This window comes from Bombyx mandarina, chromosome 04 (assembly GCF_030267445.1).
Source record: "Bombyx mandarina strain Sakado chromosome 04, ASM3026744v2".
Lineage (NCBI taxonomy): Eukaryota > Metazoa > Arthropoda > Insecta > Lepidoptera > Bombycidae > Bombyx > Bombyx mandarina.
The window spans coordinates 8,384,469-8,445,416 of NC_143211.1; the positions used below are offsets into that span (position 1 = coordinate 8,384,469).

The 60,948-nt window shown below is 35.4% G+C and overlaps 2 protein-coding genes and 2 pseudogenes across 4 annotated transcripts; 3 read left to right on the forward strand and 1 right to left on the reverse strand.

Moving 5' to 3' along the window:
- Window positions 1-294: 294 nt before the first annotated feature.
- LOC149503112 (uncharacterized) lies at window positions 295-1,503 on the forward strand (annotated as a pseudogene).
- Window positions 1,504-16,091: 14,588 nt separating this feature from the next.
- Window positions 16,092-17,358, forward strand: LOC149503113 (uncharacterized; annotated as a pseudogene).
- A 3,021-nt stretch (window positions 17,359-20,379) lies between these two features.
- Window positions 20,380-25,046, forward strand: LOC114250960 (Golgi matrix protein 130 kD). The gene is made up of 4 exons (XM_028185080.2): window positions 20,380-20,633; window positions 20,849-21,829; window positions 22,793-23,032; window positions 24,088-25,046. Exons 1-4 carry the CDS (start codon window positions 20,592-20,594, stop codon window positions 24,916-24,918), a joined length of 2,094 nt encoding a protein of 697 aa, XP_028040881.2. The 5' UTR covers window positions 20,380-20,591; the 3' UTR covers window positions 24,919-25,046.
- Window positions 25,047-26,576: 1,530 nt separating this feature from the next.
- Window positions 26,577-53,413, reverse strand: LOC114250953 (uncharacterized). Of its 3 annotated transcripts, none has more exons than XM_028185068.2 (16): window positions 53,015-53,413; window positions 49,808-50,014; window positions 49,380-49,672; window positions 49,016-49,137; window positions 45,756-45,857; window positions 39,820-45,616; window positions 37,745-37,919; window positions 37,041-37,128; window positions 36,526-36,821; window positions 36,352-36,441; window positions 34,419-34,616; window positions 33,543-33,789; window positions 32,815-33,146; window positions 31,866-32,012; window positions 30,394-31,108; window positions 26,577-30,218 (listed from the first exon to the last, which is right to left on the reverse strand). In XM_028185068.2, the coding sequence occupies exons 2-16, from the start codon at window positions 49,936-49,938 to the stop codon at window positions 27,879-27,881; spliced, it is 11,073 nt and encodes a 3,690-aa protein (XP_028040869.2). In that variant the 5' UTR covers window positions 49,939-50,014; window positions 53,015-53,413; the 3' UTR covers window positions 26,577-27,878. The 3 variants fall into 3 exon arrangements, with proteins under 3 accessions (XP_028040869.2, XP_028040870.2, XP_089596422.1); XM_028185069.2 differs by having other exon boundaries at window positions 53,172-53,313; XM_089740296.1 differs by lacking the exon at window positions 53,015-53,413 and adding an exon at window positions 52,738-52,930.
- Window positions 53,414-60,948: the final 7,535 nt, after the last annotated feature.

The following is a 60,948-nucleotide window of genomic DNA, read 5'->3' on the forward strand; positions in this document are numbered from 1 at the left end:
ATCTGGTCACGCTGTCCCTTACGGTCATAGATAAGACCTTCAAGAACATAGACCTTGATTGTGAGCGCTCCTCATGTACAACCATAGAGTTACTATTCTAACTGGAGTGCTTACTTCGTTTGACATAAAAACTAAAAATATACTTTATCTCTATGGCTTAAAGTTTATTTTTAAATAGCAAAAGATGTAAGGAAAAACGGTCTGAAAAGAGAATGATTATTAAGTGGTGGTGTCCCTCTCGCACATTTTACAAGCAAAAAGCAGTGAAAAAGGGCGGGAACGTCAAACTAAATAGGCACTTTTTTCAAGTTAATTTTAATTTATTTGGTTTTAGCCCTTTTTTACGACATTGTTTCCTAATTTTTCACTGTGTTTGAGTTTAAAATTATATTTCATAAGTGTGTTCCGTAATAATGGACGATGACGACGGGGGTGAGGGCTTCAGCTCCGCCCCTGTGTCCGCTCCCATAATAATGGGAAAAAGAAGAATGAAGTCATCTGAATACGACGAAAGCCGCAAAATAAAAATGACTTTCATTAAAAATAAGCGCGGTCTTTTTAAAGACCACCATGCTCTTTACGAAGACCTTACAAAAAAAGAATACCCAGTGCTTCTTCAATCAAGCATCTCACAACCAAAACAGAGTCCCAATGGACCTGTTAAAAATAAACAAAGCATTAAAAAATATTCAAGGGGTCCAGTATGTCAAAGCTGCTGGTACCTTTTTTGCTAAAATTTACTTTGGCTGTGCTCGGGATGCCAACGCTTTTTTATTAAATGTAAGTTTTATGGAGTTAAACAATTGGACAGCAAAAATACCTTACGATAGCATTGAGAGTCAAGGAATTATTCGAGCTCCTGTGGAATTGAACGAAGAATCTCTTTTAGTAAATTTAAAAGCTTCATGCACAATACTCGGAGTAAAAAGATTTTTCAAAAAACAAGAGAATGGAAGTGACAAGCCACTGCAAACTGTGCTGGTTACATTTTTGGCGTCTAGCCATCTTGATCACGTCACATACGAGCATATTTGGATGCCTGTTTCGGATTATATTAGACCTGTGTTACAGTGCTTCAAATGCTACAAATTCGGACATGGAAGTGGTGCCTGTAAAGCCACTCAAGTTTGCTCTATTTGTTCAGGCAATCATTTTTATAAGGAGTGCAGCACTCCCAACATCTTCAAGTGCTCCAACTGCAGTGGGCCACATTCTGCAGTTTCTTACTCTTGCTCAGTAAAGGCAGCCAAGGTTGCTGAAGTAAAAAATAAGATCATCGGCAAGCAAACATCATATGCAGCCATACTAAAGACTCCTGTTATTAAGAACCCCGTGACCTCTTCTGACATACCTATATCTGCGAAGACCCCTCAAGGTAGGGCTTTAATTTCAGACATTATCAATTCAGAAATTGTCATCAGAACTATTACAAAAACTTTAATAGAATTGTTAAAGAAAAAGGATTCTAAATCCCCTTCTGGACCTATATCTGATATAATTTAAAGTTCTTGGTAGCACAGAGTCCAATCTTCAAATCGCAGAGTGCAGGCAGTTACGAAATAATATACCTACTAACACACTTTTATATATTAGTATTAGTTACGTCGATGTTTTAGAATATATTATCGAAATCACAGTTTTCTTATTTTTTATTGTACTTCACGAAGTGACTGACATTTCTTCACTTCTTCTTATTATGACAACTCTTGTCACTTCTTTCTATGTATATGTTTTTGATAAGGAGTTTCTATATCCATTAACTCCAACACTTTCCCTAAACATTTACATAGTACACAGTCCTAGTGCCTGGCGTAGAACTGCATATGACGTACGAGGTAGTGATTTGGTAAGGATGTCTGCGACTTGATCCTTTGTTCCGATCCGTACAACGTTGCAGATACCCTCAGTTACCAATTCTCTGATGTAGAAATGTCTGAGCCGGATATGCTTCGTTCTCTTGTGAAACTCGGGGTTGTGAGCAAGACGAACAGCAGCTTCATTGTCCACATGCAGAACCGGTACGTCCGCAATTGTAGTCAATGCCTGGTATAGTCTAGCAAGCCACATTAGTTCTCTGCCAGCTTCACTAGCTGCCACAATTTCGGCTTCTGTAGTGGAGATAGCGACCGATGTTTGTCGCTGACTGATCCATGAAACTGTGCCTCCAGAATAGCGACAGATCACTCCCGTTGTGGAACGTCCGGTTTCTGGATCACCTCCGTGGTCGGCGTCGCTAAATCCTTCTAGGATTCCAGGTTTGAGACCAGCTTTATATGAGATCCCATGCGAAAAGGTACCTTTGATGTAGCGCAAGATACGTTTTACCTTGAGCCAATCTGTCTTTACAGGTTTCTTCAACTTTCTTGAGACAACTCCGATGGCATAAGCAATGTCAGGGCGAGTACCAACCATTAAGTATGCCAGAGCACCGACAGCTTCTCTATATGGGAAACAGGAAGCTTCCGTTTCTTCTTTCCCTTCTTGAATAGCCTCTCTCTCAATCGGTGTGGAAACGGGATTACAGTCACTCATTTGAAAGCGGTCTAATACCTTTTTCGCGTATGCCTCTTGGTTGATGAAGATGGAGCCATCCTTTCCTCGATGGATTTGAAGACCAAGATAATATGTCGCTGGTTTCGTCGTTATGCGCAGTCTCTTCTTCAAATCTTCTAAGAAAGCGTTAGCCGTGTCTTCATCAGTGGCAGCTACTAATCCGTCATCGACGTACAACGTGATCAGTAGTTTCTTCCCGTTAATTTCTCTTGAATATAAGCAGCAATCAGCTTCGGACTGTTTGAAGTTCATATCCAATAGGATCTCTTGAAAGCACGAGTTCCAGCACCTTGGTGCTTGTTTAAGTCCGTACAGGCTACGGTTAAGCTTGAAAACGGTAGACGTTCCTTCCGTGAGGTTACACCCTTCTGGCGGTTGAACGTATATTTCTTCCTCGAGCTTTCCGTTCAGAAAGGCTGTGCAAACGTCGAATTGGACCAGATGTAAGTTTTCATGCGCGCTAACACTGAGTAGTGCTCGTACAGTAGTCAGGCGTGCGACAGGACTGAAGGTCTGGTCATAGTCTACTCCTTTCCTTTGTCTGTACCCTTTTACGACAAGTCGAGCCTTGTATTTGTCGATCGTGCCATCTGGATTTCGTTTGATCCGTAAAACCCATTTGCAGGGAAGTGCTTTTCGTCCTTTTGGCAATGCACACGGCGTCCAAACGTTCAGGTCTTCGAAGGATTTCAATTCGCTACCCATTGCCCTTTGCCATTCTTCGCGATCGTCCCTTTTCATAGCGTCTGCGAAATTATTTGGGAATGTTTCAGTGATACAGACGTAATCTCTTAGTCTCTCAGGACGTCGAATCAGTGAGCGATCTCTAAGATTATAGCCGGTTGGCGGTGGTTCAGCATCATAAAATAATTCTTCTGGAACTGTCGTTTCGTCTTCATGGTCATGGTCTTCGTAGAGGACTTGATCCGATTCTTCTCCCTCGAGAACATGATCATGGTCGTTGGAGATTGTTTCGGTAGTTGTATCTCCCTCGTGAACGTGTGTTTGCTCTGGAATTGCAACTTCTCTTTCTAAGTTCGTATTTGGCGTTATGGTAATCGGGTATTCTCTTGTCTCAACTTCTGTTTTAGGAATTTCACTGTTACAGATGGGAAGAGGTTTCTCATCGAAGATTACGTCACGAGAGCGGACGAGCGTCGAGTGTTTTCCGTCTGTGACCCAGATACGGTAGCAATCTTCGTCGTACCCAATAAGTCGACCTTTTATTGCCTTTTTGTCGAGTTTTCTACGCTTCTGCTTTGGAATATGGACGTATGCGATTGAGCCTATTATTCGGAGATGTTTAATAATAGGTTTCTTTCCATACCAAAGTTCATGCGGAGATTTATCTGAACTTGTGGGACCTGTTCTGTTCAGTATGTATGCGGCGGTATTAATGAGCTCTGCCCATAGCACTTGCGGTAATGGCTCATGAGCGTACATCATTGATCTTGCTGTCTCAACTAGGGTTCTGTTCTCCCTTTCGCTTACTCCGTTTTGTTCAGGTGTATACGGGGTGACGAGTCGCTGTGCTATTCCATGTGTGTCTAAAACATTTTTTATGGACGCGTTGTCAAATTCACCGCCGTTGTCGCTTAGAAGGCACTTTATGGTGTGTCCGACTGTTTTAGTTTGAGCGATCATCAAAACTAACTTGTCTTTGACCTCGGACTTCTTGCGTATGAAGTACACCATACGGTAGCCAGTAAAGTCGTCTTTGAACAGAACGTAGTACTTATAGTTTGAGAAGCTAGGTTGAAACGGTCCGCAAACGTCGGTGTGTACGATTTCTCCGGGCGCGGTAGCTCGGGTTCTTGTACCGAATTTGAGTCGATGCGCCTTTCCAAAGATGCAGCCTTCACAGGTCTCTTTATCCATCGGCAGGATTAGACCTAGTTCCCGTTGGATCGTCGCTCTTACGTGTCTTTTATTTTGGTGAGCGAGTCTCTCGTGGTACAGTTGCATCGTTGCTGTAGTTGCAAAGACTTCGGGTGGTTTTTCTGGTAGTACGGGTTTTACTTCCAGTCGATATAAGCCACCTTGTTTTTGTCTCTTCCCTATTAAGCATACTTTCCCGTTGACAATGACGTTGCATTCAGTTGTCCTGGATGAAAAGGTGCTATTCGGGACTCGATCGTGAAGTGCGAGTACGGAGAAGAGGTTCTTGCTTATGGCCGGAACGTACCAGACGTCTTGCAGGCTGATGTCGATTTGTTTCCCGTTAACATATCCTCTGAGCTGTACTGTTCCTTTGCCTTTGGCACGGACTTCATTGCCAGCGGCCGTTGTAACAGTGTAGTTCTCATTGAAATGATCGTAGGTTTGGAAAATATCAGCTCTGTTGGTGACGTGGCTTGTTGCACCATTATCTATGTACCAGTTCTCGTTGTCCCGTGAAACTGTGAAGATTTCGTTGTCTTCTAAAGACATGAGTAGCAAATTAGCGGTCTTTGAAGTAGAAGGCGTTGCTGTCTGGGTCGGATTTTGGCTCTTAGGAGGTCTACCGTCACGGATCCATTTTTGACAGTTGCGTACTCTGTGGCCAATACCTAGGCAGTAGTTGCATTTAAGCTTCTTGTCCTTCTTCTTCTCCATATTCGAAACCAGGGCTTCCGAATGATGCAAAGGTACGTTGTTACCTTGCAGTGCCCTTTCAAATGCGCAGATATGACTAGTTAGGCTTTCTACAGTACGGTTGGATTTGGGCAGGAGGAGCCAACTACTTCTGAAGCTGAAGTATGAATCATCAAGTGTGTCCAGTATCTTACAAACAAGTAGCAGTTCGGGTAGCTCTTGGTTACTGTCCTTCTTGAGTTCTTGATTCAGTTCAGTCCAGATGTTCTTTAATTTTGACATGTGGGTGGCTATGTCGTCTGCTTGATCCTTCTTAAAGCTGAAGAAACTCATACACAGGTTGTAGGTTTTGTCCTCATTTGTTCCGTCGAACAGCCTGTGGAGCTCTAACCAGACATCACGTACATTAGTGAACCGCATCACTTTTCGAAGTGTGTCTTCTTGCATATTGGTGGTAAGTATTAGGATAGCGCTGGCATCAGCTTTATCAAACTTATCTTTTTGTTGTTGATAAGCCGCCAATTCAGCATCGCCGCATCCGGTAGGTGGACGAGTAGGCTCCTGGAACGATCCTTCAACTACTTCTAGGGCCGACGGTACGGTGCGTAGTAAGCATAAGGCTTTGTATTTCCAGGTGTCCCAATTTTTTCCATCTAGGAGGCCGATCTGAAGCTTTCCTGTGATACCTTCCATTTTCGTAGTGCGGGTCCGTAACCTGATATAATTTAAAGTTCTTGGTAGCACAGAGTCCAATCTTCAAATCGCAGAGTGCAGGCAGTTACGAAATAATATACCTACTAACACACTTTTATATATTAGTATTAGTTACGTCGATGTTTTAGAATATATTATCGAAATCACAGTTTTCTTATTTTTTATTGTACTTCACGAAGTGACTGACATTTCTTCACTTCTTCTTATTATGACAACTCTTGTCACTTCTTTCTATGTATATGTTTTTGATAAGGAGTTTCTATATCCATTAACTCCAACAATATCTACTCAATTAATTAAAGAAATGCTAGTAACGAATTTTACATCATAAATTATGGATAGTTCTACTCAATCTTATATGCATAATTCTGTTGGTCAGTTTAATATCATTCATTGGAACTCTAGAAGTTTATTTCCTAAATTAGATCAACTTAAAAATTTCCTCAGTAAACTTGACAAGTGTGTTGATATGATTTTATTCAATGAAACCTGGTTAACTTCACATAAAATCATCAAATTACCTGGATTTAATGTTATAAGAAGAGATTCCAACCGCCCACATGGTGGGGTTGCTATTGCATTACGCTCTAAGTATAAATTTAAAATAATAGACACAATTTCTCAATATCATTTTCAAAATATTTTAATTACAGTTTACATTAATAATTTTTCTTTTGACATTTTATGTGTTTACATTCCTCCACCACCAAATGGTAAGTTCACTATTAATTTATTGAAAGATTCATGTTCTAAATTTGTTTCAAATAATCTATATATATAAAAGAAAGTCGTGTTAGTTACTTCACTTATAACTCAAGAACGGCTGAACCGATTTAGCTGAAAATTGGCAGGGAGGTAGTTTAGAGCCAGGAGAAGGACATAGGATACTTTTTATCCCGTTCGACATCATTCCCGTGTGACTTGACATTTAACGTCAGTCACTATAAAACGTGGTATAACAAAAAAGAATCAGACTTGGACATAGACCTATATAGTAGGGACACGACATATTGTTCTATACGTACAATTGCTTATATAAATAGCACCCATTTTGAAGGCACATACATAAACATATATCTATCTCGTTCTTACTCAGCACTTTAACTCGCAGGAAAACAATATAACAGTATTTCAGTGCGTACATAAAATGAAACATGAATATACGTAAATATCTCCGTCTCCGTCTAATGAGGCCGAAAATCCGCCATGTTTAGCGCGCCAAATGTCATTGTCACGTCAGTTCGGCCGTCTGTTTTGGGTTGTACATTATTTATTGACTTTGATATCGATTTAATATGATTGATTATATAAAATTTCATAATTTATCATGCTTAAAACATACAAAAATAATAATTAAAACGTATTTTATAGGATCTCAAGAAAGTCGATGCCCTAAAACTATTATCTATATGTATTTAAATTCATTATGGAGCCCTCATCCGAAAAATCCATTTTTCGGTCGGAATCTATTGATCATGACACTAATCATAAATACCACTTTAAAATATTGTCATCAAAACATATTTAGACATTCTGTTTAGATATTTCGGGAAAAAGGCTAGAGACAAAATCTCTTCGGAACTATTTAAATAAAATAGTTTTATTCCGCAGTGAGTAAAACACTATTGTAAATTTGTTAAATATTTAATAATTAAGTGATTTTAGAGAGGAAGTCACAAGGAATGACGTTTGTAATTAATGAATAAATGTTCTGTAGGTGTTTTTTTTTTCACGCGGTCCCTTGATAAGTTTAAAATTTGAATCACTCTCAAGCGAAAGTGATTCAAATGGTGCGGCGCACCTTCCTTGGGGTGCGCTGCGGTAGTATGTTACGGACTTTAGAGTCAGCAAAACAATTAAAATAGATTGTAATAGTCTAAGAAAAACACGTACTCAAAACACGATAACATTTAGCATGCTAGAAATGGGCTGATGGCTTTGAACTACGCCATATCTTTGTGTTTTGCGACAAACGACAACTTTATAAAATCAGTGTAGCAACTTTTAAAAATCATCATATCGTTTACTTGGCAAATTCGAAGGACGAACTTGTCTTAGATTTCACCCATCTAAATCATATCATATTTGCACATAACAATATACCTACTTACTTCCCATTAAAGTATAAATTCTACAAATAAATAATACTCAACAATATTTAAAATAAAATGAGCCAAGAACGTTTATCGATAAAGCCTGATAACATTGAAATCTTTTGTACAGCACTAAAGCCGCCATGTTTTGTGGCCAGATGACGTCACAGTGGCACGAAATTTTGGTTGACGTTTCATTTCCATAGGTTTCCTACTTCATTGGACTTGGAATAACAAAATTGACGTATAATGACAGCTATGTAATGACGTATGGATGACAATTTGATATTTGTAAGAAATCAATAATAAAACTATTTCTTCATGATTATGTGGAAAGTTCTGAGTTAGTTTGTTTAAATGATGACACAATCACAACCTTTGCTCCATTTGGTCAACAAGGAAATGTATTGGATCTAGTATTCGCTTCCCCTGCTCTTAGCTCTAGTTGCACAGTTTCTGTCCTTGATGATTTGCTCAGTAGTAATCATTTCCCACTACTTATTGAAGTCTTTAACGATGCTTTTCTTCCTTCCCATCCTTCCTTTGGCCCGACCACCTCTTCAATAAATCAAGTTGATACACTAGATAATACCTCTTTAACTAACATAAATTTTAATAAGATTGACTGGTCAAAAATGTGAAAGTGAGTTTTCAAGTTTTAGCTTCGCTGATAACCCTCTTGAAAATTATAATATGTTTTTGAGTATTTTACATGACATATTAATGACTTTTGACAAAAAGTGTTACTCGCACAAAAAACGGAATTGTTCCAAAGCTGTTCCTTGGTGGAATGCTGATTGTGACCGCGTAGTTTTACAAGCCAAAGTTGCTTTATTATCGTACAAGCATTATCCAAATATGGAAAACTATATTATTTTTAAAAAGCTGGACGCTTTGAAGAAAAGAACTTTATATGAAATAAAACGTTCAAGCTGGATGAATCTTTGTTCATCATTCAATCGAATGACTTCGAGTAAAATTATTTGGGATCACATTCGTAGATTTAAGCACGCTAAACTCAATAACATTTCTTCGTCTTCAAGTTTTTTTCAAAATCCCGCTAATGCATCTTTGTTTTTGGATTCGATAGCTGGTTCTGAGAATGAAATTTCCGAATCTAAGTTACAAGATTTTTTTAACAGCCACGGAAAACCGGAGGCTCAATGGCTGGTAGACCCATTCTCTATGGGCGAATTTGCGACTGCATTAGAAAATAAAAAGGAAACCTCCCCTGGTCCTGATTTCATCCCTTATAAAGTAATCAAAAATCTTCCCCAGTATGCCAAGGAAATTTTATGTCAAACTAGCTGACCCGGCGAACTTTGTTCCGCCTTAATGTCAATAAATAAGCAGATTTTTTTTTTATTGGAAAAAATACAAAAAAAAAAAAATTTCTACATCAATCATTCATAATTATTTCTGTATTTTAGTACATAGGTTGTTCTTCATTTAAGTACCTTGTGATACACGACATTTTTTGTTTTATTATCAGGCGCAAAAACAAACAACGCAGATGGTCTTCCGACCCGTGAACATGCCACGTATAATTGACCATGGGAAAAACATGAATGTTCTAGATTTAAACCACAAACTTTTAAGGATTGGCCTTGTGATTTGTTGATGGTCATGGCAAATGCAAGACGTATCGGAAATTGAAGTCTTTTAAATTCAATCGGCATATCGGTTGGGATCATCGGTATCCTCGGAATGAGAACTTCCTCACCTTTGAATTTTCCTATCATTATCGTAGCGTAAATTACATTGTTCATCAATTTTCTAACCACCAAACGCGTACCGTTGCACAGTTTTGGTTGGTTTATGTTTCGAAGCATGATTACTACGGAGCCAACCTTTAGGCGTAAATTGTGCGGTAGTAAGCCAGGCACGTCCAAAGAGTTTAAAAATTCAATTGGATAGTTGGTGGCTTCATCTTCATTTGTGACGCAGTCAATAGATTTGAATGAATGCATTGTTCCAATGATCTTATTTGGAATTATGTAGTTTAGGTCATCTACATCTTTATTCTTAGCCGCTAAAATTGCTCGCTCACTCATCCATTCATAATTTTTGTAGTTAGAAATAATTTCTGGAAATACATTGTTGATAAGTTCGTCTTTTGATGAGACAAAATTACAGAAATTATTTGGAAATGATATTAATCCGCTCGATTCATCGACAGGTACTTGACCATTACCGATAGTCAGCAATTGCTCCGAGAAATCTTCAGCAGATGTATCATTAAGCAATGTAACTCTCATGTTTGTTGTCAGTTGCAGTTTCTTCACATGGCGCCATAGATTTGACGATTTGAGGCAAGCGTTTATTTCGTCGGCAGCCGTAGATCTTGGAATTACTGGCAGTATTTGGCGGAAATCGCCAGAAAGTAAAATCATTGCTCCTCCAAAACATCTCGAGTCATTGCGTAAATCTTTTAATGTTCGGTTAAGTGCTTCTAATGCACGTTTATGCGCCATTGTGCATTCGTCCCAGATGATGATTTTCGATACCGCTAAAACTTTGGCCATTGCTGAGTGTTTTGCAATATTACACGTTGGTTCTTCAATAGTTTGAAGATTTAACGGTAATTTGAATGCTGAATGAGCCGTACGGCATTCTTCTAACAATGTGGCTGCTATTCCAGAAGAAGCAACTGCAACCGCTATGTTAAATCTCGCCCGAACAGTTGCTAAAACTAATGACATGAGGAATGTCTTGCCAGTTCCACCAGGGGCATCTAGGAAATATAAACCACCATTTTCATCATCGATTGCCTTCATTAAAGTATCATAAACTTCCTTTTGTTGGTAATTCAACAGGGGTACATTCGTTTGAACTACTAAATCTAATTCCTGGTGATCATATTCACGTTCCCTTTCCAATTCTCGATTAAATGCGTCATTCATTTCACGATATGGTGCTGGCATTCCTAACCTGATTAATAAATTACCGCACATGAGGTAACACATATCTTCGATCAAGAGTAAAGCACGATTATGTATCTCCTCATTCATCTCAATATCGTGATTTCTGGAACTGACACGAATTTGATGTAAAATATCTTCTGACATATTATCCTTGTATTTGTGCCACAGGTTACATGGGTTTGATGGAAAACATGTCGAAATTATGATAGCGAATAATGTGCGTATCTGACTTGGAGATGCAGAGATAATGGCTTCAGCGATTGTCGTATCCCAATGACTATCGTTTTCTAATAACTTCAATTCTTCACATGCAGCACGATATGTTGGGAATATTACACCATTAACAGTTCGTAGTGACTCAAATGACGTTGGCCCACGCACATTTACCAGCAACAACCGCAAATAGAAACATTCATTATTCTTTGGATGAACTGTATACATACGATCAAGAGCATCAGTAGAACGCACATCTGGATACCCAGGAACCGCATCGCCTTGCTTCCGTCTTTGAAAATTCTTCGATGAAGCATTCCAAGTATAATAACGTGGCATCTCCGAGTAAAGCAAAGTTCGTGCAAACTGATCGCTTTGGCAGATTGAAAAAAAACTGGTCAATGTAGTTGCTGGAGGTGTTTCAGCACGTTGCGTAGCATTCGAAGCCGTGAAATATACTCGTTGACCATTCTCCAGATGCACCGCCAAATGCGTAACAGTAGGATGACGTTCGTGAATGGGAAATGCGAATATACGCCAAATCGCTTCATTACAGTTCACACAACGACCAACTTGATAGCGTGAAATTTCATCGTTGGTATTCGAGGATTGCAATCCAAAAACCGCCATATCACTGCCTTTCGTGACATATTTGCAAATATATTTTATGGACTTAACTGAATTGCAGTATTCAACGTTGCAATGTGTCTTGAACGATTTAGAAATAAGTGGCGAATATGGAACAATCCAACTGTTGTCGACAACGAAATCCATTCTTTTCACTTTCGTTGTGACAGTTCGACCGTTGTCATCTGGTGATCGACGCCGATACAGCGGATAACCATCATTGCCAGTGACAGTCTCCGCCGTTAATTTCCGTGGATATCGTTTAGAGCACTTTCCATCGACCATGCAAGGTGATTGGGGATTGATGGCACCACACGGTCCATGAATCATATTAGTAGTAACAACATCATGTAGGTCTGGATCGACTTCATAATCAGGAATCTCAGCACATATGATATCATCTATGTGTTTAATAAAATTTATTATTGATTTCTTACAAATATCAAATTGTCATCCATACGTCATTACATAGCTGTCATTATACGTCAATTTTGTTATTCCAAGTCCAATGAAGTAGGAAACCTATGGAAATGAAACGTCAACCAAAATTTCGTGCCACTGTGACGTCATCTGGCCACAAAACATGGCGGCTTTAGTGCTGTACAAAAGATTTCAATGTTATCAGGCTTTATCGATAAACGTTCTTGGCTCATTTTATTTTAAATATTGTTGAGTATTATTTATTTGTAGAATTTATACTTTAATGGGAAGTAAGTAGGTATATTGTTATGTGCAAATATGATATGATTTAGATGGGTGAAATCTAAGACAAGTTCGTCCTTCGAATTTGCCAAGTAAACGATATGATGATTTTTAAAAGTTGCTACACTGATTTTATAAAGTTGTCGTTTGTCGCAAAACACAAAGATATGGCGTAGTTCAAAGCCATCAGCCCATTTCTAGCATGCTAAATGTTATCGTGTTTTGAGTACGTGTTTTTCTTAGACTATTACAATCTATTTTAATTGTTTTGCTGACTCTAAAGTCCGTAACATACTACCGCAGCGCACCCCAAGGAAGGTGCACCGCACCATTTGAATCACTTTCGCTTGAGAGTGATTCAAATTTTAAACTTATCAAGGGACCGCGTGAAAAAAAAAACACCTACAGAACATTTATTCATTAATTACAAACGTCATTCCTTGTGACTTCCTCTCTAAAATCACTTAATTATTAAATATTTAACAAATTTACAATAGTGTTTTACTCACTGCGGAATAAAACTATTTTATTTAAATAGTTCCGAAGAGATTTTGTCTCTAGCCTTTTTCCCGAAATATCTAAACAGAATGTCTAAATATGTTTTGATGATAATATTTTAAAGTGGTATTTATGATTAGTGTCATGATCAATAGATTCCGACCGAAAAATGGATTTTTCGGATGAGGGCTCCATAATGAATTTAAATACATATAGATAATAGTTTTAGGGCATCGACTTTCTTGAGATCCTATAAAATACGTTTTAATTATTATTTTTGTATGTTTTAAGCATGATAAATTATGAAATTTTATATAATCAATCATATTAAATCGATATCAAAGTCAATAAATAATGTACAACCCAAAACAGACGGCCGAACTGACGTGACAATGACATTTGGCGCGCTAAATATGGCGGATTTTCGGCCTCATTAGACGGAGACGGAGATATTTACGTATATTCATGTTTCATTTTATGTACGCACTGAAATACTGTTATATTGTTTTCCTGCGAGTTAAAGTGCTGAGTAAGAACGAGATAGATATATGTTTATGTATGTGCCTTCAAAATGGGTGCTATTTATATAAGCAATTGTACGTATAGAACAATATGTCGTGTCCCTACTATATAGGTCTATGTCCAAGTCTGATTCTTTTTTGTTATACCACGTTTTATAGTGACTGACGTTAAATGTCAAGTCACACGGGAATGATGTCGAACGGGATAAAAAGTATCCTATGTCCTTCTCCTGGCTCTAAACTACCTCCCTGCCAATTTTCAGCTAAATCGGTTCAGCCGTTCTTGAGTTATAAGTGAAGTAACTAACACGACTTTCTTTTATATATATAGATATTTAATGATCTTTGGCAAAACAACTGTATTCCTCCGATTTGGAAAACTCAACATGTAGTACCGATTTTAAAGCTTTACAAGGATCCCAACTGTATCAATTCTCACAGACCCATTTCATTAACTTCTTGTTTTTCGAAAATTTTCGAAACTATGTTAAAAAACAGGTTAGAGTGGTTTACTGAAAATAACAACTTAATACCAAGTACTCAATACGGATTTCGTAAAGGTAAAAGTACAATAGATAACTTAAGCTGTTTGATTGGCGATATTAAAAATAACTTCCATAATAATCAATTTACATTAGCGGTATTTTTGGATATTAAAGGGGCTTTTGATAATATAGATCATTCCTACCTTATTGAAAGTCTACATTCTTTAGGCTTTCCAGGACATGTTCTGTTCTGGCTGTACAATTTCCTGAACAAGCGCTCTATGTTTTTGAAAATTAAATCTAGTTTATTTGGTCCTAAAATTTCTACTAAAGGTACTCCTCAAGGTTGCGTTTTATCACCTCTCATATTCATACTTAGTTTAGTATGTTTCATAAAGAAAATTCCAAATTCTGTTAAACATTTATTCTTTGCTGACGATCTTGTTCTCTATGTAAACTGTAATGATATTAAAAGTGGTGAATCGGTTATGAATAGTTGTTTGCGTAATATTTACGATTTACTTACAAATTCCCTAAAACTTGAGGTCAATATTTCCAAAAGTACTGCAATTTTATTTTCCCAAAATGGATTGCATTACCCTAAAGTTTTATACAATTATGTTATTATTCCTGCTCAATCTTTTGTAAAATATGTTGGTCTTTCTCTAGATTTTGATCTTTCGTGGAAAACTCATATTGATGTTATTTGTAAAAGAGCTGAATTAGGTTTGAATATATTAAAATCGCTAACTGGAATAAAATGGGGAGCTGATCCCAAAGTTTTAAAAACTATTTACATTGCAACAATCCGAAGCCATTTCGATTATGGCTGTATGTTCTTTTCGGACGCAAATTTTTCTCTTCTTAAGAAATTAGATATTGTGCAAAATAGAGCATTACGAATAATTACTGGTGCTATGATGTCGTCTCCAATTAATTCCTTGGAAGTTGAGGCTGGTATTGTTCCTCTATTCATACGAAGAAGTTTTATATTAGATAATTATTGCCTTAAGCTTATTAGCCGTGATAATCAAGTAACTTATAGTAACCGGCAAACATCGTGAGCAAATGACCTTGGCTGCGCAGAACCGAATTTAAGATCACTTTGGTGGTGAGGGTGAGGCGTGACGGCAGGGGAAATCGTATCGAGCGCGTTATTGGTAGATCAGTCGAACCTTGCGTAAAGTACGCTTGCGTACAGTGAAAAATCTATCGTTATTAATCGTTAAGTTATATTTTATTATAATTGCTTGTTGACTTTGTTGCCATTGCTATTTGTTGAGTGTTTGTTGATTTTTTATAAAAAATACACTATGCCGCGACAAACTGGTGGAGTATTCAAAAGAAAGGGTAGAAAAATTGTGTACGACGTATATTGCTTCATTATAAAACAGGGGAAGAATGATATTATGGAAAAAGTAAAACAGACTTCGGAAGCAACAAAAACATCAGTGAGTACTGTTAGGTGCATTATTAACGAAGCTAAAGGCTCTGGCTTGCTCATCGTGCTTGGGACTCCGGGTAAGAAAAGATCAGGGAAGAAGAAAGTTACCGGAATGGATAGTTTCGTTCAATCTGTAATAAAAAGGCTTCGAAAATTTTAAAGAAGATATACATTTTAATGGCTCGGAATGAAGTTTACGACGAATTATGAAAGAGCTAGGCTTCAGATGAAAAAAAAAACAGAAAATAATCGGAAGCTGGTAATTGAAAAAAGTAACATTCGATTACTACGAATCGAATATCTTCAAAAAATAATTAATTATAGACAAAAAAGAAGATCGAACCGACCGAGTCGTAAACTACACCGATGAGCCCTATGTCGACTTAACACGATGATGGCGACTCGGGTGATGAAAACAGTGATGATGATAATGGTCAAGATTATGATAACGAAAAAAAAATTACAAATACCAGCTTCGCTTCAACTGAACGAAGACCTGGCAACAGCTCTAGTTTTGACTTAATAGAAGGCATATCTATTTTACCCCAAGATTAAATTATTACAATTATTAACCTATATTTTTTGTTGATGTTCTAATAAATATATAAATAAATACATATGTTGATTTTAATAATTTAATTGCATTATGACGCAGAGTAAATAATATTTTTGCACGTGAGTGTACCATGCGCAAACTTACCCCCACTACGTCAACAAATGCTCAAGAAGTTTGCCGGCTATTATACAGGTATTTGAAGTATGCAAATATTCCAAATTATAATTTAATTCCGCTTCCTAATTCTTCATCCATATCCAGTGCCTTAACGTACTTGAATTTTGAATTTCAGGATGTGGTATTTTGGTCTACCGTATTGCCTTGTTTCGAATATAACTTTCATGACATGTTGAGAGATGTCGCTGTTGATCTAATCAAGTTTAAATCTAAAAATGATTTTCTGGAGTTCTTTGAAGATAAGACTGATTTTGTTAAAGTGTATACAGATGGCTCTAAAACTAAAGATAGAACTAGTTTTGCATTTTTTGATTCGTCCATGAACATAGGATCAGTTTATAAATGTAGCAATTTTTTCTCTGTTTTTTCGGCTGAAGTACTAGGCATTATATATGCTTTAGAGCACATTCGAGTAAATTACTCTGCAGGGGACAAAATTTTAATTCTATCTGATTCAATGAGCGCCTTGCAAGCTCTTAAAAATAAATGTATTAGTGCATCTGTAAATTATTTAATTTATAAGTTAAGAAGTTGTTTGAGTTTTTTGTATTTTAGAAATATATTTATTGAATTTTGCTGGGTGCCAGGTCACTCTGGTATTGTGGGTAATGAATTTGTTGATAAATTAGCGAAATCTACAAGAGATAAATATTTCCGATTTTAAAGTTCCGTATTCAGATTTAGTTTATTCAATTAAACAAAATATGATGAAACGTTGGTCTAATTACTTGTCTAAGTCCAGAGAAACGAAAGGTAAATGGTTAGCTGAAATAGTCCCAGTACCTAGTACTAAATCTTGGTTTGATAGTTTTAGATTCTTCCCGGGAAGAGCCTTTATATCGATTATTTGTAGATTACGTATAGGCCACGGCCATTTTCCTGCGCATCTTTTTAGATTAAAGTTAAGTGATTCAGCTGCATGTACTTATTGTAACTCTGGCATGTGTGATCTAGATCATATTTTTTTTAATTGTCCTGAATTCAATCAACAGAGATTATTGTTTAATGCATTATGTAAAGACACAGGCTTAAAATCTATTCCTAATTCCATTCAAGGTATTTTAAAGCTTCCACAACTATTCTCAATAGTGTATAATTTTGTACTTCACACTATAGGACGACTATGAATGTATAATTCATGAATGTATCATAGGTCTCCTGCTTATGTGCAAGTTTAATTATTTTTTTATAACGACTCATATTCTTTTTTTGTTGTTTGTTGAAAGAAAACTTGTAAGTTTTTATTTTTTTATAGTAAGTTCTTGCAATTCATTTTGTCATTAATTTGTTATTTTCAATGATTTGTAATTGTTTCTTGGTTTGGTTTGTTTCTTTTATTTGTGTTTTATTTGTAAGTTCTAGTTCATGTTCTATTTTTTTGTAAAATTAGTTTAAGCTGATGGCCGTGTTGCCAATGCTTTCAATAAAAAAAAAAAAAGAAGCAAAAAGCAGTGTTGCTAGCTTAGAGGATTTTCCATAAAATCTCGGAATTTGGACCCCCGTCTTAGTTATCAAAAATGGATTTTAGTGGTTAGTGGATTTTTTAGTAGCTTGGGCGTTGTTGAAAATTATCGAAAAGGTTAAAATCAATCCACTTTACAGGATTTTAAACATTTTATGACAATAATATATCTAAATACATATTATTTAAACGATGTGACTTAAACTTAACTAGAAAATGTTGCGAGAATTTAGAATTTCCATCAACGTCAAAAATTAAATTGGTTCAAAATAAACGTACAAAGTTATGGTGAAATTTATTAAAATAAATTATATAAGAAATATTGATTAGATTAATAGAACATCATATATTAATAAAGCTTATTAACAAAAAAATATTGTTCTATATTAATAAGAACTCTGTTTAATGGAAAATTTCATGGTAGGTACGTAGATTTCTGATGGTTTTCATATTGAATTTGGTGGGAAGCCAGATTAATTGTTGGCATCACCGAAAAAGAGCAATGAATGGATTAAAAGAAAAATGGCGTCTATTTACGTTTGTAGTACGAAGTTAAAATGGCACTGATACAGCTTGTGGCTTGTTTTTTTTCGAAAATCGTGAAAGTTTCCGTGTAATCATGGTGAACACTTTTAATGTAAGTGGTTTTAAGCGAGAATCCTCTCCAGTTTGTGGAATATTCTTCCATATGTCAAATTCATTGATAAATTTTTACTAGTGTGAGCATATATTTTTAAAATGTGAGATATTTTTTCTCATTATAATATTTAATACCATTTGTCTTGTAAATTGTACTTAATCTATGTCATATACTAAATTTGAAAAAACAATCGTGAAAACTATAATTTTGCAATGTATTTTTCATATTATAAGAGCCATCACGTGGTATTTTTTGAACTTTTTTATTGTATTGAATAGCGTCGCACGCAAGCATGTATATCATTTGCCTGACGTTAAGCGAACGAGAAGGATCTTCTAGTAAATATGACGTTAGAATTTCTGGAAAATGTTCTATATAAAGGTCAAACAAGAAGAATCAAGTACTCAAACGCAAGAAATAAAAAATACCCCAAGAAAAGCAAAATTACGACAAGATGTTAAGGTATTGAAACAAAAACTTAAAAGTCGCGAAATAGTAATTGTAAATATAAAGTCGATTTTAGATTTATTAAAGAAAAATGGCGATTTTTAATTGAATTGAAATTTAAATTGCGAAATTTTAATGATACTCATGGTCCACTTAGATATTGATTAAAATAAATTATGTATTTCGTTGAAAAAAAAGAATTTACTTAATATAGAGGAAATGTTATATTATAAGACTACAGAAAATTAACTGAACTTAATAATAATAATATAACCAATATTTTGTAAATAGAGATCAAGTACTATGTGTATCGTGTTATGTGTATTGACTTGTCATTTAAGAGTTATTTAATTGTCTACATATAACAAATAAATGAATTTGAGTTCATTTCATTTTATTACCCATTGTGTTTTATTTCCTAAAATGTAACTAGTAGACTTAATATACACGTGTCATGAAAATAGCACAGAAGTAAAAATACAAGCAATTTTAAATCAATTGAAGATGTGAATGTAAGAAAAGAGCACCCGATACGCACAGACCATGTGTGTTGCAGTGTGTCAAATATTAATTTGCACGGCCCACTTAGCCAGTACATTAAAGTAGGAATTGCGTAATTAAGTTCAACATAATATATTATTTAAGTCGCGGTTGAGTATTCGGACGTTAAACATGAGTTTGAGGAAGTTTAAGTAATAGAACTGAGGTAATGATGTTTGTAATAAAACTCAGTGCTCTTTTCAGTGCGATTTTCGACAACGCAGCAATTTCAAAAAAAAACCGTCGGAAAAAAGTCACCATGACGACGAAGCAATGTTTAGAATTGAATTTACATAAATAAAACGTTGCAAGCACGTGTTTTGTATTTACATAGGGTTACACAGAATTACTTAAGGTAAATTCAAAACTGACGCATGTGTATAATTTTATCCTATAAAAAAAAAATATATGGTCACCATATTAGACAAGGACACCGCGACCAAAAAGTATTCTCTTTCGAGACCGATTTCTCGGCATTAGACAGCACTCCAGTTGTAGGTACTTATTAACTCCATGTGTACAACATACACAACGGGCCGAAGAGTTATTACCCAAGTATTATCCACAATACAATAAACATATTATTGATTGTTATCCCCGAGTTTTTTTAATGATACCTAAAAACAGGCAAATCTTAACAAAAAACAATAACTATAGAGAACAGCTAAGCGCTTACTTAGCGAACTTTACTGGATTAAGCTTGAGTGAAACTTTGTTTTTTTATGAAAACCTCGATGTGGTGATATCTCTACAAAGGTTCTATCTTCAAATACAGAATGCGAAAGATTGTTCAACTCACAATAGAAACAAGCTGACTAAAGAAACCCTTAACGGAATACTTCTTACTAAGTCAGGAATTCTAGCTAACAACTGCTTTTTTGGTGTATACTAGTGCGATATTCAGTACCGCGAAAATGCGCAATATTGTATTGGCCTTTGACTGTTCTAAATATGTACTTGACTGTTAGTTTGATTTTTCGTAATAAAATATGCAAAGGAATGTTTTTTTTTATACTTGTTCGCCCTAAGTGAAGGAATTTTCAAAAGAGATTTTATGTATAGTTTCTGGGAAATTTAGGGTAAAACAAAAATCTTAAAAGTATCAGATAGTACCGTACCTCCCTAGTCATAGATTCAGAGTATTAAGAGTATTGCCTACGCTGCAATTCTCAAATATATTAAGTCTCGAATATATTAAGTGTATAATCTATGATATTAAGTGTATAATCTATGACTGCCATACTCTGCATTCCGATTTAAAATACGTGGAGGTTTTCGTTGGGCGCAAATAAATTTTAAGAATTTATTCATAGCCATTACCTACATTAAGTTGTGTATATACATTGAGAAAATATTTAGTGTACTATGTTTTGAGATACCTAGCCTCTAACTCTAGAGGCGTCTCCTTTCCAATTAAAACGATGGATGCCAGAGCTGCTAAATTAGAACTTGCTCGCAAAAAGGTATTTAGGTATATCATAGAAAATAATTAGTATTAATTCCCTGGCCCAAAAGCTTAAAATATGACATAGGTAATATTTTGTAAAATACGATAAAGGCACTAATGGTTGTTTTGTTGAACAACAATACGATAATAAGAATAAATACATAACTTAAATAGTAATTTATTACATGAATAGTGATTATTGAATGTTTTATTTATATTTTTAAATTACAGTTGAGAGAACATCAAGAGCAAAAACTAGGAAATGTTCAGAAAGAAACATGTCTGAAAACGAATGATCAAAATCATTCGCCACCTCAATTAGCTTCTGAAGTCAATGATTTTGACTCGTCTCCTCAGCAAAAGCAAAAAAATAGTGAAAACAATAATATTTTAGAGGAGAACTACGATAATAAGCTGCTTGAAAATACACTCAGTGCAACAGAAATTCTCATTTGTAATGAGAGAAAACTTGAAACGCAAGTCAGTGAGCTGCAATCAAAATTATCAGAGCTAGAACAGAAATATACTGATGCTGTAAAATTAATTAATCAATCTAATCAATCATTCCATAATTTGCAAAATGAAACCAAAACTTTACAAAACAATAGTTTGTTGTTGACTAATGAGTTGCTGATCAAAGATAACAAAATACAAGAATTAGAAAAGAGTAATTCCAGTCTCTCAGATGAAATTAATAATTTACAAGAACAACTGGAATTTACCAAAACAATGCTTACTGCTAAAGAAACAGAAAATAGTTCTCTCAATAGTCAATTATTCAACCTTCAAAATCAGCTTGATTCAACTCAGCTACAACTGCAGCAGCTTACGAATGGGGCTTATGCTTCTACTTCTGATGGGAGAAACACTAATGTTGAATCAAATGAGAGCTTAAAGCAAAAAAATTCTAATTTAGAACAACAGTTAAAAACTCTACAAAAAGAAAAAGATAATATTCATACACATTATCAACATTATGTTATTGAATTAAATGAACATTTAAAAAATATGGTTTCACAAAATGAAAGTCTTGCTGGAGAGGTTGAGCGTTTATCTAACAGAGAAACTAGTCTTGTTGATCAGATAAGCGATTTGGAAATAAGATTGCAGAATTATAGTTCATACCGCACCCAAGTTACTGAAACATCAACATCTCGTAATAATAACAGTGATGACTTTAAAGAATTACAAAACAAATATGAAGAAACTAGTGTAAGTTACATTAATAATAAGACAACAAAATCTAGCTTATTCAGAAACTTCAGAATGTACATTCCAGCCATGATGGAATGGTCAGAGAAGTTTTTTTACACATGAAAATACCCTAATCAAGTACATGAATAGTTCTAAAATTTGTTTAGGAACCTATACTGTCATATATGCCTAAAATTTCAGTAAACCAGTCTTCCGAGTGGAGACATATAATCAAAATTTTGCTGCTAAGAATGTGAGAAAACACAAGAATCGGACTATCTACAGCTTCAGAGATAGTCAAACTGCGCTCAAAGCACTAACAGCCCTTAAGGCTAAACTTAGGGTTTTATACATTTATTGCATAGGTGGATCAAAGTGCTCATGGGCCATCTGGTGTTTAGTGATTACCGCCTATAGACATCAGAATTTGAATGCCGACACCCTTAAGACATGAGATCTAAGTCAAAATTGTATAGAATAATGGCTGTGCCATCCTTCAAATTGGAACGCTAAATTACTTCATGGCAAAAATAGGTCGATTGGTTGATTGTACCTACCGATACGTGCTCATATGACTCCTATTAACAGTAAAGTTTGATAGCCACAAGAGCTCACATTGAGCAAATAAAGTGCAATAGCATCAATTTAGTCTGACCATCTTGGTATAGAGTCCAATTAAAAGTCCAATGAACTAGCTAAAAATAGCTCTAAAAGAGCAGTGGTTGTCTGAAATTCATGTAATTGTTCCAACACAAATGGTTTATGGGTTACTGACACAAAGCACTAAAAAGTAAATGTTTGAGTGGAGGAGCATTTCTACTAAGGTACAATGAATACTTAAATAGAACAAATACAGACAAAACCAACAAGTCTTGAAAATATCTACTCAGTTAACTCTGCCCATTTTTTCAAGATTTGATAAAAAATTTGGCAACCCAGTAATTTATTATTAGTACATTAATTAGACACTTGGTGTTACAGAAAAAACTCTGTGAATTGAGTAATAAATATGAACAACTAGAAACATTAAATAATGAAAACATTGCAAAAATTAAAGATTTAGAAAAAAACAAAGATTCTGAAGCGAAGCTTGAGGAAATAAGTCTATCCAAATTGAATGCGGACATAGCTAGTGACAAAATAGCTGCTCAAAAAGCCACCGAGCAAAACAAAATACTGAAACAGGACATGCAGAATTTAGAGGATGCATTTGTTAAAATGGTATAGCAGCTTCATTTATAAATCAATAAGTAAAATAATAATCAGCAATTTCTAAAATCACTTTAGATATCATTTTATTGTTTGCTTAATTGGTGATGTTTCGTGAAGCTAGAATATCCCGAGGTTACTAGCAGTAGGAAAAAAAATTGTAGAAAAAATTGGCATTGGTGTTCATAACATTTAGTACTAACATGTACAGTTAGTACATGCATGTACTAACTGTACATTTCTGCCTAACAAACGAAACAACCTTGGAGTTTCAATTTGAAAACTAGTGCAAACATTAGACAGTAAAAATGCTACATAGGGCTAATATCCCAAGGTGGGTGGCTGTGTCTGCCCGTTCAAGGGTAAGTGTTTACCGATGTCTGTAAATATCAGACACTATTTGGATGTAAGATTGTTTGTAAACTAGATGTATATTTTATTATATTTGCAGTTGAAAAGTAATGAGACACTTGGAAAATGGATTAATATACCATTATAGTTTAACAAATTAATTTAGTACAGAGAACTAACTACTTTTTGAAACATTGCAGTTTTTTTCATTTTAGTTTTTAGGTTGTTTTGTGAATCTTGTCTTATTACTTATTTTACTTATTATGATATGTTTTGGATATATTTAAAATTTCGTTGATTAATTTAATTAATTTGTGATGAGAGTAAAGAAGAGCAATGGAGAGGGCTATGCTCGGAGTTTCCTTACGAAATCAAATCAGCAATGAGGAAATTCGCAGGAAAACCATGGTAACCGACATAGCCCACAAAGGATTGCGACGTTGAAGTGGCAGTGGGCAGGGCACGTTTCTCGTAGAACGGATGAATGTTGGGGCTGGAAAGTTGTAGGTGTTGTATGTTGTAGTTAGTGGGTAGACCTCCAGAGATGGAACAACGACCTATTGTGGTTCGCGGGGATCCGCAGGATGCAAGCAGCGCAGGACCGATCTTTGCGGAGAGACTTGGGGGTGGCCTATGTCCAGCAGTGGACGTCTGATAGAATAGAATAGAGGGTAAACAAGTACGTTAAATTTAAAACTTTTTGTGCATATTTACAGAGTAAAGACAAATTAGAGTTAACAGAAAAATTAAGCGCTGAAAAATTTTTGAATCGCGAACTTACAATAAAATTAGCAGATGCAGAGGAGAAAGCAAAATATATGTTAATTAAATTAAAAGCCAAAGATAGTGAAATGATAAGACTACAGTCCAGTTATAGGGAGATGGAAATAAACTTAAGAAACGCCGCAAAAAGTAATGAGTCTGCTAACGACGATATACCTAACGAAATTTCGGAATGCGAAAAACCGTTGGATAGTAAAATAGATTGTCTACAAACTGATGATACTGAGATATGTTTGAATCAAAATGATGTATGCAAACACGAAGTATTGGTTAATAATGGCAAAAAACCTGATATTTTAATCGCAAAGGACGATGCAATGAAGAAACTACAGGAACGTTTTTTAAAAATAATGAGTGATGTTGCCGATTTATCTGATGAAAAGCATCGGCTTGAGCATATAATTTTACAATTGCAAAATGAAACCGATACTATTTGTGAATACGTAGCTTTATATCAGCAACAACGCAGCTTATTAAAAAGACGAGACGAAGAGCGAAGTATTCAATTAAATATGTTTGAAACGGAATGTAGTAAACTTAAAAGACAGCTGGAAGAATTGACTGCTATCCTCGTAAAACTGTCTGAAGATGAAGACATCTCTTCTTGCTTACAAAAACACTCCAAGAATATTGAAATCGAGCAAATAATGAAACTCCTCACAAACTTGAACAATAATTCTTTAATCGATCCCATGAAGAAAAGTATTGATTTCAAAGATTTTTATCCTTGCAGTTGTTGTTCTGGAAAACTTATGGAAATATAATATATTTCTTTAAACTTACGTAATAAAAGTCATTGTTAAAATAATCTAAATGTAATAATATGTAATGGTATCTTAATATATGTCTTAGCCTTTAGATGACAAAAATAAAATCACTAAAATCTAATAAATAATTTTGTTTGTGGAAAGTGTAGAGGGAGGAAAGTAGTACTGAATTAAAGTTACATCGAGTAATCATTGAAAATACACTAAAATAAGATGGCGCCCTTGCCCTAAGGCGTCGGTAAGGTATTGTTGAAGTCGTCGTGGCCTAAAGGATAGGACGTCCGGTGCATTCGTATATAGCGATGCAACGGTGTTCGAAACCCGCAGGTGGGTACCGATTTTTGTAATGAAATACGTACTTAACAATTGTTCTCGATTGACTTTCACGGTGTAGGAATAACATCGTGTAATAAAAATGAAACCCGCAAAATTATAATTTGCGTAATTACTGGTGGTAGGACCTCAAGTGAGTCCGCACGGGTAAGTACCACCGCCCCGCCTATTTCTCCCGTGAAGCAGTAATTCGTTTCGGTTTGAAGGGTGGGGCAGCCGTTGTAACTATACTGAGACCTTAGAACTTATATCTCAAGGTGTGTGGCGCATTTACGTTTTAGATGTCTATGAGTTCCAGTAACCACTTAACACCAGGTGGGCTGTGAGCTCGTCCACACATCCAGGCAATAAAAAAAAGCGTGAATTTTAAAACGAATGCTAAAAGTGATGAGTATGTAGTAAAGAAAATGTATGCTTTACTAAGTTTTAAAATATTTGATACATTTTTACGAAAAAAAGACATTATTTTATTACCTACTTACTATTATTTAACAATATTCAGATAATTGAATTCGAATTGATAAAGAAAAAAGTAATTGAAGTATCAAAAGATAAATAATAATTAGTTTTATTAAATAAAAACTATATTTATTACAACCATCTATTATACTTTATAAATAAATGTTAAAACTATTTAATCGGAGATTAGTCAGCGGTAGGTAGCGACTTGGTTGTGCTCCTGGCATTGCTGACGTCCATGAGCAATGGTAACGTCACCATCAAGTTGGCCGTATGCTTGTCTGCCTCAATTGCAATAGAAAAATGTTGCTCTGAATGTATTTTTTATTGTCTTGGAAGATGCCTGACGTTCTGTGAGGTTGAGATTATTGATAATAGTTATCTATGTATTGAAAACTGAAGTAACTGGTACTTATAAGTACTGGCGCAAAGGCGACGAAACTAGTCCAGGGGAATCTGTGCTTTGGAAAGAATTTATTTTTGTTCAGATGTGAAAATAGGTAATTGTTCGTACTTTCGAAGACTAACAAAATTCTGTAGGAAGGTACTAGTTTTCTACAGGTTTGCGATAGTCTTCCACCGTGGAAGTTCCACGGTAAAGTGAACAAACACGACAAAGGGTCTATCTATAAAATTATAAATGTTCATCAATGCGCGATAAATAGCGGGAGAGTACTTTTAATCAATTCGTGTCTGAAGACGGCTGGCGCCCAACACGTTGTGATAACTTTGAAATCAGACAATGTGTTGATATCAGGTGGGTTGTGGGGTTTTCCGTTCATTATTCTCGGGCATTAATAATGAAACAGAAATTGATGTTTGTATTGTATGTTTACTATACACGTACAGTGAAAAGCTGAAACTATCATTTCTATATTTATTTATAATTTGTCACATAATTACAATACACTTCATTAATACATTGCTGCAAAATAAGAATACATGTAATAAATAAAATGTTATCACATTCAATGTTCGATCTATTCTAAATTATAAATAAAAATTGTCAGACCAGACATCCATTAAAATTTTAAATTGATGATGAATTTTTCGGTACTTTTTTTTAATAGTCATGGCGTTTGAAAACAAACCATTTCATTGATATAGAGAATACAATATACTTTTATAATTATTAATAACTAAACAACAAATATTTTGTTAATACTGAAAATGGGTATTCCACATTGTAAGAGAAGTGAAATTAATAATTGCTTAAAAATATATAAAAAATGAAATGATACAAAACTACACTAACACAATACAATACATGCTAGATTGTTTTACCGCATGTTTTTTAACTTTGAAAAAATATAAAAAATATTAAAAACCGGTGCTCATTTCAAATATGTGAAACTTTATTGGCTCTCGAGATTTTCGATTCAAACACTTTTTTTAGTTTTATCTATTTTAAAGTTATACTTACAAGTAATCAGGTTTACCGTATTTCGACATGAAAGGAACCTTATCTAGCTAATTACTTAGTTGTACCTATGTACCATTACGTCTATTTTCATTAGGTTCCTTATCCAAAAGCAAAGAAATAGTTACTAAAATACTTACTTTTATTATGGTTCATTTACCCTGAGTCTTCACATAATTTAATGCCGTGCATTGTCATGAATTAGAATCAAAGTACATGGCTATGGTGCAAATACTTTAGAAACAATGCGCAAAGACAATTGCAAATTAAATTTAAAATCAAATTACAGTTCAGTTTAAAATTACTTAGGTGTAGTTTTATACTAAATCTTTCAGAAAATAAAAAAAGAGTTGCAATTATTTTTCGATAAATTGTATTGTCAACTTATTGTATCAATTAGAGCAGTGATAGATAACATGTTACCTCCAAATGCGCAAAAAGGAATTTTGAAAATTATGGTTGAAAGCTAAATTTGATTTTATTCATTATAACTAATAGATGTCAAACAAAACGTTTAAGACCTCAAAACGTGGGATATCCAGTCTTATCAGTAATAACATTTCATATTACTTACACCTAGCCTAATTACTACCATAATTTTGGAATTATTTATAAGAAGAAAACAATTAGGTTTGCCTAATTAATAAAAACATTTAAACTTGAATTATCGTTCTACAATATAATTAACTGGGTAATTTACGAGTAAGAACGTAGTACGTTTAGGTTACATTACAGAAAAGTGTATTCAATGATTACTTAAGTTCTCAGTTGATTGGCGACCCGAACTAGATCGTAGTTCTCGACGGGGGCAATTTTGCATGGATTCTTCTGTTGATTTTCGACTTTTTTTTCTGTTGCTTCTTCTTCCAGGGTCATTACATGTCAGATCAGTACCGGATTCTTCTAAGTCATCTTTACTTTCGCTGTCAGTTTTACTAAAACATTCAGCAGTTGCAACATCATTAATTTCTCGTTCATCTTGATGAATTTTTGAAGGAGACTTCACCTCCCGATCCGCCGAGATGTTAGATAAAGCGTCAGAAGTTTGTTTGGAAGCATTCTCAAAATCACTAGGTTTCATTCCTGTTTTAATGACAGTGGAGGGTGCTATCAAGTCTTCTAGGTCCATTTCGCCTGTATTCGAAGTGTGATCTGACGGTTTTTCATTTGTCGTCATATTCTCGGGAGTTTCTTTAATTTTTTTTGCAGGATTCAAATCAGTTGTCGATAGTGCTAAATTTTCTGGCTCGTTACACATTTCATCGTGGGTTCTTTTATTAGTTAATGACATAACAGAGTTTCCGTCGTCGGCCGTGTGACTTCTTGGCAAATATTCTGAAGAAATTTTATTAATTTTGTCGTATACATCTTTCTCGCTCTCTTTGCATTTCTTGGCTTCTGCTGAACTAACAAGACTTGCACTCAAAGCCCCAGAAGCCATTTGTTCCAACAACATTTTACTGATGTCAATGTCTTTTTTGTCTCCTTTAAGTAATTTTTCTTGAACTGCTGCAAATTCTGGTGGTACCTGAGATCTTAATGAGTCGTATGGCTGTTTCTTTTTATCAGATTTCGATAAATCAGTCGCAGTAGTATCATCGTTCTCTCGAGATCTTTTTTCAGATCTTAAAAGAGAATCATAACTTAATGTTTGCTTTGAGAGAGATTCTAAAATATATGGGTCGGAAGGTAAATGAATTTGAGGAACTGGAGTAGACTGAAGGCGATCGGTCATTTTTTGCTGACGTGGAGTGCTCGTATTTGTAACTATAGTAGAAGAACGTGGTGCTGTAGTTTTGGTACTAGTGCGGGCCGAACTGTGGCTAGAACTCTGCAAAGTATTTCCTGAGCTTGATGTTATAGTATTACTCAAAAGTCCTAGAGCATCATATGCAGATGTCATTCCAGAATGCATACCAAATGGATTTAAACCACCTAATCCCAGCTGTGGATATAACATATTTGGGTTTGGAAATCCAAAAGGAAATTGAGAGTTAGAAGTTTTTGAAGTGGAAGGATTGACGCTTTCATTAGACTTCCTAGATTTTGATTTATCGACAGCACTTGATGCCGTTAAATTATTCATGTCTAGTGAAGAAAACCCGGATAGCCCTAACCCTGCTAAGTTGGCGAATATGTTCCCACCAGCTATATTACCTAATAAATTTGGCATACTACCAAAAGAACTAAGTAATGGGTTGTTTTTAGGATCAAAGCTACTCAAGCTGGAAAGTAATTTCGGGTCAAAAGTATTCAATAATTTGGGATCAAATCCAGTCAAATTAGATAATGTGGCAGCTAATGTTTTTGGATCAAAAGCGCTCAAACTTGATAAGCTTGCTAAAAGTGCCGGATTGAATCCTGATAAGCTTTGATTTAAATGAGAGCTTGATGATAACACATTTGCAGATGAAGAATCGAGACTTGGAGGTCTGCCTTTCTTGCGTTCAATAGACCCAGAAGACTGCATAGGAGAATATCTCTGACTGCGAACATCTTGAGGCAATTTTACATGTTCCTTGATGCTCTCTGTCCATTTAGAATCTATGTCGTACATAGGGTTTTCAGCTATCCATTCTGCAAGATGTTTCAGTTGTGGTGCTTTATGACCAATTATTCTTTTACCAGTCACTCTATGAACAACGGGTACGTGTTCATCTGGGGCCAAGCGAGGAGTCGAGCTTCGTCGTCGCGTATCAACCGATGACTGTTCAGCTAGCCATTTATTTACTTTTGCTTCATGCGAATACGATTTCACCGGAGTTGCAATGGATGGTTTTGGAGCTTTATTTTGCTCTAAAGATTGTTGCAAGAAGGAAGAAAGTTCTTTAGACGAAGCTTTAGGCGACGGAACACTCGTGACGGTCACAGAAAATGGTTTTTGAGTTGTGTGTCCAGCAGAGGAAGATGGAGGGGCAGCAGGTGTTACAGTCACATCCGGCGGAATCGAAGTCGTTCCTGTTCGTCCCGCATCGGACGACATATTTGCGGAAGTCATTCCACTTTTCGCAGCCGATAAACCGAGGACAATTTCGTCTAATTTTTTTCTTCTTTTTTCTTTTCCGACAATCTGTTCTGGTGCAGGCTAAAAACAAAAAGAAATTTTAATTTTTTGATACATATGATGATGAAAGATAAGAAAAATTGTTTCCTAAATGAAAATTAAGGAAAAGCAAATATAACCTAATACAACCGGTATCTTTTTCATATTTTGTCTCTTCACAGAATAAGTAAAAAAAAAACCTTTATAGATTACATACCGCATTTTTTCTTTTCATGAGTTTGTTGAGAGTATCGTCGAGGCGACTGCGAGTGGTCGCGGGCTCGCGCCGATCTTGCGCCTCACTAAGGTCGAGCGGCGCCGAGAGGTCGACAGGTGTTGCGGAAAGGGTTGAGGGCGCAGGCGCGGCTCGTTGATGTGCGGGCGGCGGAGCAGTCTCGCCCGGAGAGACGGGCGGGGCTGCACTTCCGCTGGCCTGGTGTGCGGCCGCCGGTGTTGAAAGCAACGCATGGAGTTTAGCTCGGTCCGTTTCAACGTCGATGGCGATATGTCGCCGGACATGCTTTCGTTCCTCTGTTTGGCGAGAAACGTGAGATTCTGCGGCCTGTACCGAGGGCCACTCGCGATTTTGAACTGCGTGAGCGATGTGATGTAACCTCGTTTCGAGGGCACGTTCCGAGAACCAGCACTCTGGTCCAGGGAATTCTTCAGTCCTTCCTAACTTTGCTAAAGTTTCGAGTTCGGATAGTGCATCCGTGTCGTCGTCATGATCACGATCCACCAAATGTGAAGTGCGCTTACTACGACGCAGTGTTCGAGTGTCATTGGTTGGTTTCTCAGTATTATCTTCCTCGTCAGAAGAAGGTTTTCTATTTTCAGTCTTGGTAGATTTTTGATACCATTTACGAGCACATTCAGCAAATGGTAGTTTAGGATCACAAAAAAGTTTATTGTAGGTATCGCCCAATCCATGTCTGAAAACACGAAAAATAAAAATTGTTGACAAAATGGAAATTATGAAAAAGCAAACAGATACATTAGAACTGCTAGCTTTTTGTATCTACTTAATGTGGACTTGATAGGACAATGATACGGAACTTTTTCTGACTACAGTGGTCTAGTTTTTAAGCTAAGACAGCCATTATAATACAATTGACTTCATGTGTTAAGATGGGCGGTGAAACTCACATTGTGGAATCTGAGCTTCGGTAACTATTTAACACCAGATATGCCACAAAGTGATTTGCCCAACAAATATTTTAGTAATGAACTGAATCAAATGACCATTGAATTATTTTAAATCAGGATAAATGTGTTGAATAAATGAGTCGGATGTATAAGAAATCACATGTAGTTAGCAAATGCAGCTATAGCTAATTAGCTAGCTAGCTAGCTAGCTGAGAAAGTGTATAAGGTCAGCCATAATGTGATGTGATTTTGATTATGAAAAAAACTGATTGAATAAGTGTCCACATGATATATTATGATGTGTTTCAGATATAAAGGTTAAATAATGATTATAGAATTGCGGGGTATTACAGTGTTTTGTTAAAAGATGTTAGTAAGTCAGTAGTAAAGTGTTAATAAATGAATGCAAATGGTGGTGGAGGAAAGTAGGAATGGATTATGTCAAGAATATTTTGATCGTGTGCGAGTGGTAATAGTTAACAGGACAGGGCAGAGAAATATTAAACATAATACAATTCGTAAATAATTATTGATGAAACTAACTTGCAGACAGCTCGAATGAGTAAGTTGTCATGCGTCGCAGGCTGCCACCAACTGGGCGCGTCGGCACTGGGCTCGCACAGAGACAGGCGCGACTCCAGTGCGGGGTGCGGCGCTACTTCCTCTCGTAGAACGCGCAGCAAGTCGATCCTGCACGCGACATTTATATTACAGTTCATTGAGCATTTATAGAAGCGTTGAGTATCAATGAAAATTCATGGAAAAATAACGCCCAGTCATTTTTGGGCACCGCAATGGTAAGACGGCCTACTGTACCGTATTCTGAGTGACCCTCTCGTAATGCCAGTCGTAAGCCCTCTTTACCATAATTAGTTAAGCAGTCCCGCAAAACGTTTCCATAAGGAAAGGTTTACATACATAAGTCCTCAATATTATTATAAATATTATAATATTTAAGAAATATAATTCGTATATTTTCAAGTCTACTTACTATACTTTCTATATAGCGCCTTTATTATGAATTATTATTTGGCGGCGGTAAAAACACGAAAAACAGTATCAGTACAAAAAATATGCTACACTGCTGAGAAATATAATTATAAATTACATTATTCCTTCACTAAGTTGCGTGTGTATGTATCACAATTTAGGTACATTGAGAGAACCCCAGTCTTTGGTTCCTTAAAATATTTTAGCACCATAAATATGGGTAAGACGATGCTACTTAGTCCCTAACAACATAGAAAGATCCGCAGTCTGTTCAAACATGGCTATATTGGATTGGGTCCAGTACAGGACGACTAATCTGGGATGCGGCTCAGAATGGATACGTAACTTTATATGTACATTTTATATAACACATTAGACTATGAACTTACTTAAATATTTATAGCTAATGTACGAATATTCATTTTAATGTAGCTAAAATGAAATGCAGAGGTATTTCCGCAAGGATAAGAGCGGCTAGTATAATATTATTATCAAAAGTTACCTTTCTAAAGTAGCTATAGCGCGCTCTTCTCCGATAGGCTCCGCCTTTAGGTCGGCTCTCGTCGGTAGTTCCGCTTCTCCAACAGATAGACCGCACTGACGTTTACACATTGCCATAAAAGCTTTAAGGTAATCAGTTAAAGCATCATCACTTTTCGAATCTAGTCGAGCTAATGTTCTAAAGCGATTCCAGCGCAAGCTTTTTGTCGATGGATCAAACTCAACTCCATATGAAGCAACGGTTCTTCGGAACGCCTCTTCATCTGCACGCGACCACCGCCATTGCGACGCTTCATCGCGAGCTATCAAATCCATACGTTCTCGGCGCTCCATCTGAAAAATATAGATTTAAAAATGTTAAATCAATTTAAACAGGCAAAGACAAAACAGTGCTGTGCCATGATTCCTCAGTTTGTCAACAGATATTTTTAGTTTAGGAGCCATTGAATTATTTTGGGTCTTATTAATAAAAATATTGGGAATTTTCCATCATTCCAATAAAAGCAGTCAATAATAATAACAGAAGAGAAATAATAATTAATAAAATGAATGATTATGGTTGAATTTCGATCTTTGGAAGAACACAAATCCCATTGCAGAAAATTGTCATTAAAAAAACACCAGCCTTTAATGAAAGTTTTACTCTTAACAAGTTACTCACATTGAACATTGCAATTATCAGTAATTGTTTTAATTTTTAACTTACTGTGTTTTTTTAGAAATGATTACCTTAGCTTTTTGTTGAAGTTTAAGTTCCTCTCGCTTGTAATTCCGCTGATATGCTGTGATGAGCCTCCTGAGTCGAGTATTGAGGTCCTGCATTGAAGGCCACAGGTGAGAGCCGCTACTGCCCTGCGTGCTGTCGTCATCAGGCCGCGGAGACGCACCCGGCGAGGTGGCTCCGGCGCCGCTCGATACCTCGTCCGTGCAATCTTCGTCACCTCCGACGCCAGCACGTATTTTTCTTTCTTCGCTTCTGTTATAAACAGGTGGTTTACAGAAATTAGAAAGTGTCCGTTAATAACACAAACGTATAATAAATCTGTTTTGTTTATAATTTTTTTTTATTGCTTAGACGTGTTCACGAGCTCACAGCCCACCTGGTGTTAAGTGGTTACTGGAGCCCATAGACATCTACTACGTAAATGCGCCACACACCTTGAGATATAAGTTCTAAGGTCTCAGTATAGTCACAGCGGTTGCCCCGCCCTTCAAACCGAAACGCATTACTGCTGCACGGCAGAAATAAGCGGGGCGGTGGTACCTACCCGTGCGGACTCACAAGAGGTCCTACCACCAGTAATTACGCAAATTATAATTTTGCGGGTTTGATTTTTATTACACGATGTTATTCCTTCACCGTGGACGGTGGAAGTCAATCGTAAACATTTGAACAACAATCGAAAATAAATAAAAAAGACAACCAACAGCAATTTATTAATTGTGATATACAAGAAATTGCCCTTGAATTTATAAGCCATTTACCAGTAACAACGTAAAGAACTAGCGTCAGAATAAAATAACTTTGTCACACAAAAAATGTCAAAATTGTCAGAGTTCTGTTTTCTTACCACACGGGAATGGACTCTAACATGATCGACTTACTTTATGTCTGTACATTCGGCATCATCCGGTGGCCCCAGTTTGTCAATATAACACAGTTGCGGGTCAATACGCATGGCCAAATAGTTTTCATAACCATGAATGTAAGTTCCCACTAACAGCGAAACATCACACTCTGTATCCCACCAAAGTCGAGGAGGTGCGCTATCCACTCCTCTCGGTACTCGCATACCTAAAGAGCTAAAAATATTACAAATTAATGAGGTGCTTCACTGAAATGTCACTTGTTAAAAAATATTGTTAGAATTTATATTTGCAAGACATGTTGTGTATCTTAAACATACAAAACTTTCAACTGCTAGATGACTTAAAGAAGTGAAGTCATCACATCACTACATAGTATAAAACAAAGTAGCTTTCTCTGTCCCTATGTATGCTTAAATCTTTAAAACTACGCCACGGATTTTGATGCGGTGTTTTTTAATAGATAGAGTGATTGAAGAGGAAGGTTTATATGTATAATAACATCCATTAAATAATGGAGAAATCAATAATAAATTACAGTTTCCGAAGCGAAGAGAGGGCGGGTCGCTAGTATTATTATATCACAAGGTACGAAACCCAGAGATGAACAAGTTATGATTTGATAACAGACATATAAGTCCATTTATAAATTTAATGGCTACTGTCAATCAGGGTAACTTAAGCTTTCCGTTTGACATTAGCCCATTTACTTACTTTTTACATATTTTACCTATATTTTTATTTCCAAATGGGACACATTTTACCTTAGACTTTGAAATGTTTAATTAAGAGGTTTACTATTGAACGAATAAAGCGCGCCAAAATTTGATATTTGTCAGCGAGTTTTTTCTTTAGTTTGATTGTGAAGTGGTAGTGGGGTGACTAATGAAACATCGCGGCAAAGTTTTTTATATTCATACTCAAAAGTTTCATAGAAAGGTAAGTTGTACTTATCATAATAAGTAAAGGTTACAGATGTAGTTTAATAAAAAATCAGTATGTTCTATATTGTTGTTTTACGTGTTTGTCTTGATTTTAATTCGTTTGGTGAACATTTGTGCTAATATGGGTAACTTTAACCCGGGTAAAAGTAAAAAATAAATCAAAGAATTCGTCAAGAACCTGCACAAAAAGCCCTTCGAAAACTGTTAGAAGCTTCCACGGTGACTAAACTTCCTATTACTCGCTCTTTATCATGTATTCCTGATCCTTCGAATATAAAATCAACATACTCGGTCGTCCTACCTACCAATCATCTTCCATCACCCATCGGTGAATCCTCATTTAATATTGAAACTACTGTCTTTCGCACTCCATTACCTACTAACGATATCTCATCACTCATGGATCGTTTGCATAATTATCTGAGCAATTAGATTTGGATAATGGATCATGGAATGGGGTGATTAACCACTGTAATCATTTTAATTCTACCGAAGGATTATAACTTTGTATTTTTTTATAATTTTTAATAATAAATAGAAGATAAATAAGTTCCTATAAATAAAGGTCCTTTTCAAACACTGATATTGAATTTTACTGACAGCCCCAAATTTAAAGCTTATTTTTTTGGTAAACAACTTTCATAAGATGGTGGCCTAATTTATTTATGAAAGAAGATCAAATGTTATCATAAGGCTTTAAAAGTAAAAATACATCAAAATTGTATTGCCGGTTCTTATTCTGGCAAAGTTACCCCCGCTCTCAATATAACATTGGCCCACATTTTTTTTTGTCAATTTTGTGATATTGATATGATACTCTATGCTCATGCAAAATCCTTTAAATTTCAATTGTAAATATTTAAAAGCCACGGAAAATTCATATTTTTAATTAATATCTAGAAAAACTAAGACAGTACATACAAAATTGTTTGCATGGCGGGACAAAGTTACCCAGATGGACGGTATATATTTTAGATTATGGACAATTGTGAAAGTTTGTGGATTACCTTGAGTGCACTCCATTTTCGATTTGAGTTGCGTAATCGCCTATAACTTCATGTTTTATATAATACATCATTCGTACTCTAAGTAGCACTCTGAAAAAATAGGAACCCTTAATGCATAATGGCACATTGCCTAAAGTACATTTCATACATATTGAGAATCACACTAGTCCTTACTTGTTAGCATGTCTAAATAAGTGCTTTTTATAACTGCTTTCTAAATATGCCTCACAATCATACTTTTCATTAGAGCTCCAGTGATTTGGGTCTTCCCATTTTTGGACGTCATTTGCTTTTGGTATGTCTTTTGGTCTATTTTTCTTCTTAGCATTTCTACCACGAGGTACGGGGTTATGGAGCCCACTGTGATTCCTCGAAATTGTGACTTCACCATTTTCACATGGTTCAATGAGATCCCAAATAAAGTTTCTAATTTTTTCATCTCCCTTATAATGCCGCAAGCAATACAAAACCTGTTGATTTTTTTTCTAAATTAAATTTGGCTCTTAATAATCCAAATGAAAGTAAGTTACTTAAAACTTCAGTGTGTGCAATTAACTCAGCGAAAATCTAAAATTTTCTCGGTATTAGCATGGCAAGTCATCATAATAGTATATTAAATTGTTTTGTCATAGTGGACAAAGCTGCTGTTACATGCTATTATACATGTTAAAAATAGATATTTCACTTACTATTATGCGTGCACAATCTTCAATGACAGGTATGGTCCAACCTTTCCTTAATTGATTTTTATCAACAGTTTCCTCCCAGCGAGCCCAGCTGTAAAAAATACTTCTTAGATGTTAATTACAACATTAAAAAAATGTAGTGTTAGAAAACAATTTTAGTGTATCAAAGTTTTATAGCTGTAGTGCTGACGTGACACCCAAACTTTGGCAAAATATTCCTAAGTAAATGCTATTATAATCTTAGATAAGTTTGAACTTTTTCAGATCGAAGTATCGCAGTTTTATGCATAAATGAAAATCTACTGAAAACGAAATTGTATAATTAAGATTATCTAATGAATAAACATTAAACTCTACATATAGCTGAGGTGACTTTCAACAGCACTTTCAGAAGGTAACTCACAGCCCTCATGGAATTAGGTGATTCTTGTAAGCCACAGACACCAATATGAGTGTCGCTGTAAATTTTAAGACGAGGTCGAAAATTCAATTGATTTTTACATTTTGTAACGCTAATTTATTTGATTTTGTTGATCTTCTATTAGATTAAAACTTGTAGACCTTGACCTTCTAGGTCTTCTCGTGAGCCTATCAAAATTATCAAAGATCTGGAGGGAGACATTAATCAGGAAAAGCCTAGGGTAATTGGATCTTATAATGATATCACCACTAAGAGGAATTAAAGTAAAAATATTACAGTATCATACCCAAATGTAAGCAATCCTCTTTCAATCTTGAAGCATTCCGATCGGGTCCACGAACCATATACAACTTCTTCGTCCATAGGAACTCCCTCATGTCGAGGAATGTAATCATCACTTGCATATCGTCTACCTTTTTTACCGAACTTTTCCTTTTTTCTTTTACTTCTTAAACCTATGCCTGTACATAAAATATTATGACAATGACTAATACTACTTAATCTATACTAATATTATAAAGAGGAAAGATTTGTTTGTTTGTTTGTTTCGAATAGGCTCCGAAACTAATGGACCGATTTGAAAAATTCTTTTTCCATTAGAAGCCGACATTGTCTCTGATGAACATAGGCTACTTTTTTTTGTTTTTTGTTTTTTTCATGTGTGTTTTAATGTTTCCGAAGCGAAGCGAGGGCGGGTCGCTAGTACCTTTATATTATGCAACCTAGCTTTTAGTTATTTGTGTAGTGCGAGTTTCATAGAACGAATCCAATGACTTAACTACTGTACATATCGAGTATACATTGCTCACAACCAGTGGCGTAGCTAGGTAACCAAGGGCCCTGGGGAAAATTAAAAATGCTAAACTACTCAAGCTCTTTTTTGTGCACTGCAGGGCAGGTAATAATAATATTAAACAGTAACAACATAAATTAAAATTAATACTTGGTGTAGGTTTGGCTAATAAAATTAAATAGAGAAGATTCAAGGGTTTATTATATAAGGGTCGCGCCTCTTTTTTTTCGGGCTGGGGCCGAACCTCCTACGAGGTTCCCGCGCCTAGGGAGAGCGCGGGGTAGGTATGTGGGACTGGTCCGCCTGCCGGGTCGGAACGCGATACACCGCCAACCGATTGCTCTTTTATCACGGATACTCCGTGGATACTTTCACGTTGTTATGATTAAAGTAGGGTTGCAACCTGTCATATTTATTTTGAAAATAGGAGAAATTTCCAAAAGTTCAGTTCGATCGAGACTTCTAGTGAAGATAAGAGGGCCTCCTGAGCTTGTGGGCCCCGGGGCACTGCCCCGCCTATCCCCTAGGTAGCTCCGCCACTGCTCACAACATTAAGTGAATAACTCAATTAAGTGTATGTCTTAGCAAATGTCACGTAATTTTTTTCCTAGCAGAAAACTATAATACTGTATATATGGCTAAATCTGACGCAATAGTATTTGTCATATTCGTCTGAACCCCGCAGAGCAGCAAAGACTCGAGCGTCGGAGCGCAACGTCGTTATTTAATTTTATGATTGTAGTTTTAAATCACGGTAATATTCACAAATACTAGTCTTTGGTAGTCTTCAATAAAAGTAATAGGATTTTTTTTCTCAATTATCCAACACGTTTACCGCCAAAACATACATTTTGAAGAATCTCGCATGAGATTAGGAGAGAAAGTTGAGGAAAATCATAAGAAATCTGACCAAGGTTGGGGTCGAAAAATCTCAAAAATACCTCACGTAATTAATGGACGCCCTCTTACTCGATTAACGAGACAGTAATGTTAACAAGCGTTTTGCATTCACATAACAAGAGTAGGTACGTTAGCTGCTATGGGTGCTGTATGGTTAGTCCGAGTATTTTAACGTTCTTGATAGCGTAAAAGTTAACTCAAATTTGTATACAGTAGGAACGGCGCCCCTAGCTGCAAAGTAGGCAAACGTTCCAACTCCATAAAAATTTAAAATTAACTTTTACGCTTACGAGAACGTTAAAAACCTCGCACTAAGCACACTGATCTAACTAAATAATTTTAACACGATCAAGTAGTTAAAAAACTGGCACTAAGTACACAAATATAAGTTATGACAAAATAAGTGATGATAAATTAAGTACCAGTTTTCTTTGGTTTATAAACTGATATTTTTTTATTCAGCAGCCTCTGATGAGCCTTTTCACATCGACACTGATTATAAAATTTTGTAAATTCTATCAAAACAAAAGACATAAATCTTAATCTCAAAGTTCCACTGATTTTGACCGAATTTCGATCACTGAGTGAACAACGGTAGCTCATGTAGTTTTTATAATATGTAATTCTGATATAAATATAATACTTTGTAATAATATATTAAAACTTACCATCTTCGTCGTCTTCAGAATCTGGAGTAACTTCCATATCGGACATCTCAACTGGTCCATCATCATGTCCATATCTTTTTATAACAGTTCTTTTTCTAGGTTCAGTAACAATAAGGTCCTCATCTTCTTTTTTTTCTGTAGTATCAATTTCAGCTTTTTTTGCCCATTTATTCCAAAAATCAGGATCCCTAATGTCTATATCCGACCTTTGATCAGTGGCAGCAAAACTAGCTTTTGAAAATGTTGAACCTTTTTCGGATTCCATTTGAATGACTTGGGTCCTACGAGCTAATATCATTTCAATATCTTCTTCACAAAACTTGTCACCGGCGTTATCTTCGTCCATTACCGCACCATATGCACCCTTTTTAAGTAAATCTTCGATTTCTTTTTTTGACAATTGTTTCAGACCTGTTTCTTTTCCTTGACTAGTATTCATGCTCTGTAAAATCGCTTTGTCAAGACCTAACTTCAAAGAGGCTTTGTCAAACATTTCTCTTTCGTAGGTATTACGACATATCAATCTATAAATTTTCACCATCTTTTGTTGACCAATACGATGACAACGAGCTTGAGCTTGTAGATCATTTTGTGGATTCCAATCACTATCATAAATGATCACAGTATCGGCTGCAGTTAAATTTATACCTAAGCCTCCTGCTTTAGTGCATAACAAAAACACAAATCGGTCTGAATCTGGTTTCGAAAATCTGTCAATTGCTTCCTGTCGCAGGTTTCCCCTTATTCTCCCGTCAATTCTTTCATACGGATATTTTCTAAACACTAGATAATCTTCAAGTATATCCAAACATCTAACCATTTGGCTAAATATTAATACGCGATGACCACCAGCTTTTAATTTTGGCAGTAATTTGTCAACTAAAACCATTTTACCAGAAGATTGAATTAAAGCTTTGTAATATGCTTCTTTATCTTCTCCATAAGTTTGTTTATAATCAAATTGTATTTGATCTTCAGCGCCGTTCAGCAAATACGGATGAATACAACATTTACGTAATTCCATCATGGTATTCATCAAATTAGGAATGTTTGCTGCTGAAGCTATGCCTTTTTGCAAGAAACTAAAGTTTCTTTCCAGAATAGCTCTGTAGTATTTTTTTTGTATATTAGTTAGCTCGACTTCGATAATAGTTTCTTCCTTGGGGGCTAATGTTTTTTCAACGTCTTCTTTCAATCTCCTTAACATCATTGGTTTTAACAGAGCTTGTAATTTAAGTACTTCAGACTCGGTTTTCAATTGCCCAAACTCATTAAGAAATGCATCACTGCTCGAAAACTGAGATGGTTCCAAAAAGTTTAAGAGAGAGAATAATTCATTAACATTATTTTGCAAAGGAGTGCCAGATAATAATACTCTATGCTCTAAATGAAGTTGTCGTAGGCCTTCGAGTAACTTACAATTTCGATTTTTAAGTCTATGAGCTTCATCTATAACACATATTCGCCAATTAAATGATTTAAGTTCTTGAAAATCAGTTACAATAATTTCAAAAGTGGTTATTAGGACATTAAATTTCGTAATATCTTTAATTGGTTCTCCAAGTTCACTTTTGTAATAAAATTCATATTCTTGAATCATACTTTTACTTTGTTGTGAGCCATGATATACGATCACATTCATGTCTGTCCATGCTTCGAATTCTCGTTGCCAATTTGGAATAGTAGATAGTGGTGCTATAATAAGGAAGGGTCCTCGGATACCATATTCCCAGACTGAATTTACGAATGTTAAGCTTTGAATAGTTTTTCCAAGACCCATTTCATCTGCCAAAATACAGTTCCTGTTATTGTGCCACGAAAACAGCAACCAATTCAGTCCTTCAAGTTGATATGGTCTTAATGTATTTCCGCCTTTGTACAATGGGGATTCTTTTAGTTGAATCCATAGTTCAGTAGATGGCCTTTTTTTGTATCTCCACTTATCTTTGGGTGGAGTTTCACTAAATATTTTATACTGTTTAATTTTATCTACATCAACATCTTCTTCTAATTCCCATGTACTATCTTCATATTGCAAACTTTTCCATTTGACAAGATAATGTTTTACAACTGTGTTGTTAGCGGGATCTTCATTTTCTGACATGTCTAAAATCCGTTCCACTTCGACATAGTCCGGATTAAATGGTTCATCATCCAGCAGCTCAAATATATTGGTTTGTTGAGCTTGTTTTTGCTTAAAACGTTTTATTTTTGAGAAAATCCTTTTATCACCTTTGTAAAGTTCTTCTTCTGTCTTCCATTCACAATGTAAATACGAAAAATTACGGTATTTTACAAAATATTCTTCAACATCGACCATTATAGGTTTCTTTGGTTTTAGATCAGAATCCTTTTCAGTGAGAGTTTTTATATCATGTTTCTGTGTTTCCTCCGTGGAATCTTTATTTGGTGGAACTTCTATTGCTTTTTCTTTTTCATCTTCAATTTTTACATTATCTGAGCTTGAGCCCGACATTTCTATTTCTGTTACATTATCGACTTTCAAGCCATTTTCACTCTCGGGTTTCGGAGTGGCTTCAAGAGGCAAGTTTTCCAATTTTAACTCTCTTTTACCCATTCTAGAAGATAAAACATGTTGAACTATCATGGAGTCTTCTTCTGTTGTATTAACATAAATGTAATTTGGTTTCGGAGTACCATCGAGCCTGTTATTATCTTTGGTTTCACTATTAAATTCTTCAGTCTTGGTTTCTTTTTCAGTTTTGGGAGTTGAGATAGTAAATTCATCATCAGACAGTCGCAACATTACGTCATCTGTATATTTTTTTCTTTGAGTATTCCGAGCAGACCTTCGTTTTAAGCTATCATCAGCTTCTGGAGGAGGAGAAGGTGGAGGTGTGGACATCATATCATCAGGTTCGCCGTCAGAATCTGGTATTAATCCTCCTCGTTTTTTTCGTCTACCAGTAAGCGGTCTCTTTACAGTGATTTTTTTACAGCTACTCCCTCCAGATGAACGTTTTTTAGTTTTCTTCCTTTGACTGTTTAACTCCAACTCGTCTTCTTTTTCCATCTGGTCACGTTTTGCCTCTGCTTCTTCTAATAAATCTTTTATAGCTATTTTTGAAACAGGTATGTCATCAAAATCAGTTACAGTAGTTTCGTCGAAAGCTTTTTCCGATAAGTTTATGCTAGTTTTATCAGCGTCAACATCGAATGTATTTTTGCAAGGAATGTCACTTGTCTTAGAATCTTTATTTTCATGTTCCAGAAAATCATAGTTAGTTGTAGTATCGGCCTGCATTTCAGCCATATCTTTTTTTGACATTCTCTTTCTTTTTGGAGTATTGGGATCTTTAGGTTCTCGTTTTTTACGCTCCTTTACAACCTTCTCTCCAATTTCTTTACTATCTTTTGGGATTCGAGGTTTTCTTTCCTTATTTTTTCGTGGACCCCTTTGTTTCTTTACTTTACCACCATTCAAATCATCGACCGACATAGCACTGCTATCTAAGTGCGATATATCTTCATTTAATTCAAGCTCCAGTTCCGATGTACTTTGTAATCCAGTACCAGCAGTCACGCAATCTTCGGAAACTGGTAATTGGTCTAGAGGTTGTGAAGAAATTGGCGTATTTTTCTCTTTTTTTGCTCTTGGCTTCCTAGGTTTAGGAGGACCTTTTGCTCGTCCACGACCTGTTGTACTAGAGACTTGAGGGCTTTCCACCATTTTTGAACCATAAAGAGGGTTTTGTAGAACGCAATTTGGCCCTCCATTACATTTATCATTGGTTTCGTGTTGTTGTAACAAAGTCAACCTATCTTGCAAACACCGAATCTTTTCTTGATTTTCGTTAGAAGCAGGTAAACTGTACATTTCATGTATTTGTTGTTGTATAGACATTCGTTCTTGATGATGTGTTACTGTATACAAATTTGGTAAAGTGGAATGCGACATTGAAGCAGGCCCCATAATTAGCATGTTAGGACTTGTATTTGGTGCAATATTGGAAACGTTGTTAGTAACAGTTGGGTGCACTGACTGAACATTAATAGGTAAAGTAACTGGAATATTTGAGATGTTTTGTTGAGTAGTTTGTTGCACGATTGGCACAGCATTTATAATTGAAATGCTCTGCATCGGAGGCACACACGACATATTTGGTGATGTAGTATTATTGAGTGCTGCCACACTTGAAGTAACTACAGTAGCATTTAGATTTTTAATGGGAAGACTAGCTGGATTTGACTGAGCTACTGTTTGTGCACTGGAACTTCCACTTTGAAAAAAGCTAGCAGAAACCGTAAGAGGTATATTGTTGTGAATAGTAGCATTATTATTACTAGTAACAAGAGGAATGGACATAGCTTGAGGAGGTACATTTGAGTTAATTGCTGCAACGCTTTGAATATTGGAATTGTTAAATCCTTGATTTCTATTGGTATTCATTGGTGAAATATTTTCAAATTGGGTTGCATTATTTATATTCGTCAGTACGCTGGGAGGGCGTGTTAATGGTGGCTGCTGTGACGGAGTAGGAGGCATTTGAGTCAGAATAGTTGTTGCATTAGCTGCGGATGGAATTGTTGGTAGTTGGCTAGATGTTAATACATGACTTGTGTCTTGATTTTGAATAAATTCTACAGATTTTTCTTGAACTTCAAGAGTCTTTTCACATTTCAATATATTTTCATCTTTTTCAACGTTGGCGGCTGAACCTTTCAATTCAACATTTTGACTATCATTTTTTTCTTTTATTTCGATTGACTCATTAGATATAGTCGTATGTTTAGTACTTTGTAATAAGATACCAGAATTAGCAATTACATCTTTGGAAGAGTTAGTAGCATTAGAAGCCACATCAGCTGGCGATATGAATTGATGTGAATCATCAAGTGGTTTTTCGGTTTCTGTACTAACTTTATCTACTATATTGTTTTCTATGTTTGTAGAACAGACAGAAATGGTTTTAGGCAATTCTGGTTTTGATGCTGATTTAGACATCGCTTCGCTCGTTTTAATAGGCTGTTCATTATTTTCATTCTGAGTAGTATTGCTTACAGGAACTGATAGTTTATTTTGATTCCATTGCGAAGGTGAAGAGGAAATGTGGCTCACAGCAGGTGAACCTGGGTTCCGTTGGTATTGATACTCAGCACTTGTCGGCAAAACCATTTGCTCTAAAGCTTGTAGTGTATTTTGAGAATTGTATGATGTAGGTGGAGGAGGTCCACTTGAAACAGGCGATGGTACATGATTCCTTGAATGAGGTGATGCACTTGGGCCTTTCACTGGTGACATCACAGGACGAGGTGATATCTGCGGCGGTGGTTGCTGACGAGGGGAAATTTGTGCTCTAGGCGACATTTGTGGCGACAGTTGAGAAAACGCAGGCCGATATTGAGGGCTTCCAGATTCAATTCCAGGTGCTTTTACAGTATATTGGTTAGAAACATTCACATCAAGAGGGTGTTGAATTTGATGTGGTTGGTAACTCATAGGAACTGAATGATGAGGTGAAGCATACGGCAACTGAGTTGGCACAGGATGTGGTGGAGCAGATGCAGGTGGTGCTGGAGACTGTCGGGGCACATGATGTAAAGGAGTTGGTCCACCATGATGAAGATGTACATTGGGGTGACTTTGTATCGATGAGCCGATTGAACCAGAATGGCTACTCATGTTTTGATGAGGTTGATGTTGAGGAATAGGCCCGTGAGACTGCCCATGTGGCAATCCATAGTGTGGGTTTACATCCATTTGTTGATGATACGTAGGGTGCTGACTAATTCGTGACGCCCCCGGTGGATGCATCTGGGTGTAGCTTGGATAATTCTGCAAATAACCCAAAAAACATAAGTGTTAAACAAAATCTGGGCTATAACTTTAGAAAATATTGAAATAATGTACGTCAGATACTATTAGCCCTAAAAACACATTAAATTTTTTAATGTTTATACACCAACATAGTTACCTGCTGTTGACCATAAATCTGTTGAGATGTGGATTGTGAAAAATGTGGCTGCCTAGGTAAATATGGGCCACCCTGCCCCTGCAATCCTCCAATGCTAGAACCCTGTACAATGAAATTAAAATCAAGTTTAAAGATGAAATAAATATTTATGTAATTGAGCAAATGCACGTGTATGAATGTATTTACATTACTGTTCAAAAGTCGTGAAACGCCGTATTTTCAGTACACTAAAAAAATACCGTAATAATTTTTTAAATAAACATGATAATGAATTTAATTATTTTTACGACCGTGCTTATAACAATAATGAACAGAATTTCTTATTGGTTCTCTCTTATTTTGTAAAATGATCGACACGCGTGTTTTGTGACTACAAAAGTTTCAACACTACCAAATGTGGATTTCTTATAATTTGAACAGTCTAATCTTTTGAAGATGCGTGCGTATAAAAGTTCAACACATATTGGTTTAGAGTTACGTGTATTTCGTGACGTCCATGTGATAGTTACAACAGTTGACCGGCAAATAAAATTGCAAAAAGGAAACAGATTTCTCTTGAACAGCTGAGTGCTATCTGTACTTTGAGCAAGGAAGGATATTCTCTACCCTAAATTGCAAAAAAGTTTCGCGTTTCATGTAAAGGTTGTACACCTTACATATACATTTTTGAGTCCGTGCGGGTAGGTACCACCACCCTGCCTATTTCTGCCGTGAAGCAGTAATGCGTTTCGGTTTGAAGGGTGGGGCAGCCGCTGTAACTATACGTGAGACCTTAGAACTTATATCTCAAGGTGGGTGACGCATTTACGTTGTGGATGTCTATGGGCTCCAGTAACCACTTAACACCAGGTTAAAGATAAAAAAAAAAAATTACCCTCTTACACGAAAACGAAGCACTGGAATAAATCAAAACCGTAAGAGATCTGGATGTCCCAAATTTACGACAAAGCAGGAAGAGCGGTTCGTCTGCACGGGTAGATACCATCACCTTGCCTATTTCTGCTGTGAAGCAGTAATGCGGTTTGAAGGGTGAGGCAGCCGTTGTAACTATACTAAGACCTTAGAACTCATATCTCAAGATAGGTGGTGGCATGTACGTTCTAGATGGTCTATAGGCTCCGGTAACCACTTAGCACCAGGTGGGCTGTGAGTTCGTCCATCCATCTATGCAATAAAATAAAAATAATAAACGAGAAAAGCTAATTTCATTTACATCTGTAAAGAGACGTTCACTCCCTGCCGGCTTCAGAGGATGCCAGAGGATAGCAGCCAAATAAATAATAGTTTAAAAATACTAAAAAACACGCTTTATATGAAATTCAACTAAAAAATAGAAAATAAGTTTTAATAAATTTAAATTGAAAATAGTGTAAAATATATTTTATTGTAAAAAAAGCGTTATTACTTATAAATATTTTTCTGACAGATATGAGTAGAAGAATTATTATTTCAATCATATCTTAAAAAGCACCCCTTTACGAGTTACAGTTACCACAAATATTGAATTTTTTTTAAACTATTATTTATTTTTCATTTTTTAGTTAAATTGTCTATAAAAGCGTATTTTTAACTAAGTACTTTAACATCAATTCCCGCCATATCGGCTATAGATAAAAATTATATAAATTGGCAAAAATCTTATTTTGCAAATTGAATAAGGGAATAATCTTATCAAATTAGTGTATTGACATCCATGCTCGATAAATCTACAAAGTTTGAATGAAATCTGGCCGTTTAAAAGTGGGTCAAAATCGTGTCTAAAGGAGTCAGTGACAAACATACATACAAGTGAAGCTAATATAAAGCGTGTAAAAACCGAGATTAACTAGTATTCGTTAGAAAATAAGATCGGAATGGGCTAAAACGCATAAAAAATGGACGAAAGAAAACCGGAAATAGTCCTTTGGAGTTTGGATGAAGCAATAATTTAATGAAAAGTATTTTATGTTTCTTATGTTATTATTTATGCATTAAATATACTATACTACATAATAGTCTAATGTTTCATTCAGATTTAAGTGTAATAAATAATGACTTAATATGTTCTTTAATAGCATTTTTAATTAATTTTATTAAATTATTACCTTAGTGTTTCGAAACTTTTGAACAGTAATGTATATTTAAAATGTACTTTATTTTAAAAACAGTTATAGTACAATAGAAAACTTTTTACACAATAGCATTATTTATTATGACTCATGGGTAGTATTCCCTTTCCAGAAAAAGTTCTGTAATACACAAACAAAAGTAAGTAAAACTCAACTTTACACATTTTGATTGCGTTGTATAATGAATAAGTTAAATAATACACTCGTGATTTCTTTATGGGAATATAGTGTAATTTTATAAACTTTTTATTCAAACAAATATTTCAAGTGGATTAATGTATTGAAGCAATTTTTTTATGAAGAATCAAAATATAAGAGAAAACTGTTTATACTGTTTCTGATTATTTATTTTCAAGCGCTAGACAAGTTGTCAAATAAAATAAGTGATTCAGTGATAAAATAAGTTATCAGTAATAAAAATAAACACTATTCACCATCGTGTATGAAGCCAAAACAATTATCACTGCATTCACTTTTCCGAACACGTCTGTTTAATGATAGATAACGCACAGTGTGAGAACTTTCAAAGCAGCTGATTATAGATGTTTTAATCAATAACAACTTAACGATTTATAGTAAAAATACAAAATTTGTTCTGATGTTATTTGCACAACCAAATTATCTATCTATTAAGACTTAATTTAGAGATTAAATATGAGTGTTTTGGAAATGGAAAAGAAAAGTATAGCAATTTAATACCTCAAAAACACCATTAAAAACACTAAAATCTTCATGCTTTGTGACAAGTTCTTTTTTTCTTAGAATAAAACAAAGGCATTCATAGTATAAATTATTGCATAGAGTGACTGAGTACTTTGATAATAACAGTATTTACTGCCACCTTTAGATAACTTACAAATAATAATCATGCTAAGTGACACAATGACATCTTAAACATATTTAATGGGACTAAAATGTAAAGAAACCTTACTTAATTAAAACTACTTTTATGGTTTATTCTTGTGTTTATTATTTATCATTACGTAAGTGACATTATATACTTTTTATAGAAAGTTAAAAAGTAGATAGAAAAATGTTTCATATATTCAAATGGCTACAAACAACACCTTTCTTTGTTCCACGAAAAGTGTACTGTGAAAGTAGTTTTAATTATATCTATGACTCGGCTTTAGAAAATACTATAAACCTTACTTGTTGTGGAGGATATTGATGCATTTTTTGTTGATGCTCATATGAATGTCTGTAATTAGGTGTGATTGAAGAATATCTATTAGCGCCAGGTGGACCTGACCAAACTCCCAAGTCACCTATACCTAAAATGATAACAAACTTGTAAAGTAAAAATAAGAATAAGGTAAAAAAATTACAATAAATGTATTATTTTTTTGCAGATAGATTTTTCTACTAGTTACAATTACTTTAAGTGGGTTTCTCTATTACTACTTCTACTTTTATGTATAAAGTTTGTTATGATAATTTATTTTTGATTTAAAGTAATCAACACAAAGCTTATCAACTCAGATAAGAGAAAATTAGTTGTAAATTTACAACTAACCTGGTTGATCAGGCATGGCATACATCGCATCTGGTCCTGGATGATAGCCTGGATATGAATGTGAAGGATGTACATGATGAGAAGGATGAAGTGGGGCATGTGGCGGCTGTGGAAGTCGCGGTCGAGGTGGATAACTGCCATACTCATGATAGTCCGGCGCGGGTGGACCAGGGTTGGGATTTGGTACTGGTTGCGAGCTTGTAGTTATACCCTGTGCGCTATTCCCAAATGAAGTCAATTTTTGTATTCCTCCTTCAGGTGCTACGCCACTTTGAGGATAGGGTTGTCTGTAACTATATACATTACTAAATTAGACATAGATGTCATCACTCATCATTTGCATGTTTTACAAAAAAATAAATAATATTTTTTTATTAAATATGTCCGATAAAGGGTGCTTGTGTTACTAAAATATTTATAAAATTTACCTGTTATCTGTGGCATCTTTATTATCTCCTGCTGATGATGAGCTGCCAGCAAAGCTGTCTGTACCACCAAGATCAGTGAGTCCTTCCAACATACCGCTTCCATCATCACCAAATAAATTGTATGAGTCCATCACTCTATTACGAGTGAATTATTATTATGTATCCTTCAGGTAGAACCTTTTGAAATCTGGTAATGCCCATTTTATACTGTAAACAATAAATTAATTTCAATTAGTTTGTAGACTATTTTAACTGATGTATTTGTAGCTTGTATATTTTTATGTTGTAAGGACTGTATTTCTATATGCATATAATTATGGTACATTACAAAAGCATGAGTTACAAACACTATTTAATTGATACTTAGTCGTTTTTCAGCACATATCTAAGCATACTCCCAGACTACTTAGAGTTATCAAAATCTGTTTCTTGTATTAAAAATATTCATATCAAACAATATTTTATTAAAATTTAGAGCAGTTGATGTTTCAGAGTAACCAGTGAATAATATAAAAATAAATTTTTTTAATTGTTATATTATATATTAAAGGTTTTATAAAATAAGGAGCAATGTTCTCAACATAATAGGGTAATTCTGGTTAATGAGGATAATGGTGGTTGAAAAGTATTTTGACATTGTTTATTATAATAAAAATTTTAAACAAATAATTACTATCTACCATTATAATAAAATCAATATTTAGTGGCCTTTCCCTTGGGTTTATAACAATCTCACATCACGCAGGCATTGAGTCAATTAACTTTTGGATTCGATCCATCAAAATTTTACTCAAATCATTTTTGAAAGCTTCATAAAAAGCGTCTTTGTTAGATATTTTTTTAATAATTATTTTTTGATCCAACTCTGTTGTTGATGTTCTATAGGATTCAAATGTAGACCCTGAATTGGTTACTCAAAAGTCAAGAGATTATATCAGGTTTTAAAAATAACTAATGAACTTGGACTTTGGGATAATTTGACTTTGGGATCATTGTCTTCCTGAAATACCAACCAGCTGGCATGTGGTATTTAGCATATTTTATGAGTCTTCAATCCTTTTAATGAATAAATTCGTTTCATGCTTGTACTAACAGTCCAGATTCAGGGCGAAAATTAATCCAGAAACCATCACATTCCTGCTGCCATGTTTGACAGTGGGGATTTAATAGCAATAGTCATATTTTTTATTTTGCTCTCATTACTCTGAGAGCAATGACATGATCATAGATGAGCTTAAACTTTAACATGATATGTGTTTTTCTCAAATGCAAGACAAGTCTTCCTGCAGTTTTTGCAGATACTAAAAGCTTTTTTGTTCAGTCTTCGTGGATGTAATCCAGAGTTTCAAGCATGGTATAAGAGTGGAAACATGGTTGACAACAATTTTTAAATTCTCTTTGTATCACTACAGCCAACTTACAAACATAACTTGTTGCTAACTTTCTTATGATATGGTCAACTATAAGAGACTTTTTTGTGGGTGTTCCCTGGAAGACTTATTTTCCTCATTTTTTTTTACTATTTATTCAATACTCTACCGAGCCAACATATTTAACTTAGGAAATATGAGCAATTTCAATTTGTTGCTTTGTTTTCTAAAGTTCATTTTTTATATTTCAGCACTTTGCAATAGTAATTACATGTATATATTAGTAGAAATCAAACCTAAGATATAAGTAATGTTCAAGATTTCACCAAACTGTACTGTAAAATACTTCTGAGTAGTTCTGAGCAGGCTAAAAGTAACAATAATCCAGCAGTACAAAGTGTAAACAAACAAGTTGAAACCTGACATTGAAACAATCATAGTTATACTGCTCTCCACTATACTCAAACATTGTCTCATAGTTTTATAGAAATTTTAACATATATTTTTTTTGCTATTACTTTTGAGCCTTATAGTAAGTAGGTGTAGAAAGGGCTATTATTGAAAACTATGACAAGAAAGTTTTTAAGTTTTTTCTATAACAAGTAATATGATTAGAAATGAGAAAAAGGAGTCAATATGATTTCATGTGACGTGTGGTATTTCATTTCAATTACAGGTTCATAAGATCATTAATTTCTTCAAATGATACATTTTTTTACTCCTCTTAGCAAATTAAGATTTCCATTTATTTTAAATATTATTACTATTTTCAGGAACAGCCCCTTTCATCTTAGAGAATATAATTTTTTTAAAATAACAAGGTCTTCACTTCTGTACAAAACTTCTTCTGGAGAATATGCATGCATAACCAAGGGGAAAAGCTATACGCTTATGATTTTAATATTGACATATAGCGCTATAGCTTCTCCCGTTTAGCTATGCAGCCATTTATATTCAAAGACCTGAAATACAATCACCTTTATTTTTTTGGAATATGTTTGCACAACACACATTCAATAAAACAAAGCACAGTTAAAATTAGGTAATTAAAAATTCTAGATTCCCTTACCTCTCTATAGCATTTTAAGTTGTTAGAAACCACCTAACCAACCATATAATTTGTCACAGTCTTTGGTATGAAAATTAATAAAGAAAAAACTTTTTACAAACTAACATTTTTCATTTTGAGATTTCCAAATATTACCCACTCATTTTTATCTGTAAGCATGCTGAAAATGGTTTAATTTTTTTTAATTATACTTATGTCTGCAATAATTTAGCATTTTGTCTACAAAAATATGATGTTCATGGTACATTGCCTATATTTGCACTGAGTACAGAAATAAACCATGAACCACAATACCACTAATGACTATTATTAAACCATAATAAAGCAACTAGTCAGAATGCTTATTTCAGCTTTTTTAATAATCTTGGTGTTTTAAATAAAATAATTGTTTAGGGTACAGTTAAGTATGTTATGAATAACTACTATCAATATATTCCCGTCGGGCTTTAATATTCAGTACCTATGGCATTTGATCAAATTATGCTACTTACCATGTAATTTTAAAACTAATCATAACAATTCTTTTAAGGGTTATATGCTAGAGTGCTAGTTCCACGTCACAATATTAAATTTACTTCATGTATTTTTTATCTAATAAAAAGAAAACATCCAACGCGGTAGCAAATTTTAACATTAACATCAATACAAAAGTGTCGAGTGGACAGGGTACAGTAGACGGTGAATGACCTCAAACTACAATTTATTTAAATTGCAGTAAAACGTCATTGATGAGAAACTGATAATTCGATGAAAGGTATTAATACTCACCAAAACGCCACACCAACAAGGCAGTTCACAAAATGGATACCATACTTAAATCTAGGTCCATTGAGATAACATTTAATCGATCTCTTCTTCAAAATGTCCGTTTTACAATGAAGTAATTTTATCGTTTTTAAATTAGATAATGAGATTCGACTCTTACTTATGCAGTTGTTAATTCTCACATCACAAATATTTAACACCGAACGCCATTTACACTCCATCCATTTTGTCGAATTGAATTTTTTAAGGTAGGTTAGGTAGGTACCTAGTGTATATCGTAGGTATGCAGTTGACAAGACAACTCAATGCAAACGTTTTTCTTTCACTAGGCCTAACCGCCTTAAAACAAATACCTACAGAATTTTTGTCGATTTTGTTGCAGAGTGGCTACATGCCTACAATGCCTAGTGTAGCCTTTTTGATAAAATTACGACTATGATTAAGCACGAATGCACGATATAAAGAGCCGTTAAATTTATTTGCGATTAAATTTAATTTGTCAAGTGAAGTTGATTTTATTCATCCGGAACGTGGACCTCCACGACGATATGAGACTGATGGACTCTAGAGTCCATCAGTAAGTATCTACAGTCGGTATCAGTGCGGCATTTCGAGAAAGCGGCATGACACAAGAACCTTCTCATCGTGGCCGCCGGTTACTATATTCCCGATCCTGCCGACCAAATGGTAATGATTTCATCCTCCTGATCAACTAATGGTGCTTTTAGGTACCCCAAGCACCGGTCATCGTTCACGTCAAACCCGTCGCTTGTGACGAAGGGCTCGGCGAGTAAATTAACCTACAGACACAGCCCACTGAGCATCTCGTTGGATCTTCTCAGTAGATTGCGTTTTCGATCCAGTGGTAAATTCTGCGAAGCGCTGCTCCTTCTAGGGGTAGCGTTAGCGACGGTGCTACGGCTACGCTGAAATGGTCTCTCAAGACCGTCAGCTTAGGTAGGAAAAAAAACTGATTTTATCACAACCAGATAATTTTCGAAACCATGTTGCATAGAGAGCTGTGTTCGTACTTGTGTGTGAAGACCATGCAAATAACAATTGAGTAAGTATTTCGCAATGTTTGTTTTAGGACATATAAACGTTCTTTTATGTCGTTGTTCTAAAAAGCCAGTTTCCAAAAAATGTCACTACCAAAGACTCTTCAACTATTGGAACTGGTCACTAATTTCATTCAACTTTTATTCATCGATATAACAATAATATTACAAAAGCACTTCACACTTGCAATTTGACTACGCCATGGTCGAATGTTTTTCTACTGAATGCTAGTATGGATAACAATTTTCGTGATATCTGACCTTGAGAATTTTATCGCCATAGTTAGGCGTATACATTTGTAAAAAAAATATAACTTTAATTATTCATATTTAATTTTGTTTTTTCCTGTGCAATATGCGAATCCAACAAATTAATGTCTTTGGGTACATTAGATTTTGACAGGACTTTTTGGCGGGAACGCGACGAGTGAAGTTTGTGAATTGTTTTATTTTGTTTATTTATATTTCTTCTTATTTTAAACGTGTATTAAGGTTGTTTTTTAACACCCACCCATTAACTGTCTAGCACCTGTGAAACCGCACAAATGGGAAAATGAAACAAGGATGCCGGACGTCGCTTTTTGGAAAAACCCAAGAGGTTTTTCCAAAAAGCTTTTCCAAAAACCCAAGAGGTTTTTCCAAAATTCCACTACAGTCTCTGTAAATAAATATAATTCTACTGAGATTTTTCCATCCCACATTGTTTCATTTAATTTCATCTTAATTTATTACAGTCTCAAATAAATCAACATCACCTCATGTCATCCATATTATTTTTCGTACGATAAAACATGTTTAAGAAAGATTAGGCGGTATAGTATGATATTTTCCCTTTTTTGTTGGAAAATGGAACTTACTCAAACTACGATGTCAATGTCAAACACTTTTCTAGTTACCATAGACCATAGACCTATATAGTAGGTAGGGACACGACATATTGTTCTATACGTACAATTGCTTGTATAAATAGCACCCATTTTGAAGGCACATACATAAACATATATCTATCTCGTTCTTACTCAGCACTTTAACTCGCAGGAAAACAATATAACAGTATTTCAGTGCGTACATAAAATGAAACATGAATATACGTAAATATCTCCGTCTCCGTCTAATGAGGCCGAAAATCCGCCATGTTTAGTGCGCCAAATGTCATTGTCACGTCAGTTCGGCCGTCTGTTTTGGGTTGTACATTATTTATTGACTTTGATATCGATTTAATATGATTAATTATATAAAATTTCATAATTTATCATGCTTAAAACATACAAAAATAATAATTAAAACGTATTTTATAGGATCTCAAGAAAGTCGATGCCCTAAAACTATTATCTATATGTATTTAAATTCATTATGGAGCCCTCATCCGAAAAATCCATTTTTCGGTCGGAATCTATTGATCATGACACTAATCATAAATACCACTTTAAAATATGTCATCAAAACATATTTAGACATTCTGTTTAGATATTTCGGGAAAAAGGCTACCGACAAAATCTCTTCGGAACTATTTAAATAAAATAGTTTTATTCCGCAGTGAGTAAAACACTATTGTAAATTTGTTAAATATTTAATAATTAAGTGATTTTAGAGAGGAAGTCACAAGGAATGACGTTTATAATTAATGAATAAATGTTCTGTAGGTGTTTTTTTTTTCACGCGGTCCCTTGATAAGTTTAAAATTTGAATCACTCTCAAGCGAAAGTGATTCAAATGGTGCGGCGCACCTTCTTTGGGGTGCGCTGCGGTAGTATGTTACGGACTTTAGAGTCAGCAAAACAATTAAAATAGATTGTTATAGTCTAAGAAAAACACGTACTCAAAATACGATAACATTTAGCATACTAGAAATGGGCTGATGGCTTTGAACTACGCCATATCTTTATGTTTTGCGACAAACGACAACTTTATAAAATCAGTGTAGCAACTTTTAAAAATCATCATAGTTTACTTGGCAAATTCGAAGGACGAACTTGTCTTAGATTTCACCCATCTAAATCATATCATATTTGCACATAACAATATACCTACTTACTTCCCATTAAAGTATAAATTCTACAAATAAATAATACTCAACAATATTTAAAATAAAATGAGCCAAGAACGTTTATCGATAAAACCTGATAACATTGAAATCTTTTATACAGCACTAAAGCCGCCATGTTTTGTGGCCAGATGACGTCACAGTGGCACGAAATTTTGGTTGACGTTTCATTTCCATAGGTTTCCTACTTCATTGCCATAGACCTATATAGTAGGGACACGACATATTGTTCTATACGTACAATTGCTTATAAAAATAGCACCCATTTTGAAGGCACACACATAAACATATATCTATCTCGTTCTTACTCAGCACTTTAACTCGCAGGGAAACAATATAACAGTATTTCAGTGCGTACATAAAATGAAACATGAATATACGTAAATGTCTCCGTCTCCGTCTAATGAGGCCGAAAATCCGCCATGCTTAGCGCGCCAAATGTCATTGTCACGTCAGTTCGGCCGTCTGTTCTGGGTTGTACATTATTTATTGACTTTGATATCGATTTAATATGATTGCTTATATAAAATTTCTAATTTTATCATGCTTAAAACATACAAAAATAATAATTAAAATATATTTTATAGGATCTCAAGAAGGTCGATGCCCCAAAACTATTATCTATATATATTTAAATTCATTATGGAGCCCTCATCCGAAACATAGATTATACACTTAATAATATATTTGAATCCGAAATATCGGACACCATTTTTCGGTCGGCATCTATTCATCATGACACTAATCATAAATACCTCTTTAAAATATGTCATCAAAACATATTTAGACATTCTGTTGAGATATTTCGGGAAAAAGGCTACCGACAAAATCTCTTCGGAACTATTTAAATAAAATAGTTTTATTCCGCAGTGAGTAAAACACTATTGTAAATTCGTTAAATATTTATTAATTAAGTGATTTTAGAGAGGAAGTCACAAGGAATGACGTTTGTAATTTCATTAACGAATAAATGTTCTGTAGGTGTTTTTTTTCATTAGGCGGTCCCTTGTTATGTTTAAAATTTGAATCACTCTCAAGTGAGAGTGATTTAAATGATGCGGTGCACCTTCCTTGAGGTGCACTGCGGTAGTGTGTTACGGACTTTAGAGTCAGCAAAACAATTAAAATAGATTGTAATAGTCTAAGAAAAACACGTACTCAAAATACGATAACATTCAGCATGCTAGAAATGGGCTGATGGCACTGTACTATGCCATATCTTTTTGTTTTGCGGCAACGACAACTTTATAAAATCAGTGTAGCAAATTTTAAAAATCGTCATATCGTTTACTTGGAAAATTTGAAGCACGAACTCGTCTTAGATTTCACATAATATCTAAATCACATCTGGTTCTTTTTTAATGAGAGTAGACATAAAACCTCTCGCATGGCCACTTATAAAAAAGAAACATAAGAAGCAAAAGTCAAAAAATAAAAAAGAAGACTATCGCCGACCGCACCGTACGCGCTGTACACGCACACGCCGCTTATTTCTTCACATAAATATTTTCATGGACTCCAATTAATTCTCTATTATACAAACTCTTACTGACGACCATATTCGTCGTTGCGCGAGTGATATACAAGTTTTATAGACAATAATTTAGAAGAGTGCCGTGTCAAGTCGCCGCCATTACGCGTCGTCCAGCAGTGGCGTCGAATTCTGCAGCCTGGAAGAAGCTAGCGACGGGTTGGCAGGTACGTCTACTCCTCATAGCCTAGCCTCGGCCTTCCCCTCTTTTGTGCATCTTTAGCGATACTCGCCCCCGCTAAACTTCCTTCAAAAATATTGAACCAGCGCACCGCCGTGGTGGAAAATTTGTAAAGAGTTTTTCCCACTAACATCATCTTTGCACATAACAATATACTTAATTTCTATTAAAGTATAAATTCTACAAATACATTCATACTCAACAATATTTAAAATAAAATAAGCCAAGAACGTTTATCGATAAAACCTACTAACATTAAAATCTTCTGGGCAGCACTAAAACCGCCATGTTTTGTGGCCAGATGACGTCACAGTGGCACGAATTTTTCGTTGACGTTTCATTTCCATAGGTTTCCTACTTCAGTGCTAGTTACCATAGACCTATATAGTAGGGACACGACATATTGTTCTATACGTACAATCGCTTATATAAATAGCACCCATTTTGAAGGCACATACATAAACATATATCTATCTCGTTCTTACTCAGCACTTTAACTCGCAGGAAAACAATATAACAGTATTTCAGTGCGTACATAAAATGAAACATGAATATACGTAAATATCTCCGTCTCCGTCTAATGAGGCCGAAAATCCGCCATGTTTAGCGCGCCAAATGTCATTGTCACGTCAGTTCGGCCGTCTGTTTTGGGTTATACATTATTTATTGACTATGATATCGATTTAATATGATTGATTATATAAAATTTCATAATTTATCATGCTTAAAACATACAAAAATAATAATTAAAACGTATTTTATAGGATCTCAAGAAAGTCGATGTCCTAAAACTATTATCTATATGTATTTAAATTCATTATGGAGCCCTCATCCGAAAAATCCATTTTTCGGTCGGAATCTATTGATCATGACACTAATCATAAATACCACTTTAAAATATGTCATCAAAACATATTTAGACATTCTGTTTAGATATTTCGGGAAAAAGGCTACCGACAAAATCTCTTCGGAACTATTTAAATAAAATAGTTTTATTCCGCAGTGAGTAAAACACTATTGTAAATTTGTTAAATATTTAATAATTAAGTGATTTTAGAGAGGAAGTCACAAGGAATGACGTTTATAATTAATGAATAAATGTTCTGTAGGTGTTTTTTTTTTCACGCGGTCCCTTGATAAGTTTAAAATTTGAATCACTCTCAAGCGAAAGTGATTCAAATGGTGCGGCGCACCTTCCTTGGGGTGCGCTGCGGTAGTATGTTACGGACTTTAGAGTCAGCAAAACAATTAAAATAGATTGTAATAGTCTAAGAAAAACACGTACTCAAAATACGATAACATTTAGCATGCTAGAAATGGGCTGATGGCTTTGAACTACGCCATATCTTTATGTTTTGCGACAAACGACAACTTTATAAAATCAGTGTAGCAACTTTTAAAAATCATCATATCGTTTACTTGGCCAATTCGAAGGACGAACTTGTCTTAGATTTCACCCATCTAAATCATATCATATTTGCACATAACAATATACCTACTTACTTCCCATTAAAGTATAAATTCTACAAATAAATAATACTCAACAATATTTAAAATAAAATGAGCCAAGAACGTTTATCGATAAAACCTGATAACATTGAAATCTTTTGTACAGCACTAAAGCCGCCATGTTTTGTGGCCAGATGACGTCACAGCGGCACGAAATTTTGGTTGACGTTTCATTTCCATAGGTTTCCTACTTCATTGCTAGTTACCCATTACTAATCTGTGCGCTCATTATTGACGCATGTAGACATGCGCTAATCGGCTCTGTAAATTTGGCTCCCCTTTTTTTTTTTTTGGATTTTTTTTTTTTTTAATTATTTGTTCGTCATTTGTTCGTTAATGCTCGAATGTAAAAAATGTTTGTTCGTCTTTTATTTACTTACAATTAATTAAACAAATGATCACCGTTAAATGGGCCCCCCTTACTAGACATCTTTATTTTTATCGCTCAGATTAATTCATTTTGATCAATTATCGTTTGTTCGACGACTATTGGTGATTGTTTTATCATAAAAACAATTAAATTCCCAATTATTAATTATTTTATATCTAATAAGCAAACCATCACCTTTCTTTTTTTCGGGCCGAGGGCGGAACCTCCTACGAGGTCCCCGCGCATAAGGGGCGCGCGGGGTATGTGAGACTCAACGATCTGCATGGTGTTGTGAGCAGACCGCGGGCCCAAGGATTTTAGGGCCCACCCACTAAACGACTCCCCTGCACTCTTACACCCGACGTCCGATCCCCTCCGAGGTCAGAACCCGGATGAGGTAGGGGGGCTACCGCGGTCAACACTACAACCAGACGGCGCGGTTCACCCCAAGGATGCCCAGCCGACGGAGCCTTCGAGGCGAATCGAAGGCTCTAAAACGTCGGCCGTCTCGGTATGGCAGCCCGTCGGGCCGCCCAGACGGTGCCGCTGGTGTCCCGGAATACCCCGCTGGACCAGAGCCAGCCTGCCGGGTCGGGACGCGATACACCGTCGACTGGTCGCTCTATTCACTCCACGGCAGCGCGCTAGAGTGCTGATAGCTGAGTGTAAATTCCGCATAAGTTTTTTTGTTAAAATTGCAGTAATCGCGCGTAAGCTCAAACGAAACAAGATGACGTTTACTAAGACGTGACGTCATTCGCTCTGATTAGTGTTTAAGGTTTCAGCTATCATGGCTGATTGTTGTATTTTGTCGATTTATTTTAACAAATAACAAAAGGAATTGTTCGAGACGATACCGGCATCTCGTTTTTACCATCGCACCGCCCGCCACCGGAGTAGAGTTCATCCATACTACCTGGAGCCACTGCGATCATCCACAGTGCGTTTCCAGAGATCTTTTTTGTCACGTACCATCCGGCTATGGAATGAGCGCCCCTCCACGGTGTTTCCCGAGCGCTATGACATGTCCTTCTTCAAACGAGGCTTGTGGAGAGTATTAAGCGGTAGGCAGCGGCTTGGCTCTGCCCCTGGCATTGCTGAAGTCCATGGGCGACGGTAACCACTCACCATCAGGTGGGCCGTATGCTCGTCTTCCTACAAGGCCAATAAAAAAAAAAAACAAACAAATTATAAATCTCGTCATTAATATACCTAAACACATTTTTCAAAATCTAGGAATCCTG

Bases quoted from the DNA above. Each gene is read 5' to 3' on its own strand.
- LOC114250960 (XM_028185080.2), top strand. From the start codon at position 20,592: ATGGATGCCAGAGCTGCTAAATTAGAACTTGCTCGCAAAAAG. The intron at 20,634-20,848 runs GTATTTAGGTAT...TTTAAATTACAG, and splicing joins TAGAACTTGCTCGCAAAAAG to TTGAGAGAACATCAAGAGCA. The intron at 21,830-22,792 runs GTAAGTTACATT...TTGGTGTTACAG, and splicing joins ACAAATATGAAGAAACTAGT to AAAAAACTCTGTGAATTGAG.
- LOC114250953 (XM_028185068.2), bottom strand. From the start codon at position 49,938: ATGGACTCATACAATTTATTTGGTGATGATGGAAGCGGTATGTTGGAA. The intron at 49,138-49,379 runs GTTAGTTGTAAA...TTATCATTTTAG, and splicing joins TGCCATGCCTGATCAACCAG to GTATAGGTGACTTGGGAGTT. The intron at 37,129-37,744 runs GTATGATACTGT...TATTTTTTACAG, and splicing joins AGAGGATTGCTTACATTTGG to CTGGGCTCGCTGGGAGGAAA.